Source organism: Protomyctophum bolini (genome assembly GCF_963924005.1).
Source record: "Protomyctophum bolini genome assembly, chromosome: 10".
Lineage (NCBI taxonomy): Eukaryota > Metazoa > Chordata > Actinopteri > Myctophiformes > Myctophidae > Protomyctophum > Protomyctophum bolini.
Genome location: NC_137871.1, coordinates 19,119,267 through 19,191,355, shown reverse-complemented (window position 1 = coordinate 19,191,355; position 72,089 = coordinate 19,119,267).

Genomic DNA, 72,089 nt, shown 5'->3' with positions numbered 1-72,089 from the left:
GTGGCAGTGTACCATTGTGTCGACTCCCGCGGACACCGTAGGTCTCACAAAAATATAGTTATTTGGCCGTGGACCCCCATCTGAACATGTTTTGTGCCAGAGACCATCTGTACATGTTTTGTGCCAGGGACCCCCATCTGAACATGTTTTGTGCCGTGGACCCCCATCTGAACATGTTTTGTGCCAGGGACCCCCATCTGAACATGTTTTGTGCCAGGGACCCCCATCTGAACATGTTTTGTGCCAGGGACCCCCATCTGAACATGTTTTGTGCCAGGGACCCCCATCTGAACATGTTTTGTGCCAGGGACCCCCATCTGAACATGTTTTGTGCCGTGGACCCCCATCTGAACATGTTTTGTGCCAGGGACCCCCATCTGAACATGTTTTGTGCCAGGGACCCCCATCTGAACATGTTTTGTGCCAGGGACCCCCATCTGAACATGTTTTGTGCCAGGGACCCCCATCTGAACATGTTTTGTGCCAGGGACCCCCATCTGAACATGTTGACTCTTGGGCCAGGGAAGATTTGTGTTAAAAATTATATGCAAAATTTAACACTTAAAAAAGATTCTTAAAAGAATTATCAAAAATAGCAGATGTACAAGCTCGGGGGTTCTTGACAAATGTTTTGAGAACCTGATGATCTATGTTGAATTTTTACATTGACGAGCCGCAAAGGGTTTATAGGAGGTCGATTCTCAAAGAGTTTCAGCCAATTTGTTGGACTGTTGCGTGGTGGTGGGGGGGGGGGGGGCACAGAGCTCAGCATGATGTTCACAAAGCCAGACACACTTCACTGCCTCAATGCTCCGGCAGTGGATCATACGCCATCACTTGCTGTTGTTGTACCCACTTGAAAACAGAGCGCTTGTGAAAAAACACACTGAAGACTTACCAGCCCTGCCTAGAAACAATGAATACTTCTCCATGCACCAGTGTTGCCATGCAGATGATTGCGAAAGAAACGAGCGGCCATGGGTCTATGAAAACCAGTATGTGTACTCAAGTACTACTTAAGTACTCTTCTGAGGATTTTATTTCTACATTGCTGTCCGGGTATAGCTCAGTCGGTACTACGGTAGAGCTCTCGTCATGGGTTCGATCCCGGGCACCGCTAACTCAGCGTATGAATAGTACGTATTGGTGTGGGTTCGATCCCGGGCACCGCTAACTCAGCGTATGAATAGTACGTATTGGTGTGGGTTCGATCCCGGGCACCGCTAACTCAGCGTATGAATAGTACGTATTGGTGCGGCAAGTTGTGGGGGAAGTACATGGAGCTGATGGTAGGTGTGGCGCTCCACCTCAGCAATCCATCTCCCAGGGGTCTAGCGCATTGTTACGGGGACAGACTCCCGCATGTTAACTTATCTGTGGTCATAAATGGACATAAGCCTATACCAAACAACAGTTGAAAAGTCCCCAAAAAGGGCAATCTTAATTTCTTAAACACGTACTGTGTGATGGCATAGTTAGACCCTTATGAATACATTTAGATTTTCGGCCTTCAAATCCAATCCTATATTGTGCTGATCAGAGCAATACGTTATGGCCATTTTATATGTTATGAACTGCTGTAACACTGCTGTAGTGCCCCACATTTTTTTTGTAACTATTGTCCATGCAACTATTGATCAAGCCCCCAGTAAGGCTATCCAACGTTAAAGATGCCACTACCTACTGGCGGAATGCGGAATTGCAGCACTTTAATGGAGGTGGACGGACGTTCATGACGTCACGTGCGTAAGCCCGGACTTGAGGTCCGGGGCTAGGCTAGGCTAAACTTCCGCTCGCTCGAGCCATTAGGTTATAATTATACTTCCGGCAGTCTCCCGGGTGCTTCAAACACCACTGAGCAACTTCCAATGAAATGAATAGCTTGGGGGCGGGGCTAGCACTCCGGTTCGGTCTCTATCCTTTATAGCGCTATGCTTTTGATCAACAACAACAGCATTACTCTATGATGTGAGTGCCGCAGGGAGCCTACCAACCAATCCATTTCTCTCTTTCAACTGTCATTGAGGCAGCATGTTGTCAGTAGTGGCACGGAAATGCAGAAAGATTTTTCAAAGCTCTCATGCTATCTGTTATCAGCATGGGATAGCAACACTAGCGGTGGTGTTGATGCTATTACTGATACCACCTCCTCTCTCTGACTCAATCTCTGTTCCTTTCTTGCTTGTTACTTGTTGGTGTTGCCAGAGCTTTTAGAAACAAGCAGCCATGGTCTAGGACAGTGGTTTGCAACCCTTTTCATATCAAGGTCTATCATTTATTCGGCATTTGAGCCACTGACCACCATTTGATGAGAATTAACCTCAATTTAGCCTCCATATTTTGTTATCGTTGGATAAGATTTTATCCACATTTACATGCTGTATTGATGTGATACCATTGGAGAGGTAACAGACAAACATTGATCAAAATAACAATTCTTCTACATTCTCTAATTATGTAGACTTCTTGTAAATTAAGTAATGCAGATGTTTAACAATGGAAAATGAACAATGGAAAATAGAAGATCTACAAGCTCACAACAAGTCACATCGTGACACGTTGTGAGTAATGCATGTATGATTTGAAGTTGCTTGTAATAAGCATACTTGGCAACATTTCTGCTAGTGCCAACAGCTCCCTGGGTGGTTGCAGCCCGGGAGCCCCCCCCCCCCCCCCCCCCTCACTCCTTCCCGACGGTAATCAAAGGCTTGTGTCTACAGACACACGTTCACTCCTCACACAGACAGGCACAGACACACGTTCACTCCTCACACAGACAGGCACAGACATCAAGGTCGCCTCATGTCCGTTTCAGGTCCCATGGCCATTGGGACTGGAAACCCCAGAAGGGACCAACAACATGCAGGATTCACATTCCTGTCCGTGGCCAGGCTAGAATGTTGTCACCATCAGGTTGGAAACCTTGTATCTGCTTTTTCATGATTATGTTTTGTTCTGTTTCTCTCTCTATACTGAAAATATCTGTACAAGGTTAGGTCATTATAAGGCATATTTGTCTTATTAGCCAGGGATCCTTTTAACTTTTAACTAAGAGCTTGTGATGTATAGTAACTATACACTGTCTGGATCCATTGGAACAAATTTGTCCATTTCCTGAAACTTATTCTACGCCATCATGATCATGATAGTGGTCGGTCTGGTTTGTGGTGTTTGACAAAAGACCCGGGGGCTGGATCACATGTCGTTGCTGTCGGGTGGAAACCTTGTATGTCCAAAACCGTTCCTTTTTTATTATTTAATAAGACCTGAGGCCAATTCTACACATTCTAAATTGGTATCGCTCTCACGCTTTCAGGTGTTAAAAAATATAAAATAAAAATAGCAGATGTATAAGCTCGCAGCATGGCATGAAGTGATGTGTGTGAGCTTGTACATCTGCTATTGTTAAATAACCAACGCTAAAAAGGTAAATGACACGGATGCTTTCCCGGTTTTAATGGGTAAAACATAATAATACAAAAATTAAATAAATAAGTGAAAATAGCAGTGGCTCGTAACTACTTTCATGCCACACTCTTTGTATAAAGTCGGGCCCTAAATTACGAAGAAAACAAAAGGTTGAAATACGGAGATGTGAGGTTTTTCTGCCCCACCAGCAACAATATCTGGGAGGAGATCAAATACAATAAGAAAGGATTGATAGAAGCCAAAAAAGAAAGAACAGGAGACCGGATATACGGTGCCCAGACGAGACCTATACACCTGTTCACCGGGGGGGCCAGGGGGTCCTTCCCAGCAGTAACACAGACTCGTAGTGCCGGAGCCCGGAGAGAGCCACGGAACTGGAGAACTTTATTGATTTGGACGTTCCTTAAAGGTTACACCATCTCACATCTCAGAGAGAGAGAGAGAGAGAGAGAGAGAGAGAGAGAGAATGAATAAGCAGATTGTAACCTTCCTTCCAGCTGGGCCCACCATATAGCATGGGCCCACCATATAGCATGGGTCCACCATATAGCATGGGCCCACCATATAGCATGGCAGGGCCCACCATATAGCATGGGCCCACCATATAGCATGGGTCCACCATATAGCATGGGCCCACCATATAGCATGGGTCCACCATATAGCATGGGTCCACCATATAGCATGGCAGGGCCCACCATATAGCATGGCAGGCCCACCATATAGCATGGGTCCACCATATAGCATGGCAGGGCCCACCATATAGCATGGGTCCACCATATAGCATGGCAGGGCCCACCATATAGCATGGGCCCACCATATAGCATGGCAGGGCCCACCATATAGCATGGGCCCACCATATAGCATGGCAGGGCCCACCATATAGCATGGCAGGGCCCACCATATAGCATGGCAGGGCCCACCGTATAGCATGGCAGGCCCACCATATAGCATGGCAGGCAGGAGGTATTTGAGAGGTATCTTTTTAATTTCATGCATGACGGCCCTCACATTTGTTTCTACCTCCGATCACCTTCTTCTTCTTCTTCTCCTTCTCCTTCTCCTTCTTCTTCTTTTTCGAGGGAGGGCCCCTCAAAACACACAATTTAGGTGTGCCAGTGTGAAAGCACTGACAACGCCTTATACATACTATAGAGTCTAAGGCGTTGTCAGGCTTAGACCATTGTCTGTGCTTGCTCCCTGTAAAGCAAACCCACTGATCGTTAAAAGACAAAACAAGTCAACACACACATGCACGCACACACACATGCACGCACGCACACACAGAGTCTGTGGGTGTGGGTCTACATGAGAGATGGCCTCCACCGCTCTTTCTCCAGTTCATATTTCTTCCGCGCTTTATTCCTATCTTATATCCGCCTGCTCGTTCATTTTCCCTCCGTCACAGTTTGTTGCTGAGCAAATTTTTCATCGTCTCTCTCTCTCTCTCTCTCTGTGTGTGTGTGTGTGTGTGTGTGTGTTATCCCTTCATCCCTTGTTCATTAGGTATCTTACTCATCCTTCTCCCTCACCTGTTTCTCTCCATTCCGGCCTCTCCGCGACCGGGGCGGGAAGCTTAATAATCCATAATTTACAATAACACGCGTTAATAATTAAGGGAATTGGAGCGTTCCGAAGGGCCTCCGATGCAATTACCCCCGCAAGAGACCCACCGGCGGGGGTCTCGCTCCTCGCGGTTTAGCCGCGTCTTCTTAATGCCTCTGCCGTTTGATTACACAACAGAGAGGCGAGCCGGGGCGAGCGGCGGAGAGCGATGGAAGCCGCTGGGAGGCGGCCCGGCGGTTGACCTGTGTTGGGCTGGTGGGCGGAAGCTTCAGAAGTGATGCAGGGTTAGGGTTTCTCTCCCCTGGTGAGTGTGGGGACTGCTGCGGTTGTATCTGCATCCAAGACCCCCTGATACCTATCGGCTTTCCATGACAGAGGGAGAGAGAGAGGGAGGGGGCGGGGGGGGGGTTATTTTGGCTTCATCTGACGAGCAGATCAGACAACCTATGAATTTAAAAGTGTTTAACCCTTGGGGCACTGAGGAGAACTTCAAAAGACAAATTTGACAGACAGAGAGAGTGGAGGTGGGGGGTGGCGTGTCCTTGGGCAGAATGTGAATGTGAGAAAAAAAAAATACAGCATTTATACTCTGCCGTATGGCAGGCGGCCTACAAGCTGGCTATGCGTCGCCCTTTGGGTACAAAGGGGAAAGACGACGACTTTACCGCTAACTTGCCAGCCAAACTGACAGCATCTGAACACCCCCCCAACACACACACTATACACATACACATACACATACACACATACACACATACACACATACACATACACATACACATACACATACACATACACATACACATACACATACACATACACATACACATACACACACACCTTAAAAACATCACATGTCATGGTAGGTGGACGAGGGACCTTCTCCTGTAGTCATTGACGAGCGGCACAACGGGCATCACTGCTGGAGTCGTGCCCCAGTCGCCTCTGTAGAGCAATCAGGGTGGCCATATTGGATTAATTAAGACCCTTAACGAGCTTGGTTGAGGAGAAGGAGCTTTCCCTCATGACCCCCAGGAGAGTGACAGAGAGGGGTGGGGGGTGGTGGGGGGGGGGGGGGGGACTCAGGTTCCCTCCACGTCTCCAGGCCAAAATGTCACCTCCACTTTCCTCCCCCCAATCTTCCCTGCCCAGTGACAGTTGAGCCCTGGAAGCTATATTCCGTTCAGCACTAGCTGTGTGGCAGTCTCTCTCTCTCTCTCTCTCTCTCTCTCTCTCTCTCTCTCTCTCTCTCTCTCTCTCTCTCTCTCTCTCTCTCTCTCTCTCTCTCTCTGACTCACTGGGGTGAGAGGTCAAACCTGCCCCTCACACAATATCCCCAAACACACACACACACACACACACACACACACACACGCACACACACACACACAGCCGTGACCTACAGTAGGGTGGTCTAGGGTGGGGTTTGACAGGCCACAAGGTTTCGCCTGTAATCTCAGGCTCGTAGACGCTGCACTTAATTATCTTGTGGCGCCTTGTAATTACACTTGACATATTATTCCTGGTCTTCCACTGTATGTAGATTATGCATACATACTCTATGCACATACAGTACAAGGTCATGTGTGGCCCACAGGTTTGGTTGGAGTCAAACACAGGGGAGAGAGAGAGAGAGAGAGAGAGAGAGAGAGTATATGCCCCTTTACATGCTACACGTTTGCTGTTTAACCCTTTTCTCCAGAAATTAGTCGTTATGGCAATTATTTCCTCAACACACATTATGTCTGTGTGTTTGGCATTTATCTTTGAGCGGCGCCGGTGCAGCCACCCCTATGCACAGCTTTGTCTGTCAGTCTGTCTGCCTGTATGTCTGTCTGTCTGTTTGAGCACGGAATGTGCTCATATGATTGGACATCATGTTGACATTATCAGACGTCACAATTCAGATGAAAGGCACCGCTCACTTCACACAAGTATGATTTTTTTTACTATTGATTGATTGATTGAAAGAAAGACATTTTCATCGACAAAAATGCAAATACATCAACACATAATGTGTAATTTGTTATTTGCGCCATATAATGTCAAATGGATATCGCGTGTTTCCTTCGTGGTGTTTTCAATGTCTTCAGCAGCCAATCTAAAATAGCTCCTTGTGAGCTTTTGGACATGTTGTTTTCCACTGAATGGAGAACAGCATCATCCATGCAATTAGGAAATGATGTAACTGTAGCGGTTTGTTCAGTGACATTTAATACGTCTCAATCAGGCGGTTGGTTTTCCTTCTGAAAACAAACGGGAGCTGAGCGGTTTGGCCTCCACTCAGACGGGACCAGAGCAGTGGTGTAATGTTACTAAGTACTCAAATACTGTATGTACATATTTTGAATAATCTTTACATTTTCTGGAATATTTAAACACGTCAGTACTCTTACTGTTACATCTCAGAGGTGAATAATGCACTCGTTACAATTGTTACAACTAGTTACTTTGTCGATTTGTATTTTATGCATTAAGCACTTGATCCTTATATACTTTTTCAAAAGATTTGTATACATTTTGAACACTGAAATAGGACATTCTGCAAAATGACTACTTTTACTTTGGTACTTTTATACTTTTACTCAAGTATTTTGAATACCAGACTTTTACTTTTACAAAGCTCGGCGCTGTGATTCACTCGTTGTGCCTCTTATGGCTTTAGTGACTGGGACGTCATCAGATGACCCCGTCTCTTTAGTGACTGGGACGTCATCAGATGACCCCGTCTCTTTAGTGACTGGGACGTCATCAGATGACCCCGTCTCTTTAGTGACTGGGACGTCATCAGATGACCCCGTCTTTAGTGACTGGGACGTCATCAGATGACCCCGTCTCTTTAGTGACTGGGACGTCATCAGATGACCCCGTCTTTAGTGACTGGGACGTCATCAGATGACCCCGTCTTTAGTGACTGGGACGTCATCAGATGACCCCGTCTTTAGTGACTGGGACGTCATCAGATGACCCCGTCTTTAGTGACTGGGACGTCATCAGATGACCCCGTCTCTTTAGTGACTGGGACGTCATCAGATGACCCCGTCTCTTTAGTGACTGGGACGTCATCAGATGACCCCGTCTTTAGTGACTGGGACGTCATCAGATGACCCCGTCTTTAGTGACTGGGACGTCATCAGATGACCCCGTCTTTAGTGACTGGGACGTCATCAGATGACCCCGTCTCTTTAGTGACTGGGACGTCATCAGATGACCCCGTCTCTTTAGTGACTGGGACGTCATCAGATGACCCCGTCTTTAGTGACTGGGACGTCATCAGATGACCCCGTCTCTTTAGTGACTGGGACGTCATCAGATGACCCCGTCTTTAGTGACTGGGACGTCATCAGATGACCCCGTCTCTTTAGTGACTGGGACGTCATCAGATGACCCCGTCTCTTTAGTGACTGGGACGTCATCAGATGACCCCGTCTCTTTAGTGACTGGGACGTCATCAGATGACCCCGTCTCTTTAGTGACTGGGACGTCATCAGATGACCCCGTCTCTTTAGTGACTGGGACGTCATCAGATGACCCCGTCTCTTTAGTGACTGGGACGTCATCAGATGACCCCGTCTCTTTAGTGACTGGGACGTCATCAGATGACCCCGTCTCTTTAGTGACTGGGACGTCATCAGATGACCCCGTCTTTAGTGACTGGGACGTCATCAGATGACCCCGTCTTTAGTGACTGGGACGTCATCAGATGACCCCGTCTCTTTAGTGACTGGGACGTCATCATATGACCCCGTCTCTTTAGTGACTGGGACGTCATCAGATGACCCCGTCTCTTTAGTGACTGGGACGTCATCAGATGACCCCGTCTCTTTAGTGACTGGGACGTCATCAGATGACCCCGTCTTTAGTGACTGGGACGTCATCAGATGACCCCGTCTTTAGTGACTGGGACGTCATCAGATGACCCCGTCTCTTTAGTGACTGGGACGTCATCAGATGACCCCGTCTCTTTAGTGACTGGGACGTCATCAGATGACCCCGTCTTTAGTGACTGGGACGTCATCAGATGACCCCGTCTTTAGTGACTGGGACGTCATCAGATGACCCCGTCTCTTTAGTGACTGGGACGTCATCAGATGACCCCGTCTCTTTAGTGACTGGGACGTCATCAGATGACCCCGTCTCTTTAGTGACTGGGACGTCATCAGATGACCCCGTCTTTAGTGACTGGGACGTCATCAGATGACCCCATCTTTAGTGACTGGGACGTCATCAGATGACCCCGTCTTTAGTGACTGGGACGTCATCAGATGACCCCGTCTTTAGTGACTGGGACGTCATCAGCATGTTTTGCATGATTTCCGCATTGGCTTCATATCCAGCGACGGAAACGTGTACCGCCTGGTCCAACTGTGGGTCTGTTAGGTTTCAATTCGCACACTTTCTGAGTTACAAACGAGCAAATTAAACACAGGATTTTTCAGTGGTATCGAGACGAGAGGAGGAGGGGGTGCTGACTAATTGAGCGGGTCAAACGCGTGGCGGGGGGACGTGGGGCGACGGCGTGCTCCGGCGAGGCCCCTCGTCATTAAATCGTTACAAAACGTTGAATATGGATTCGTGTCATTTCTCCTCACAAGAGGAGGCATCGCTCAACAGCGCTGCTAATTGAATACGGTCCGTGCTGATTGCAAATACGGCTTATCCCGTGCAGAGAAATTAGGGGTGTGTGTGTGTGTGTGTGTGTGTGTGTGTGTGTGTGTGTGTGTGTATGTGTGTGTGTGTGTGTGTGTGTGTGTGTGTGTGTGTGTGTGTGTGTGTGCGTGTGCATGTGGGAGTATGTGTTTATGTAAATTATGTGCATATAACGGCAGCGTTTTAATATTCTATGTTCTTCCATGTTGTTACTGTTCTCTTCTCTTCTCTTCACATAACTACACTCACATGACATTGTTGTTACTGTTCTCTTCTCTTCTCTTCACATAACTACACTCACATGTTGTTACTGTTCTCTTCTCTTCTCTTCACATAACTACACTCACATGTTGTTACTGTTCTCTTCTCTTCTCTTCACATAACTACACTCACATGTTGTTACTGTTCTCTTCTCTTCTCTTCACATAACTACACTCACATGTTGTTACTGTTCTCTTCTCTTCTCTTCACATAACTACACTCACATGTTGTTACTGTTCTGTTCTGTTCTCTTCTCTTCACATAACTACATGTTGTTACTGTTCTCTTCTCTTCTCTTCACATAACTACATGTTGTTACTGTTCTCTTCTCTTCTCTTCACATAACTACATGTTGTTACTGTTCTCTTCTCTTCTCTTCACATAACTACATGTTGTTACTGTTCTCTTCTCTTCTCTTCACATAACTACACTCACATGTTGTTACTGTTCTCTTCTCTTCACATAACTACACTCACATGTTGTTACTCTTCTCTTCTCTTCACATAACTACACTCACATAAAGAAAGATTCAGGTCTTTGAGGTGCTGTAAGGCCACTTATTATAAGCAACTTTGAACTTGTTTTTCTGTCAAATATATTTTCCGTGCATTCGTGTGTGGTCTCCACGCTGTAGCTGTGACAAGATGCTGTGTGTTGAGCCTCTGTAAACTGTAGCGTTTCTGTTCAAACACGGGTTAAATAGCTTCAGATTGTGATAGTCCTCATTTATATAGTGTTTGTTCAGTGTCAGGAGTCTGTCTCCAGCTCTTCTAAACACAAATTGCATTTTCAGGTCAGGACACCAATTTTATCTTGCACAGGATACAGATTAAACAAGTGGAATTGGAAGTGGTGGCACAAAGAAATGAGCAGACACAAATGGAACTGGGAAACTATCAAATGGAAGCTTATACGTGCATACTGGGTAACCTACGCTATACGCTGATTGGCTGGAAAAAAAGAACCCACCTGAAAATGTATTTTCAGTTTGACTGCAGAATTATTTTATGGCAATGCCCCGTTGACTGATTTCACTGAGCTTTGATCAACCACCGTGCCGACATAGTCGTCCCTTTTCATGAACATCCGCTTTAAAATGGTGTGATCCTTTGTCGTATGATAATTATGATTAACACTTTCCCTCCCATTCATAAGTTGCACGAGTTAATTGATGTAGAACAGCTTCCCTCCCAATAATGAGTTTATACGTTTTAAGATTTAAGGATTTCCATCGGGCAGAGTGGGATAGGTGACGCTTTCAGATGACGTCACCGCACATTCTTTTGTCACACTGGCATGCAAAGGGTTCTGGGTAATTGAGGCCCAATGCATTCCAATTGGCGGTGGTGGTGTGCAGCGGGCGCGTCCCTCCTCCGCTCTGTGTTGTCGATCGCCACTTTGGATAATTTTTCAACACTACAACAAGCAATTACACCATTTTAAGGCAGATTATCATGAATCGGAACGATGATGTCGGCACAGTGGTACTTCAAAGGTTAGTGAAAACCAGGCAGGGAGATGGAGCTCACCATTATTTAATCCTGCATTCAAACTGTTAATGGTACGTTAAGTGAAATTGTGGGGTTAAAACAAAAGGTTCACGTTAAAAGTTTAAATATTCAGACAGTAGGCCTACTGTATAAGCATTGCTATAGAGTTTGTTCAGTAGCAGGGGTCTCTCCAGCTCTTTAAAGCACTTTGAGTTGCCTCATTGTTTAAAATGCGTCGTAGCAAATGGACTTGTGCCACGTGCCCCTGTTGACCAACGCTGTCCTTGCCTGCCCTCGGCAGCAGCAGTCTATATTTGAAGCCTTCAGCCTCTCTAGTAGGGAAACGAGGATGGAAGCACACGCATTAGTGTGAGTAGCAGCACACCGCAGCAGCCGTGCACTACGCCTGGACTTATACAGCCCACATTGGATTCAGCTCATTATGGCCTTGGCTAGCCTGTCGATACACACTCATGTATATAGGGGCTGTGTTTGAAGAGAGAGAGAGAGAGAGAGAGAGAGAGAGAGAGAGAGAGAGAGACGTTGAAAGATGGGGTCAGACTGTGAGGCGAGGTATGGACAATATTAATTTTGTCGCTGTCGGGGCAGAAACCTCTTATCTCCATATTGTTTCTGTTTTTTCGTAAATTAACGGCCTATACTAGATCATACTACAGCGTCACACAGAAGCATCAAAGGTAGCAGATCCACAAGATCGAGCTTGTAGATCTGCTACTTTTGCTGTTTTTGAATTTGAGTCCTGAAAAGTAACAGCTTTGGACATATGAGGTTTCCACCCGGCAGAGACGGTGTGTCTTGAAGGAAGCAAGGCCCTAATGGCAGGTATATTGTTTTATACAACGTCTATTTTATACACCCAGGGCCCATAGTGAAATTAAACAACTGTGAACATAAGCCAGTTGTTCATTAAAAAGAACGACATTGTGGTTTTACTGTTAGCTTCTCTCTAAGCCTCTCTCTTTCTCTCACAACGCATGCACACTTCCATGCACACACGCATCTCTTTTTGGATGGTAATAAATGCCAATTAAAAATGTGTCATTTTTGACCCAAAGTAAGCTAGTTAGTTGTGTAAATAATATGTTATATAATCTCAATGTCCAATATCCAAACACTAACCCCAACCTGTTCCTAATTGTAAACACAGAATCACCATTTCCTTTGTGAGGAGCATGAAAATGGTCCGCACAATGTCTGCTTCTCAAATTCCACTGTACTTGTGGGGGACATTTGGCTCTAAACAATATCAATAGTGCAAGTGTACACGCTCACACACAGACACACACACGCGCGCGCTATCTCTCTCATTCTCTCTCTCTCTCTCTCTCTCTCTCTCTCTCTCTCTCTCTCTCTCTCTCTCTCTCTCTCTCTCTCTCTCTCTCTCTCTCTCTCTCTCTCTCTCTCTCTCACCAAAGGGCGGGGAGAGTTTAATGACAGCTGAGAGGATTCCAAAGACTTAATAGGAAATTGCGTCTGTCACTCACAGCAGGGTGTGTGTGTGTGTGCGTGCGTGTGTGGGAGGAGAAGGGGGGTGGGGGGGGGGGCACTTGCACTGCGGAAATCAAAGAGGGGGGCCACCGGTTTCTCAGCCTAATGGCTTTGTGGGCTACATGCCACGGTGCACCCCTCTACCACCCCACACACACACACACACACACGACACTAGCACCTCGCTAATAGCCCCCACTATAAGATCTTTTCCTATATAGGTGCAGCGAACGTAAGTGTGAGCGCCATAACCACGTATTTGCTTTAATAACTCGCAACATGGGCCTATACTACGTCACATTCTGCATGCGTCGGCACGGTGCATGGTGTCTTCCCGCCTGGATGCTCCTGCTGCCTGTATGTATGGCTGCGGTAAGGGACAGCTACCTCCTCCTGCAGTAGGTGCTGCTATGTGGAGGCTAAATCCACCCTGACAGCCATTGTGTGTCTGCCTGCATGCACGGCGCGGCAGAGCCCCGTGGACGATCGTGTTCTGCCTCAACAATACGGCGGATTCATATCTACAACGTAGCGCGGTGTGTTGCCCGACATAAAGAAAAGAAAAGCTGATTTACAAGCTTGAACTATATAGTTCCCATGGAAATTGTGGCACATTTTAAGACATTTAAAAGCTTTTCATGTCATACTGTAAGGTTTGAGCATCGGCCGATTGGTTTACCGGGGAGAGAGAGAGGGAGAGAGGCAGAGGGGGCGAGAGGGGGCGAGAGGGGGAGAGGGGGAGAGGGGGGGGGGGGGAGAGGGGGCATCACATTTGTATGCTTTGAGACGAAGAGTTGAAGCTCATCTCAAACTGTGGTGCTGCACGGAGCAGCAGCAGCAGATATATAGACAGATATACAACACGCACGCACACGCATACACTCACACGCATGCACGCACACGCATACACTCACACGCATGCACGCACACTCATACACTCACACGCATGCACTCACACTCATACACTCACACGCATGCACTCACACTCATACACTCACACGCATGCACTCACACTCATACACTCACACGCATGCACGCACACTCATACACTCACACGCATGCACTCACACTCATACACTCACACGCATGCACTCACACTCATACACTCACACGCATGCACTCACACTCATACACTCACACGCATGCACTCACACTCATACACTCACACGCATGCACTCACACGCATACACTCACACGCACACTTGTACACTCACACGTACGCACGCACGCACACTCATACACTCACACGTACGCACGCTCACTCATATGCACGCACGCACACACACACTCATACACTCGCATGCATGCACATTCATACACTATGCACACTCATACACTTACACGTACGCACGCACACTCATACAATCACCTGCATGCATGTATGCACCCACACACACTCACACGCATGCACACACACGCGCGCGCCCCCGGGCCGCGCGCATACACTCACACGCATGCACGCACACTCATACACTCACACGGACGCGTACACACGTTTGGATTAGACTACTATATATTTGTGAGCACGACATCAAATGTTGGTGTGCTGGTTTTATGTAGGCATATGGCTTTTTCTTTCATCCCCCGACCCAATTTGTTTATCTTTGGCCCAAAATCTGAAAAAAATGCGGGTCTACAGCTTGTAGATCAGCTATGTGCAACCAACCTTGATTAAGGCGTAACTTCAAACCACAACGCTTAAATTAACCTCTAAATGCATATAATCCTAACCCTATACTTGTCCTCAGAATTTTCTTTATTGTAATCCTGACTCCAAATTAATCCTTTGTACCTTTTCATCCAGGAAAATGTCACAATGTCTTATTTATGAACATTCTTCTGTACGTGTGCGGACATTGTGCCCTCACAAGTATAGTAATATGAGTACACACACACACACACACACACACGGCATAAAGAACGCTACTCCCATCTACTGGACAAATGGAGAATAGAGCAGCTGCATGCCCACTCATTCCAGACTCCCTCTCTGTGTGTGTGTGTGTGTGTGTGTGTGTGTGTGTGTGTGTGTGTGTGTGCGGCAGTAGAGAGACAAAATGAGACTGATGCAAAGAGAGAGAGGGAGAGGTGGGGGGGTGGACACAAGTGAGGCGAGCAGAGAGATGAAAGAGACGGAGGGCGGAATAAACCGGACTGAACTGTGACACACCACCACGCCAATGGCGGCTCAGACACAAGCACTTTGACTCTGTCTCCTCCTCACTACTGCTCTTATCTGAGACTCCCCCCGCCGTATAGAAAACAGCTTGGAGGGTGCTCTCCAGAATGCACTTACAACACTTGCACGCTCGCGCGCACACACACACACACACACACACACACACACACACACACACACACACACACACACACACAATCGTGTGTGTGTGTGTGTGTGTGGCTTGCTCGGCAGACCGCGGCTGAAGCCTGAGTCACACTAGGCCCACATGACCGCGTGCCGCCAGGCTGACAGTAGGCGACCTATACGATAGCACTCAATGGCTATTTTCAGCGAACGCTTAATAAGCATGAGTAAATTGTGTGCTCCCCCCATCTCTTTCTCTCTCGCACGCACACCCGTACACACACACACACACACACACACACACACACACACACACACACACACACACACACACACACACACAGTTTTGTTGTGGTTTCCATGACTACATAACTGATCAAGCAAGCCATTGGGTGGGCTCCTACATGTGGAGTCCTTCTAGCCAGGTGTAGGTTCTGGGTGTGGAGTCCTTCTAGCCAGGTGTAGGTTCTGGGTGTGTAGTCCTTCTAGCCAGGTGTAGGTTCTGGGTGTGGAGTCCTTCTAGCCAGGTGTAGGTTCTGGGTGTGGAGTCCTTCTAGACAGGTGTAGGTTCTGGGTGTGTAGTCCTTCTAGCCAGGTGTAGGTTCTGGGTGTGGAGTCCTTCTAGCCAGGTGTAGGTTCTGGGTGTGGAGTCCTTCTAGCCAGGTGTAGGTTCTGGGTGTGTAGTCCTTCTAGCCAGGTGTAGGTTCTGGGTGTGGAGTCCTTCTAGCCAGGTGTAGGTTCTGGGTGTGGAGTCCTTCTAGCCAGGTGTAGGTTCTGGGTGTGGAGTCCTTCTAGACAGGTGTAGGTTCTGGGTGTGTAGTCCTTCTTGCCAGGTGTAGGTTCTGGGTGTGGAGTCCTTCTAGCCAGGTGTAGGTTCTGGGTGTGTAGTCCTTCTAGCCAGGTGTAGGTTCTGGGTGTGGAGTCCTTCTAGACAGGTGTAGGTTCTGGGTGTGGAGTCCTTCTAGCCAGGTGTAGGTTCTGGGTGTGGAGTCCTTCTAGCCAGGTGTAGGTTCTGGGTGTGGAGTCCTTCTAGCCAGGTGTAGGTTCTGGGTGTGGAGTCCTTCTAGCCAGGTGTAGGTTCTGGGTGTGGAGTCCTTCTAGCCAGGTGTAGGTTCTGGGTGTGGAGTCCTTCTAGACAGGTGTAGGTTCTGGGTGTGGAGTCCTTCTAGCCAGGTGTAGGTTCTGGGTGTGGAGTCCTTCTAGACAGGTGTAGGTTCTGGGTGTGGAGTCCTTCTAGCCAGGTGTAGGTTCTGGGTGTGGAGTCCTTCTAGACAGGTGTAGGTTCTGGGTGTGGAGTCCTTCTAGCCAGGTGTAGGTTCTGGGTGTGGAGTCCTTCTAGCCAGGTGTAGGTTCTGGGTGTGGAGTCCTTCTAGACAGGTGTAGGTTCTGAATGGGGGATCCTTTGTGTATAGTGTCCATTATAATGTAGCTTTGACTGGGGTTGAAACAATACCCTTAGCTTTAACACTGGAGCTTTGATGGGAGGATGACACCACATAATACCGTCTTTAAAAACATTGGTTAAAATCCAGAAAACTATGGAAAAGCAACAACTTGCATGTGTTGGCCATGATGTGCCACCTCTGTGCATTACAGCCACACCACAGAGACGACAGAGACGGAACGACAGAGAGTGAGAGACCGAGCGAGCAAGTGAGTGGGAGGACGAGAGAGGCAGGGGGAGGAGAAGGGGAGAGAGGGGGGGGGGGGGGTGTTGAGCATGAGTCATCGGTGGGGAGGCGTTTTGGAGTGTCAGCTGGTGTTCCCAAGAGGAGGACACACACACACACACACACACACACACACACACGTTTCTCCCCGTGTCTGCGTTGGTTTAAAACTTTAAATATGTCTCTTGCTTACAACTATGTTCACATAATACCTGTTGATAATGTGAGATGGATTTGCCTTCTTGAATCCCAATCATTTATCTTCCCTGCATTGGAAACCTGACACAGACGGATGATGTTGTTTGTCATGTGTGCATTTCCCAGCCCCGGTACAGCTGTCTCTCTGTCGTAGCTGTCGGGGGACTTTGCTTGGCTCGGCATCCCCCTTTGGCTCAACGGGGACTATAGTTAGATATAGTAGGATGAAAACCTTTTTCATTATTTTACCAAGCATTTAACCCATTTAGGCCTCTAGTTTTCTGAAATATATATTTTCACGATTTTTCAAAAATAGCAGACCTACAAGCTCGTAGCGCGCCACTCGGTGGCGCTATGAGCTTGTAAATCTGCTATTTTTCAATAGCTAAATTATAACATAATATTTAACACCAAAAGGGGTCTTCTTTTTTTCCAGCTTGAATGTTGCATATAATGCCTAATTATGAAACTTGAAGAGAGAACAGCTAAAGTGGGGTCACAGAATTTGAAATTGCCACATTGTATTGAGTAATAGGACCATAATGGAAGCAAATCCCCAGGACTTTTTTTTTGTGTTATCCTTTACTGTACCTCCGGTGCCGTTTACATATATTATACATTCAATAAAAGTTGCAAGCATTCATTTAGGTTGAAAATACATTTATTTGAAGGGGAAGTGGTTGTATTTAGAGAGCAACAAAGGGAGCAACATGATCATTAGAAATGTGTTTCTTATGAAAACAATGATCAGAATACTACCAGATTGGGAGTGGTACATTCTCCAACACCCACAATGAGCTGCTTTAGAACAAAAGCAATTATATTGTGCGTTGCTGACATTAATACAACCGTTTGTGTTATTTTTTTAGGTACGCCAATACCGGTTTCTAAATGATCGCAGATTGTTTTGGCGGTCCCTAGTGGAAACCTTTTCCTTTGTTTTGATCTCCTTGTTTCCTGTCAGAGCATAAACAACAATTAGTCGTGGTGGATTTCAAAATAATTCAGCGGGTTTAGCGGCACCGCTTGGGGAACTAATTAGATGTCAAGGTCAAAACCAACCATGGAATGCTTCATAGCGGGCGCCTCCTGCGCGTCGAACATTTGTCCTATTATAGAATTGACAGTTTTAGCGAGCGCTCTTAAACAGGGTGATTTTACAAAGTGCAAGATCAGAGTAAACTTTAAATGGCATGAAACGACAAAGTCAACAAACAACGAGCGTGAAATGGTCAGAAGTATAGTGCAAAGAGAGCACTTTATTTAGATGGATTCTAGGTTTGATGTTTACCGGGTATCCTAGTTTATTTGAAGGTCTCTCTCTCTATTGGAGTAAAAAAGAAAATACATTTGCCTCTAAGATGTAGTGGAGAAGAGGTATCTTCTTCTGCCAGCTAATTCCCATCAGGGTCGCCACAGTGTGTTTCTATCTCTTTCTGTGTCTTCCTCTGTCTCTCCAGCCACATGCATGTCCTCTCACTAGTGGAGTATAACTACAAAGTATCTAAACATAAATAAATGTACTTTACTCAACTAAATGAGTAAATGCACTTTGTTCATTTCCAACACTGTCGATATCCAATAGCATCGTGTTTAACCGATGGGTTATGAGACTTATTTCACTTGACATGTATTTGGAAAATGCTCTAAAATGAAATCACTACTTTTCAGCATCAGTCATAGTTTTGAGGTTTGACAGGAGCATGAAGACTCAATATACCGTCGGCAGACAAGTCATTCCCAATGACGGCTAGCAGCTATCTGCTGATTCTTTACACGCTGTTCTTAAAGACCGTGGTCACAGTGGAGATATTAACAATATAGATGGCATCTATTAGATGCCAATGACATTGAGGGATTATTTTTTACATCAAAGTCACCAAAAGTCAGATCCCAATAACTTGCTGTGTTTTTTACACTATGACATATTTCCTGGTCACAATGACATATTATTATGTGAACACCAGTGGCCTTGAGAGGGAACAGTTGGACAGAGTGGTGCGCACAGCGTCCCAGATCATCCACTGTGACCTCCCGTCTGTCTGCTCACCAGTCCACACTCAGATGGTGTCGGTGAAAAGCAACCAAGTGCATTTACGCAAGTACAGTACTTATAGGTACAGTTTTGTGTGTTGTATCGTACTGATTCACCTACCAGTGAGGAGGCCCCAATGGGTGGACGTACAGTACAGCCTCTGTCCTACTACTCCTGCCACCCAGCACGCCCTGCTGGACAGGTGCAGGGACCAATATCACTCTCCCCGTGCCTTCCGTCTCTCGAAGGCAGTCAAATTGTGTTTGCCTGTCTTCAGGCCATGACCTGACGAAGATGTAACTGAAACATCGAAACGTTGTCGCTTTTTGCATGCACCCTGTTAATAAAGTAAGGGCCTGAATTGTCTGAGCTGCTCCAGTGCCTCCTTCTCTCATGATACATGTCCTGCTTCTGAGATGCACCAGACTGGCCTGCCATAGGCTAGAGGCGCGGTTGGAACTCCCTTCTGCATATTTGAATGTCAATAAGTTTAACTTAAAATTAATTCAGGGACTTTTACTTCTTTCCGAGTATTACTATGTTGAGTCATTGCTACTTTTGCTTCAGTAAAAACATAAGAAATGGGAGTACTTCTTCCCCCACGGCAGATGGTGATGGTTGGCTCCTCTCACCCTGCTAGAAACACCTCCCGTCTGGAAGGAGATTCCACGGGCTGCGGTTCACGGCACCTCGCCTCAGGACTAGCACACATCCTCAGGCTGTACGCTACTTCAACTCTGACCATGAACTTTCAGCAGTAGGCGCTATAGCTGTTATATCCAACAAGCACTTTGAAAAGTAGTTGGGGCAGTATTGCAATGCAGCAAGCATTTTAAATTGAATGTAGCAGCACAAACATTTTGATAACCCTGGCATGTTGCCGCTGTCGGGCGGAAACTTTGTAAGAGTTTTTGTTATATAACGCATTTCAGCAACAAGGCCATTCAATGTCATTTAGTATAGGGAATTTGTATGTACTTTTCATGAAATGAAAAAGAGTAAGATTCATGAAACCCACAGGCACACTTACACAATTGTAATGTTGGAGACACAAACTTAACCAGAGCAACTTACGTACAATGAGGAAGGTAAACAGAACACATACAAGGACTGCTCCGACAGCTGGCTGTGGTCGCTGCATGTCCTTGATGCTGCCGCTCTGGTAGCTGTCCTTATGCTGACGACCTGACGTCACTACTTAGTGCTGTGGCCACTGTCCCTTGTGCTGAAGTATATACTTGCTGAGACAGACAGACAGACAGACAGACAGAACCCAGTTTTATTTGGACACTCATGCATAAAGGAAACATGAGTTCAAGTCCGTTGCTCTTCCCAGATTGGTGGAGGATGTGTAGAGCCCAGGATCACATTAGATAATTGACCTAGGGGTGAAAAATACAAAATAATGGGATAAAAAGTTATCTAACAAAAGAAAGAATGGTACTTCTATACTAAAAGAAACGGTAATATATTACTTACTACAGTTAGTACTACCGGTATTATTACTTTACATATTACTCCCTGCCAAAAGTAACTATAGTTACTTACTACTTTACTTTACTTTTTTTCTCGCCCCAAGTAATTGCATCTTTTATTTCCAAAAGTTTCACGCTACAGTTTGTTCCAGACGGTTTAAGGCTTGCCCTTCTGCATCAGATAATTCACATGTAGAGACAAGTTCCATATCCGCTCTATAGGGTCTAGATCTAGACTGGATCAGCAGCCTGCAACGCAACTCCATCCCAACCCAGTCTACCATTAATAAACAATCAAGCCCACAGTACCACCAAGGCTTGTGAAAATAGCATTTAATACTTTTGGAAAGTATACTCAAATTGTAAAGTAATTAGTTATATTACTTTAAGTTATAAGTTACTTTAGTTAGTTAGTTTCCAACACTGAACATCAGTAGAGCAGAATGGTACTTTATATAGCTGTCAACATGAGTACAGCAGAATGGTGCTGAGAGCGCCATGGCAGCTTCACACCCAAACAAAATGCACTTTAAAGAGTTCATCAAGGCTGCAAATGAAGTGCTTCTCTGGCAGGGGAAGAGCTTTCAGAAATGCAACATGGAATGTGTACTTGATTGCCTGCTCGCTGCTTCCAGAAGCATATCTCATATTATAGCATATCAAGAAGTTATTTTTTACCTTTCAAAACATAATTTCCAGGCCATTTAGCCTGCCAGGCGTGATGACCCTCTCAGCGTTTCTTTATCGATCAGCGGTTTTAAGTCACATCTTAAGTACTGCTGCGTGACATGTTGCACTGGAAATGATCTCAGTCTGGCTGTTCTAAGCCAAATAGCCGGATGATACGGTGACGATGCATCATTGTACAGATTGTTGGCAGACTTCAGAACACACTGGAACCCTGGCTCGACTGAACGCCTCTACCCATTAGAACCGGGAAAGCACCCGTGTCCTTTCCCATTTGTATCTTTTAAATCTTGAGATTTTGTGGCACATCTTTGACTATATACGTTTTTAACTAAAATATTTCCTTCTGGGGGGTCCCTGAAACAAAGTATTTGTATGCGGCCGAAAATGCGGCCGAAAATACGAGTCTGTCTGCCTGTGCTATTAATTCATTTTTGCGCGATGGCAGTCTCAGTAAAATATGGTCACAAATAAGCAAAAGTGATTAAAGGTATTATTAACAAGTGATATTTTCTGCCTAAAACAAAACCTGTTTTGTTAAAAGGTTAAATCACTATAATGTGATAGTAATCATTGAGTCTCTCCAGCTCTTTCATAAACAGAAAATACATAGGTGACACATTTTAAGCCAATCAGGAGAAAGTAGCCATTTATCAGCTTCATTTTTATAGTGTTCCAGTTCCCATTTTGTCTACTCGTTTCTATGTGTCATCACTTGCAATTCCACTTGTTTAATCTGTATCCTGACTGATTTCTCTATCCTGATTGAAAATTCATTTTCTGTTTAACAAAAAGCCGGAGCGCCGTGGAGACTCCTGTTACTGAACAAACCCTTACTACAGCGTCACACACAAGAATCAAAGGTAGCTTGTGGATGTGCAACTTTTTTGCTGTTTTTCAATTTGAATACTGAAAAGTACCAGTTTTGACATAATGAGACAATATATAGAAACTAGAAGCGCACACAGAGACCATACATATGCTGTACATCTCAGAGACTTCCTTCTGATTCATAAACAAAAGAAAGTCTGTCTCTGATGTGCATGTGTTATGCTTCTAGTAATTCTAAAAAGATATCACTCGGGGTTTTGATAAAGACACGTTGTTTGCGCTTTGATTTATTCCTCAAATACCCACAATTCTAAGAACTCATTTGATATCTTCTTTTTTTATTCTTCCCCACAAGCGGCGCGAGCGTCAAGACAAGCCAACCCAATTAGAATGATTGATGATGAGGTACTGCAGAGTTCTTCTGCCCAGAGATGGAAGTTTATCATCACATATATCTACACATACATACTTTAGATCATATTCAAATTGAAAGTGCCACTGTCACCCTTCTTTTGATTAATATCGTTGCGCTTGGAATTTGTACAAGACGTGCAAGATGAAAGCCCCATGTTAGGAAGCCTGACGTATAGGTTTCATGACAATCTGGGATAGACATTCATAAGGGCTGAAACCATCTGGGGTTTTTTGTTTTTTTTAACCATTAAGACATTCAATCTCACTCTTTCAAGATGAAAAAATAAAACAAATAGCACAAAGTTTGAATAGCAATAGAAGTGCTTTAAATGTCATATTTATCAACGAATCAATTATCATTATTCAAATTATTTATATAATGACTTGCCCATAAAAGGGATTGATTATTAAATGGATATTTAATATCAATGATACAGTTTTTAGTTTGGTTAACTGTTGCACCCCTCCCCTATACAGTACATAAACCTCTGTAATCATCCATATCATCCTGGCACCGTGTCTAGGCTACTACTGCATCTTGTGGAAGTAGTTCAGTGCCCCAAGGTTTAAATTAAAGTTGCTTAATTATACCTCTGCGAGGGAGGAAACCACCTGTCTTTGTTTTTAATTTGCGCCTTCTAGCAGAATCACTCACAAGTACTTGTTTTGTTCTGGTATCTCCTCTACCTCTGGAAAGAGTTTCTTGTCCATGTAGGCAGAGGAATCATATTTCATCATTTGCAATGTTGGCGTTTAAAAGACTCTTGATCCAGAGTGACTTACACTAAGCAAGGAAAACACGAGGTCATACATCAAATGCATACAAATCTAGGATCATATGTGGCCAAATGTGACTGAGGGGCTGCCATTGGATTTTTTTATTTATTTTTCTTTGTTTGTCATATGAAAGCAGGGAATCATAGCTTCAAATTGACAGGTTAACTTCTGTGGTCTCTAACATTACACCTAGCTACAGTACATGTTTAAGCATTTTTTTCATAATTGCATGTCGATTTCTGACACTTATTTCAGACTTGCTCTAGTAGGCCTATGTGAAGAGTCTCAGTCTGACTGTGCTATTAACTCATTTTGGATTTAAAAAATATATAACTTTTCATTATTCAAAATATTTTTTCCCACAATTATTTGATAAATCTAATGAAAAAAAATCTAATATTTAATACATTTTAAACAAGTTCAAGTGAAAATACCCGATCTGCAAGCTCACAGTGCACTGCGAAGCGACACCTGAGCTTGTACAGTATAGATCTGCTATTCACTAGTTTGGGTCCTGTCTTATTTCTCTTTGGGGTCTTGAGCAAAATGTTTGAACTACTGGGCCAACAGTACTTGAGTAAATTTACTTGGTTGCTTTCCACCAATGTTGTTGTGTTCTGCTTTCTCTGCTAACTCCAGAAAGCCTCCTTGTGGGACTGAGGAAACAGATCACATTTTGGCTATTGATAGACAGAGCTAAACGACCTTGTTCAGAGTGTCACTTGTTTTAGCGTTCCTTTCTAACTCAGTGTTCAATTCTGTCAAACATATTTTTTTCCCTTTTTTTTTAATAGCCGATTTACAAGTTGATACTCTGCTTGCACTAAATAGCCTCACAGAATAATTGCCTTTAGGTCATATTTTTTAAATAGGAAATAAGTATGTATCTGCCTTCATTGATTTCTGCCTAACTCTACTCTCCTGCTGATTCATCCTGCCGTGTTGCCAATGTTCTCAGACTATATAAAAATCATTTGACTTTTCTGCCTAAATCATTGTGGAATGGAACAAGCATTCTGATAGGCCGAGGGCATGGGCAATAAGGCACAATGAAGCAGCAATATTAACAGAGGAGAGTTGACATTGACATTATTCTATGAGGCTAACCAGCTTATGCACCTTATTTCTAAAGGTTTGGATGGATTATGCTATGTGTATTTTAAAGCTGTGATGATGTCTCCATGAAGATGACTCTGATTCCTATTAAACTTTATTGTATATCGGCTATCTTCAGTGTTAAAATAGATCCAGGCCACACTGTTCGACCTTGTTATGGTGTGTCAAGTGTTACAATGTTTCTAACTTGTAATGCAGTGGTGGTGTCACCCTGTGGAATCCTGCAGACACAAACCAGGAGGGACAACACCATAGCAGTGCTTGAAGGATATGAGGGAACTGGGTCATTGTGTGACGCTGCGTGGCAGTGGTGACACGCAGACGGGTGGTTGGGTTTGAGACTGAAGGCTGAATTCAGCGATGCCAGCGGTGTGCATTTTGATTGTAAGGGATGAGCAGAATTGGGTGAAATAGGACAGCTTATTAGTGAGTAAGAAATGTGTAATTGTAGTGCGGTCTTCACTGACATTGACACGACAGTCACAAAGTGTTTCACAAGTTCTACAAATACCTTCTAAATCAGTGCTTCTCCACACTTTCAACATTTTTCAGAAATGTTCAAAAATTCAGAGAGAGAGAGCGAGTGCATTTTACAGCAACGGCATGAGCCGTGGAACACCCGTGGCATTTGGTAGTGTTTCACGCAGCAGGACACTCTAACCCAAACCCTTACCATAACCCTAACCGCAAGCAGGACACTCTAACCCAAACACTTACCATAACCCTAACCGCAAGCACACAGCAGGACACTCTAACCCAAACCCTTACCATAACCCTAACCGCAGCAGGACACTCTAACCCAAACCCTTACCATAACCCTAACCCAGGACACTCTAACCCAAACCCTTACCATAACCCTAACCCAGGACACTCTAACCCAAACCCTTACCATAACCCTAACCCAGGACACTCTAACCCAAACCCTTACCATAACCCTAACCCAGGACACTCTAACCCAAACCCTTACCATAACCCTAACCGCAAGCACGGCGCGACGCATGTCGGACCAACGCGGAAGAACAGACCGAGATGAAGCGGCAAAGGAGTGACATAATCGCCTGCGGCAGCTGCCGCCCCCCAGGGGGAAATAACTGTTACTATATACTGTAGATAGAATCTAAAATGACACAGATGCTTTCCCCATTTTAACGGGTTAAGTATAAAAAATTACAAAAATGAAGGGATAATATGGTAGCGGTTTTGGATGTTAGCCATTATCCAATTTCGCGCTTGGCGTGTTGTCCGACTACTAACCCTAAATCTAACCGTAACTCTAACCCTACCCTCGGTCTTAACCAGCCATGTAAGTAAACATAATGCGCAGTTTCACGATGATTTCACTTCGGCGGCAGTAGTTTCACTTCCGCGTTCCCTAGGCAGTTTGTGGAAATGTCCATATTGCCTCCATTGCATGATCTGGACAAAACATTTAGTTGATTATCGATTAATAACATTTGAAGCGGGTGGATATGTAATAATATCAACCTAAAAATTGTACAGTACTTGAGTGAATGTGCTTTTTCCACCACATAAACTGACTTCCAGAGAGAAAACATCCACTCTGGCCATCTATGAACAAACACAAAACTACTGTATGCCTTCATTGCCTTGCTGTCTGCTATAAGACATTCCTCGCTTCTTTAAGCAATCAATTATATCACGTCAAGTTCTACTGTGTGCTAACCATTTAATATGTCCTGAAATTGGTTGTACGTTAATGATGTCAGTGGATGCATATGCAATGAGCATTAGCTATTAATGCAATGTAACAACAAAGCTATTTAGTATTTTTTAGCAGTGTTGTGACTGTAATAAATCTGTTCAGCCGTGGATGATTGTGTAAAAACTGTTTCCATCCACTGCCACAGGGCTGGTACAAAGGCATGAGATAAGATAAGTTAAGTGAGAAACACAGGATAGGGTAATGGTTAGTGTATCTGTCTCATTTTAGATTGTTGCTTTGGCTGTTCAAAAATAGCAGATCTGTACAAGCTTGTACATCTGCTATTTTTGAACATTTTGGAAAAGATCTTGAGAGTATTGGAAAATAATGAATAAGTTAGACTTTATTTAACACAACTCTTCTCTTCTGGAGGGTCCCTGGCATAAAACATTTTCAGGTGGGGGTCTGCGGCCAAATACATACCAATGTGGGGGTTCCTTGACATTAAAAAGTGTGAGAACCACTGCTCTAGTGTACACATGGAGGACAATAGTCCATGTGCAAGTGGACCACAGTCAAGCAGGAGTATTCCCAGGGGTACGGTTAAGACCATTGCAAAGAAGAGGGCGTGCACACACACACACACACACACACACACACACACACACACACACACACACACACACACACCATGCAAAGAAGAGGCCACTGCATCATGTCTACTACTGAGTGCTAGAACATCTGTAGCAGCCTGTTGCATTGAAGGACCCGAGCCTCCTTGGACAGAACAGCTTGCTCTGTCCTTGTATGTGGAGGGCCGATTTGGCATGCTATTTAACATAATGCAGAAATACTCAAGTTTCTAACTACTTAAGTGCTTTCTTAATATGCATTTATGCTTTCGAAAATATTTGTGAATCTGGCGCCTCGACTCACTCTGTCACATTATCGTCGCAATGTGATTCAGTTGCCTTCACAGTAAGTTTAATTTGGACATCTGCTTTGACATCTGTTTCTCCCCACAATAACAGTGAATTCCATTCACTGTTACATCTTCTGTTGCTCAGTCATAGAGCACAACAGTAACAGATATGGGGAAGCAGTGGCTCAGGAGGTATAGTGGTAGGTTTCCAAGGTTATGCCCTGGGAATGTGGCAGCATCGGCATGCAATTTATATTAAATGACAGAGCTCTGACATGTCTGTTTTTTCTTTCTTGTTTTTCCCCTTGCTTCTCCCCAATTTAGCTGTTATGCCAAGTGATTCCTATTCACACACATTTCTGTGTGTTGCTGTCACTGCTTTTGTCCCCCGGCTCACCTGAGTGAGGATATGAGCTTGTAAATCGGCTATTTTCTCTATTTGTTGTACATACTGCAATACTGCATATAATATACTGTACCTTATGTACGGCTACAATTAATTCATTGTAGATCGGCGATTTCTGTTTGCTGGCCAGGAATCGAACCTGGGGCAATTGGGGACTCCTGCTCCACAGGCGTGCGTGTGTGCAACATAATAAACAGCCTTATCATCAGAATGACGACGTAACACAAACCCTGCCTGGAATGGGCGTTAAGATTAGCAAGCAGGAATGTATTTCACCATCATACGTTTCCAACTGACAATTCCTTTATCGTCTACACCCCCCTTCCGCCGCCGCACAGGAGAGCCCGGGGGAAAGCCGTTGATCTCTGTACGACAATAAGCAATATGTCTCAGGGACGGTTATACTGGATCATATTAACGCTTAGCTTGTTACAGTAAGTAATGGTGTCTGGTACAGATGAGGGAATGTTTCTATACGGTGCGTGCTGTGTGTGGCCGGAGTTATTGCCTTTAGCTTGGCTCACTGCCTGGATGGCTGTTTTCTTTTACTTAGTCAAAGAGTGGATTATCGCTTAAACTATAACCTGGATCTCTTGCTTTTAAATGGTGAGCTAGTGCAGTGCTTCTCAATCTGTTCAGCCCGTGTTCCTCCAGAACGATTGTATTTGAACAGAGGACCCCTAAACCCTGGACAAGCAATTGAAAAGGAGTTGAGACATTAAACGTGGTTTCGCAGATGAATATATTTATTTTAATTTTATTCTTTTTGATATTCTTTTCAAAAATATATATAACTAGAACTGCACTCTGTCGAGTGCATACTTGCTTGTTGCACACTAGTAGGCCATAAATGGCCTACTAGTGCGCAAGCAGTACTTTCGACCGCTACAAAACCGCTACAAACTGTCAAATCTCAGTTTCTGCCTCTATGTATATGTCATTTGTAAGTTGATTAGCGGTATACTGTGGTTACTTTGCGCCCTATGCACCGTCCCAGCCTTTTCGATGCGTATGCACCGTCCCAGCAATGACTAATGACTAGACATACGTATATATATACACTATATAGAGTATGTAGTTGTAATTTGATTAGCAGTATACTGTGGTTACATTGTGCCAAAAAGTGACAGCCGTCAACAATTTTTTTGGGTATGCAAGAAAAACAGCAAATCTGTGCCTGGTTTGCTGGGACCAGATTACACAGATGACCATTTTTCTTACGTCATCATTGAGAGCTAGTCATACATATACACACCACGTACTCTGGTATACATATTACATACGTATACATATACATATACTATATAGAGTATGTAGTTGTAATTTGATTAGCAGTATACTGTGGTTACTTACTTACTTTGTGCCAAGAAGTGACAGCCGTCTGTCACGTTGAAGAGACCGGGCGAAATTATTACTTGCGCGCTCTGCTTGCGCAAGTAATAATAAAAAATAACACGGGTTGAGAACCACTGGTCTAGTGGATAAGGACCTGTTTTTATAAACGCACCATTGTGTGTGTGTGTGTGTGTGTGTGTGTGTGTGTGTGTGTGTGTGTGTGTGTGTGTGTGTGTGTGTGTGTGTGTGTGTGTGTGTGTGTGTGTGTGTGTGTGTGTGTGTGTGTGTGTGTGTGTGCGTAGACATAGCTGTGTCGCTAACATTAGCATTTCAGATGTAGAGATGAAGGGAGCGATGGGGGGTGGAGGATATATAGAATCCACTGCTGATGGTAGGCACATGAACCCTATGACATTCTCTCTCTCTCTCTCTCTCTCTCTATTTCTCTGTTACGCACGCACATGCACGCACCTGCGCACACAGCTGATTTTTCTTTATGTGCCAAAGGGCTGAGCACCGCCCCTAAATTGTAATATCAGAATCAAGCCTGTAAGCACCTCATCAACTTGTTTGCAACACACACACACGCACACACACGCACACAAACAGCATGAAGTTATTTTGAACACACACACACACACACACACACACACTGTGCTGCAGTCATTTAGTGTGAGCACCACTCCACCAGAGTAGGGCCACGTCGCCATGGTTACTGCATCCCAGCATGAAGATAAATGAAGGAGAGTGTCTGTCTGTCTGTCTGTCAGACAGACAGACAGACATGGGGAAAAGAGCAAGATATGAAGTGCAAAGTGGTAGAATCAAATACTGCACTTAAATACAATGTTGAGGTACACTTAATTACCTTTAGTATTTCCAATCCATTGTTTTCAATACTTTGGTTTCAGATTTTTATTACGAAACATTATCTACTGAAGCTCATTTTTATAATTTGGCTTTTGAGAAAGAAATAAAGGTAAGCTCCGCACACTCAATTATGCCTGAAGAAGGTCAGTAGACCGAAAGCTTGCCAAATAAATACGATTGTGCGCAGATCTGAGTGTGCAGAGCTTCCCTTTATTTATTTCTATAATTTGGCTTTTAAAAAATAGCCAATCTACAAGTTCACAACTAGAGCTATTTTTATAGGGAGTATGCCAGGGAGTATGCCAACACATTTTCTTTTTACTTCCACTAAAGTTAAAGTAAAATGTAGAATAACTTGGAGAGTTGTTGTGGTTTATATTGTGGTTTGCTACTTTTATTTGGCAATGGAAACATTATAGAATTAGATCTAGAGAGAGACAAAGAGATAAAGCATGGAAGTCTGACAAACCACTGATACACAGAGAGAACGACGCACAAGTCTCTCTCTTGAGATTATCTGTACTATATGAAATACACTGTTGAAAACATTGTTGCTTTTTATGCTAGACAGACAGACAGACAGACAGACAGACAGACAGACAGAGTTAGATTCCTACAAATCAGTTCTCTGGTAATACAATAAGCTCCTCTCTCTCATGGGATAATGAGGTAGTAGTGTGCATTTACGTCCTGCGATACAATCCATACATAATATATTCCAGCGTGTGACAGCCAGAGCTGTGATTAGCTGGACCCCAGTGAAGTGGCGGTGCTGTGGGGGTAATGAACTGCCCCTGTATGACGCCGGAAATTTGATTTCCAACCCTGAAGACGGCATATTATTTTTGATTAGACTCACATTCAAACTGAGAATGGTCTGGGGGGGGGGGGGGGGGGGGGGGGGGTGTGCACATGCACAATCCGCTCTAATACTATTGTGTGTGAACATACTTTTTGTCTATGTGTGTGTGCCTGCCCTGGGGCACATGTCTGCCTCTCCGTGCATGAAGTGTGCGTGCGTGCGTGCGTGCGTCATATCTCCTGGCATGCGTGAGCCTTTAAGCGTGTGGACCATGTCCATTCAGCTTGCATTAAACCTACTCACCTCAGGGCTGTTTGTTCGCTCATTGTGAGTGAGTTTGTGCTCATGTGTGCATTTAACACTCACACAACATGGCATTGACACAATAAAGCCTTACTGGACCGATGGGCATTTCACATGCTTTGGCATGATAGTATTTGTGTGCGTGTGTCTGTGTGTGTGTGTGTGATTGTGCGTGTGTGTGCGACTGTGCGTGTGTGTGTGCGTGTTGTTGTTGTTATACAGAGGGAGATACAATATCACTTTTACGGGGGATCCCTGTTCAAGGCAGCAGCAGCACAAATGTACATCTCAAACAAACCAACAAACAGTGTGAGTGCAACAGTGCCATGAGGCAAAAACATATATGCACCTATAGAAGCATATCATATAACCATTAGCTAGGGAAGTAAAGGTGCACACAGTCCAGAGTCTTTGTTTTGTCATTAAGCTATTCAGTTGACTGTGTGAAGCAATCCAATGATTTATGGATTCATGAATAAGTACCTGCGAGTGAGTATGCGAGGCCAATGAACCACCCAATGACCACCTGGCATGCAAGGTTCAAAGGGGAGTGAGTAGCCTCAGAGACCATCAAGTGTTTTGTTTCAAAGGAGAAGAACATAGACGTCTGAGCAAGAGATGCATGAGAAGTGACATACAGCCAGTGACGTCAGTGTTCTCCACTGTATGGAGTGGAGAGCAGAGGGGGGCGGAGGTAGGATGTCCCCGGCTGGCTCACCTGAGAGATGGTCCGCCCCTCTTTGCACAGAAAACCATAGGTCTCTTCCAGGCTAGTGAGTGAGAAACTTGCATGTGTGCGTTTGTGCAGGTGTCATTCATTGGGCCAGCCCCTCCAATGAGCGTCACCAGGTACCAAGTAGATGATACTTCAGCACCAGGGATAGCGACCACAGCACCAAGTAGATACTTCAGCACCAAGGATAGTAACCACATCACCAAGTAGATGATACTTCGGGTGCGTTCAGCAATAGCGCACTGAGCGCACTGCAATGCAAAATAATGTGCATTTCCGAACGCACCCTTCAGCACCAATGGTAGCGACCACAGCACCAAGTAGATACTTCAGCACCAAGGATAGCGACCACAGCACCATGTAGATACTTCAGCACCAAGGATAGCGACCACAGCACCAAGTAGATATTTCAGCACCAAGGATAGCGACCACAGCACCAAGTAGATATTTCAGCACCAAGGATAGCGACCACAGCACCAAGTAGATACTTCAGCACCAGGGATAGCGACCACAGCACCAAGTAGATATTTCAGCACCAAGGATAGCGACCACAGCACCAAGTAGATACTTCAGCACCAGGGATAGCGACCACAGCACCAAGTAGATATTTCAGCACCAAGGATAGCGACCACAGCACCATGTAGATACTTCAGCACCAAGGATAGCGACCACAGCACCATGTAGATACTTCAGCACCAAGGATAGCGACCACAGCACCAAGTAGATATTTCAGCACCAAGGATAGCGACCACAGCACCAAGTAGATACTTCAGCACCAGGGATAGCGACCACAGCACCAAGTAGATATTTCAGCACCAAGGATAGCGACCACAGCACCAAGTAGATATTTCAGCACCAAGGATAGCGACCACAGCACCAAGTAGCTACTTCAGCACCAGGGATAGCGACCACAGCACCATGTGTATAGAGTGTCACAGTCCCTCCCCCCTACCAGGGCCAAGGAAATGATTCACTGTTCATTTCCCTCATAGACATTTCAAAAAGTATTTATTTAAAGACCTTTTAAGCCTCGTACAAAGCCAACTCTTGTCGTGACGAATCATGCTAATGCTATTAGGCTGTACTTTCTGGGCAATGTGACGAAATCGGACAAGTCTTATATTAACCCTCTACACGTGAGTTTAGTTTGATGTGATTGTGTTTATTCCCCCAATAATACACATGGTTGTTCTGTATGGAATCACGCTGAAGAAGCAGCTTTGGTTTCAGCTTGTACCTACAGTTTGCTGTGTGTATATGTGAAGATGATGATGTGCACACACGCACACACACACACACACACACACACACACACACACTGTGTGCGTGTGCGTGTGTGCGCGCCTGCAGCATGTAAATCCTGCCTCCATATTTCTTCATCTGTAGCCCGCTTCTGCTGGGAGAACAGGGGCCTTCCGGTAATGACACCATCACTCCTCCACTCGCTCGCCCCGTGTGCCATCTACACAGACACGCTGTCACCCCCAAGCAACACACACACACGCGCATGCATGCATGCATCCATATGTGCACGCACGCACACAGGCACACGTGTACATTTGTATTATTTTACTTGTGAGGACATGAACAGACGCTGCTTTTATCAACCTTTACAGTTGCTTTTTGCCATTTTTCCCCCATTATCCATAAAGCCGAAAACAGTAGATCTACAAGCTCGCAACGCGTTGCAGATCTGCTATTTTCCTTACCTCTGTCCCCAACCCCCTACATGTGTATTATGCTAAACCTAACCCCAACATGAATCTTGTCTTATAACCTTAACTATGAAATATAATATTATATTCTCAAAATATACTGTAACTTGTGGTACAGTAATATACACACATGCGCGTGTGCCTGAGCAACAAAAAAAGAGCGAAGGGGTGGTGGGGATGCGCGCATAGATGGTGGAACTCCAGTGGTGAATGTTTCTTTGACCACAGTCATTAGCTCTCTGTGAGCACATTTGCATGGAGGAGTCGTGTTGTGTGACAGCTTGACGCACTGTAAAGAAAACATAAAAATGCACGCCTCCGCTTGAGCTTTTTGTTGAGGAATTTGGGAAGCAAAAATAAATATATTGTTCCTGTTCCGATGGAAACCTAATATCTGTAGAACTGTTACTTTTCAAGACTCGAAATGAAAAACATGGCAAAGATGGCAGATCGACAATTTGGCGTGTTCTGAGCATGTAGGTTGGCTGTCTACTTTTGTGTAACACCGTTTCATGACGAAGTAGGGCGTTAATAATAAAATAAAATAAAACGAACTAATGTTGAAATATGGAGATATGAGGTTTCTGGCTGCATGTGTAATCATATACGAAGCTAAAAGCTAAAGCACAGACAACCCCATGTGGTTTGGATGATGCCCACTGACTATGTTGGCTATGTGTGTGTTGTTTGTGTAGGTGTCCTATATGTACTGTATGCATATCATTTACCACTAATGACCGAGCATCTGAATTCTGGGCGGAAACTCTCACAGAAAAGCATCAATCTGCTATTTATTTTGATTACGGTATAATAGTTAGGTATAATAATTTTATTGAATTAACCTATTTCAAATAAAGATTTGTATCTATCTTCGTCTCAGAAGTGGGTTGTTGTATTACCATATAATACATGTTAGATAGTTGTATTCAAAGAATTTGAAGGCTTTCAAGAAAGCTTAAGTTAGGTTTTGGAAGGCCTTTTTATAATCGGTCTCGGGTCTAAATGGGTTAATGAAATTATGAGTGTATTATTATTTAGAATATCTACAGCTACTGCAGTCTTCCTCAATCCATTAAAACCCAAAAGGATCAGTGTTTTGGCATTGGCTATTTAGCAATAGCAGATATAGAATCTCACCGCAGGTCACTTCGCGTCGTGCTACAAGCTTGTACATCTGCTATTTTTATAAATTAACTTTTATTTAAAACTTTTAATAACTTTTGCATTTTGTTTACACAAATCTTCTCTCCTGGGGGTCTCTGGCACAACACATTTTCAGATGGACAAATACATATCAGTTTGGGGTTCCATGGCACTAAAATGTTTAAGGACTATACTGATAGAAGCCATGTGTAGAATCAGCTGTCAGGTCTTAATGGGGAGGGGGAGGGGGAGAGAGAGAGATGCACTCCGGACTTCTCTCTCTCTCTATTTCTCTCTCTCTCTCTCTCTCTCTCTCTCTCTCTCTCTCTCTCTCTCTCTCTCTCTCTCTCTCTCTCTCTGAGTGACAGTTTGACAGGCTCTCTCTCACTGACTTGCACGTCCTGTGCTTTATTGCCTCCACTGGCCTTCATTAAGGGAGGACGATGGGGGCCTGCAGAGCAGTGCTGGGAAGTGAATTAAGGCTCCGTTAACTCCTTTAACTGCTGGAGCTCTGGATTGGCCGACAGGTGGATATAGTTCACTGCTGGAGCTCTGGATTGGTCGACAGGTGGATATAGGTGAGTGGAGGCTTTCCCTTCCTCCCGCTGACCCTCTCACATCACGCAGCTTGACATTTGTGACGTTATTTGAAGCTCCGTCTGGCTGTAATGAGCAACTGGGAGAGAGCCAGAGGGAGATGGGTATAGATGGAGAGAGAGAGAGGTGTGGGGTACAGGTGTGTGTGTGTGTGTGTGTGTGTGTGTGTGTGTGTGTGTGTGTGTGTGTGTGTGTGTGTGTGTGTGTGTGTGTGTGTGTGTGTGTGTGTGTGTGTGTGTGCGCTGCTACATTACCTACTTTTGATGGACTCCTGGAACCCCCCCAAGGACCCCACTTTGAAAACCAATGTATTACATCCATATATGAGAGACTGACATATACAGTATCTGTAGATAGATTGTTTGTACCTAATAGCCCCTCCAGGACAATAATCTTACTATAAATGCACCACGTCTCGTGTGTGTGTGTATGTCTGTAGTCGTAACTCGAGAACCGTTCGCCCCACCGACTGCAAATTTGACACATGCGTTCCACACCACCACAGGGAGTGCAGTGCCCGGTTGGATGCATGGTTGTCCATGTCCAGTAACCGCCACAAAAGGCTCTGGTCAGGCTCTGCCAGTGGACCTAATGAGCCTAAGGTCCCCTCACCTGTAGATTCCATGACGTCACATTGAATTTAGGCAACACATTTCATATTTGGGCATACCTAACCCATGGAATATATGGACACAGATAGACGGATACAGAAATCTCCATATATGAGAATAAAAGGGACACAGACAGATGACACGGGTACAACGGGTATTACATAGCGGGGTGGGAACGGGCATCGTTACTGAGTCGGTGCTCTACAGCTGGGCACTGGTTTGGTATTTGTATAATGCAATTATGTATAACTAGGGCTACCGATCTGACCAATATGTCTGAGTCATATAGTGTTGGGGGGCTTTGTCAGAATGTCTGTCTGTCTGTCTGTCTGTCTGTTTCCCTATTGAGGCCTTATGTGGAGATCTCTGTACAGAAGCTCACTGTCTACCTGAGTCCCTTTTATGGCCATATACATGCCATGGAGGTCTCTGTTCCTGTCCGTCCTTTTCCCCTTCATGCCCATATAATGATAATCCCAGATGTCAGCAGTATATGCCCATATAATGATAATCCCAGATGTCAGCAGTATACAGTTGTGATCAAAAGTTTACATACGTTTGTAAAGGACATACTGTCATGATAGTCCTGCCTTTCCAATAATTTGTTCAACTCTTATTTTTCTGTGATTGGTTGATTGGAGAAAATACTTCTTTGTCATACAAATACATCTTGAATTTATTTGTATTTTTATGAATGTTTAAGGGTTTTCTGAAAATGTGACCAAATCTGCTGGTTCAAAAGAATACATACAGCAATGCTAATATTTGGTTGCATGTCCCTTGGCCATTTTCACCCCAATTTGATGCTTTTGGTAGCCATCCACATTGTTCCACAAGCTTCTGGCAAAAAACTAATACTGTAATAATAAAAATCACACCCCTGTGAAGTGAGCAGTGCAATTACAGTGCAATTGCACTGCTCACTTCACAGGGGTGTGATTTGTATTATTATTACAGTATTCTTTTTTTTTCTTATGAAAGCAGAGAGTCTTCTGTTTCATACGGTATATAGTATGTACATGTCGCTATAGGCCTTATTTTGTGAATAATAGTTCTTCAGGTCCATGCCTTCTCTAAAGTTCTCTCTGGTGAGTGCAAGCTGCATTCAATAGCCAATTACTGACAAACTGTACATGGGATCAATGTGTATTTGTTTCCCTCCTAAAAGTAGACATTCAGGGCTTTCATTCAGTGTGTAGTATGTATATGATATTATTTGTGTTCATTTTTATATCTGTCTGTCAATGTCTGTCAACTTCAACCTTCCATATCTCTGCTGTTTTTTCAAACGAGCAGAGTGCAGGCAAAAGCAGGTGTTAGAAAAAGGTCAATATCTCCAGAATGGAAGATGGTAAAATCATGATTTTTGTTTAAAATTGAAGTGGACAAGTTAGGCTTTCTTTTGATTTATCTCGCTATAAGAGGCCCCTCGCTGTGGGCCCCTAAAAAGTTCAAAAGTCCAATGTTAATCGCTTAGCACCACCAGGCCTGAGCTCACTTTAAACTCTAGCATACAAAGTATTAAACAATTTTTTGCACAGTTGATCTTGGGACCTGTAGCTGACTAGAAATGACTTTCCTGACTTGTTTAAGTCTATTATTCGCTTTTTCAGATCCATGCTGAGCTCCTTTGACTTTCCCATTTTATTGTTTGTGGGTTGTGGCCAAACGAGCCCTAAATAAGGCTCAGAGAAGTGAACAGACCAGAAGTAATCAATCATAATCACTCAGTTTAAGTTAAGAGGCCATGCCACAAAGCTAATTTGATTGACACAACTTTCTACATTACCATATGGGACATAATATGTATGCTGTATGTATATTTATGAACCAGCGGATTTGGTCACATTTTCAGAAAACCCTTAAACATTCATAAAAATACAAATAAATTCAAGATTTTTTTGTATGACTAAGAAGTATTTGCTCCAATCAACCAATCACAGAAAAATAAGAGTTGAACAAATTATTGGAAAGGCAGGACTATCATGACAGTATGTCCTTTACAAACGTATGTAAACTTTTGATCACAACTGTATGTCCATATAATGATAATCCCAGATGTCAGCAGTATATGCCCATATAATGATAATCCCAGATGTCAGCAGTATATGCCCATATAATGATAATCCCAGATGTCAGCAGTATATGCCCATATAATGATAATCCCAGATGTCAGCAGTATATGTCCATACATTGACATATCGGTCGGATCGGTGGTTCTGGACAACCGCATGTCCGAACAGCACTCCGTCGGGTCCTTGCTGATGCGCGTGCAGTCTTTGAAGTCAGCCGGTCCCATAGGTGCGTGCGTGCGTGCGTGCGTGCGTGCGTGCGTGCGTGCGTGCGTGCGTGCAGGCAAGTTGTCAAATGGGCTTAAGTGTAACATCGGCCTTTGATTGCGACTGACCTGTCATCACCTCTGAAGAAGACTGCACAGGCTTGGTGATGGCTCACCCGTTAAAGCTGTGTGTGTGTGTGTGTGTGTGTGTGTGTGTGTGTGTGTGTGTGTGTGTGTGTGTGTGTGTGTGTGTGTGTGTGTGTGTGTGTGTGTGTGTGTGTGTGTGTGTGTGTGTGCGCCCACATAGGTGCAAGGTTTCACGCTTCAGAGGCGAACGTGCCACTGTTGGTTTGTTTCAACAACTGCATGTACATGTATAAGAAAAGGCAGCGCTACAGGAGCGTGCTATGCACCCTGCCGTGTGAGACTGTAGGATGAACATTGTATATCGTGCTGTCGCACTTTTTGTGTTTTGTCGTAAATTAACGTCCGTTTGATAATTTGATTGCTGCAGCAGTGGTTCACTAGGCCTATAGACTCACAACAGTCTCTCAAAGGAGATTGTATTGTGTCTCCATAGGGAAAAATACAGCGATAACAGTCTGTTTGGGGTACGAACAGCTGTACTGCCGGCGCTGGGTGACCTAAAGTGGCACTGTTCAACAGCCTAAATGGGCATATTGCTTTGTCCTGTGTTATCACAACTTTGCAGCTATATTCTATATTTTATTTTTGTTTAGTTTTTATTAGTTTTAGTGTTAGTTTTAGTTTTAGTTTTTTCTGCCCTTTTCAACCCTGCAGCTGACGAATAAGTCAGGTGCAGGATTGAAAAGGGCCAGAGTAAGTATTCAAATTAAAAAGTATAAAAACTCAGAATGAATATTCAGTTACAGAATAAGCTTATAAAATTGTCCACTGGCAGACCTGGGACCAGGTGTCCCACTGGCACTGTTTGTTGCTCTGGAATTGAATGCTGATGTGAATCTACAGTTTGTATGTTGTGTTGTATCTGCTGTTGAAGGTTGGAGTTGTAACGGAACCGTATATGTGTACAGTATGTGGCTCTTGATCACTCAATCATGTGAGTGAATTTTCTATTTCCTTTAGGTTTGAGCTGGAGGTTTTGGGCTTTATAACAGCCATCAATAGTATAACTACTTCATGTATTTGATATGCTTTTTTATATTTTTTTCTTGCTTAATGTAAATCGCTCTGGATTAAGAGCGTCTGCTAAATGCCTAAATTGTAAATTGTAAAAATGTCAATTTTCAATTGAAAACTGATATAACAGTAGGTTGTGTTGTGTTGTGGTTGCTGAGGTTCGTTGTGAGTTGTTACAGGGTGACTGTATTGGTTCATGATTGGCATGATGAAAGAAAAATCATATGTACAGTAGGCCTATTCTGTCTTTCTTTCTTTCTTTGCCAGCAAACATGAGACATTGCTTTGGGCAGATCTCTTCCATCCTCCAGAACCACGCCAACGGACCATTTAAATGTCTCAAGAGGATGCGTGTGATCAAGAGCCAGATTTCTTGAAACTAATGCAAATGAAGCCTTTCTTAGCCTCTACATAGAGGCTACAAAACCCATGCCATTAAGCAGGCCTATAATACTAGCTGTAATCATCATCATCATCATCATCATCATCATACTATAATTCAGTCAATGTCTGTGTGTGTGTCTGTCTGTCTGTCTGTCTGTGTGTCACTGTGACTGCCGTATAGCTCCTCACTGCCTGCACCAATCGCTCCCACCTTTCACACAGGCATTGACCATAATAATATGGAGGTCTTAACGAAGCAAATATCTCACAACGGGTAAGGGCTAGTATATATAATACTAGCTGTATTGTACTGTTTTTGTGTGTTTTGCTGTATATGAATGTCATATTATGGATAATGGCCTAAATAAACTACTACTACTAAAGCCAAGACATTTAGAAGGTAGAATATTCTGCAACAGAAACAAAAGGACCAGGGGACAGAATGGGGGTACCCTCAAACGACTATGGGCTCCCCAAGGGCTCGTGAGCTCCCTTACCTGAGCCACTACGAGATGATTCATCTCAAGGGGCTATTCCTAATAAAGAATTTTCACTCCTACTTCCTCCTACTCATCCCATGGAGACTTTGATTTTGAATTTGATGACCAGCAGTATTTCCCTATAGAGACAGAAAGAGTCTCCTTTGTGTCTATACATGCACAGGGAACCACTGCTGGTCAACAAATGATTGGCCTAACATGTTTTATTTTCACTAATTTTGCGTAAAACCGTTGTACGACGAAGTGGGCAAGAATCTGTGATTACATAAAACAGTTAAAAGACAGAGATAAGGGCTTTCTGCCCGACAGCGCTGAACATCAAGGACAAGGAGATTAAGAGTGCACACACTATAAAAGGAGTCATTAACTGCAGTATAACTCATAAACTATTATACATCTACAATGCCCAGGTGGCTGTTTGTTTATGTGGGCAGAACAATAAGAATACTGCAAGGGAGAATTGCTGTGCACAAATGAGCCATTCCCCTCAAGAAACAACGATTACACCGTGATCAAGAGTGGCATCGTCACTGTCGGATGGAAACCTTGTATGCCCAAAACTGTTACTTTACAGGAAATGGGGGGGACGGGGGACGGGGAGTCAAATGTTATTGATATTTAATTACAAGCTTTATTGTTAATACGCAATACTTCAAAACCCATAGACAACATTCCACCTGGCATTCCTATTTTGGAAAAGAAAGATGGATGGATGGATGGATGGATGGATGGATGGATGGATGGATGGATGGATGGTTGGTTGGATAGATGGTCTATAAACTAAAGAAATCGTTAGAAAGAGAAGCACTTTGTCTCTTCAAGTTAAGGGCCATTATGAGTCCTGGCATGAATCCATAGCCTTCCTATGTTTTGGGGGTTGTGACTTATTGATTGCAGAGAAAAGTAGAGAGACTAACCTCTCTCTCTGGGTTGTTTTGGTGTGTTTGTTGATACCTGCACCTCCTCAAAGCAATCTATTGGCATTTGCTCTCTCTGTAAAGCCCAGCTAATTACTTGACTTCTCTTATCAAGGACACTGTTGGACACAGAAACTGTGGTAATTCTCGCAACAACTTTATCAGTATCTCTTGAGAAACTTGGCAATGAAAACACTAGGTCCACTCTGGCTGGCTGGCGGGCTGGCTGGCTGGCTGGCTGGCTGGCTGGCTGGTGACAGACAGACAGACAGACAGACAGACAGACAACCTGGGCTTAGTGTCGAAGTGTCCTTGAGCAAGACACTGAAGCTCTGGTCCTGATGAGCAGAATGTTGCCTTGCATGGTTTGCTGCTCCGCCGTCGCTGTGTGAAGGTATTGCACTTTGTAAAGCGCGTTGGGTGAATGTGCTAAAGGCACCATTTACCATTCACAATACCAACATTTTCTCCCATATGCACACACGCACACACGCACGCACTTCCATAATATATAGCGACAACAAAAGGGCTGCGCCTCCTGCTCGCGCTCCCCCGCAACGCACCACAAGTAATTTTTTCCCAATAAACGTGGCCATCTATCTGACTGGTGAAGTGCCTTTAGAAGCATTTCACGCGGGCGCCCACGCTGTTATTAGCGAAAAGGTCACTGTAATGAACGCATCGACCCCTCCCCACACAGCCCTCGACAACTGTCTTAAATTAATTCCAATTAATGCCACTTTCCATGAAGTGCGCGGCCGGCCGGCGCTGCTGGCACCCGTACACGATGTCTCCTCGCCGCAATCAGGTGTTCCTGCTGTAGCCATTAACTCGTGAATCAATCACACAGTGCCCAACCATAGTTAAAGTCGAGTCAAGAGCAATTACCACTGAGGCTGCAAGTTTGCTGATTGTGTTTTTTTCCTCCCCTTGTTCCTTATCTTGTTTCAGCCTACATGTACATGTCCAGCTCCGATGGGGAATCACAGAAGGTCAACTTGATCTTTCAGTTATTATTTTAGCCACAAGCTCTTGTTAATACTTCATTGTTTCGACATAAGAGACGCTTGGCCACTTTCATATTCAAATTCATATATTCATATTTCAAAATTGTTTGGAATATTGTCAAAATATCAGATCTACAAGCTCACAACGCATTGTGGTGCGATGCATTGTGAGCTTGTACATTTTAGCTACTTCAGTGGCATTCTCTTATAATACATTAACAAAACAAAACATAAATGTGGACTTGTGGAGATACGAGGTTCGGAGATACGAGATTGTGCCCCGACGATCCAGTGTTATGCATTTATGAGCGGTGCTGGTCATCTGGGTGCAATGCACTGGGGTGCTAAAACTTTACGAGTCGTGTCTGCATGCTTTAGATGCCGTGGGGAGCACTCTACCAGCCCGCCAAGTCGATAGGGTGAAACCGATTTCTCCAAAATTGAGTTTTGACCTCGTCCCAGCCCCCCCCCAACACACACACACACACACACACACACACACACACACACACACACACACACACCACCAGAGCTGCTACTGTCTTCTTTTTTTTGTCTGCCTCAATAGTCTTCCACTGCAAGGTGCCCCTCTGGGCTGTGTGCCGTCGCCACCTTTATTCATTTTATACACAAATGAGTTCCAGATAAATCTAGCGGGATTGCTGTCCTTACGTATGCCGTCTCTGCAGCGGTGAGTCGTCTTCAGCGGTGGTTCTCAAAGTGTGGTCTGAGGGACCCCCAGGGGTTCTTTGGGGGGGTTCCAGGGGGTCCCCAAGCTAAATGAGAGTGTAATATTAGGAACGAAATGGACCTACAGTATACAGACATGACACCTGACCTCTTTACACTTCTCCTCAGTCTTCCTGATCTTCCCCTAGTTGTGCAGACCATGGAATTTGACCCCAGACCCCAGACCCCAGACCCAGACCCCAGACCCCAGAAAGGCTCTAATTTTAATATGATTATGGCAAAATAATCACAGACTGTCACTGCACTGAAAGACATGCAGCTTCATGCTGTATACTCCTGCAGCTGATCTATATAGCTCCTTACAGTGTTTTACCGGATTTTTACCGTTTGTGTTAATAAAACACCATAAAACTGCCATTAACCTTTTCATGTCATGCACCGTTCACGCACCACAGTTTGGGAACCACTGCTCTAATAGATCAGTGGTGAAAAGGTCAGCATTTGCACAGGAGCAGTGTTGAGTTGTTGAGTTGAGTGTTGTAGTTTTCGTCTGAATAGATTTCATTCAGTTTTAGTCACATTTAGTGACCTGGAATGTCTTAGTGTTAGTCTAGTTTTAGTTGACTAAATCTACAGTTGATTTAGTCGACTAAAATGTATGTTGGCAGGCCTTGATGTCAGATGACTGATTTTACACTTGCTGAAAATACCCGTTCTATTATCTATATCTCTTTATTTGTGTCTTCCGTCTCTGCATCTGAGATTCCACCCTTTATGAAATGTGATGGTTCCCAACCCTGACAGTGTGTCTGTATCTTTATGAAATGTGATGGTTCCCAACCCTGACAGTGTGTCTGTATTTTCACTGCTTTTGGCGTAGATCTACATCATAGCCAATTCAGCGGTTTGGCTCCAATGACATAGCTCCCAATCGTAATGCTACATACATTAGCATTGGGTTGCTATAGGCAATGAAGTAAACAGAAAATGTACTGTGAAGCAAGATAGCGCGCGTATCCACTCGTTGTTGTAAATGTCATTTCAAATGCCTTTATCTCAGATAATCTATAATAATAATATCTCAGACCTGCGTCCCTGGTCGAAACAAGCTTTATTCGACGGCCCAGCCGCCCGTAGCCAAGTGATGACCACGGTAACACACTGTCTTCTGAAAGTGAAAGTAAAACCTTGGGTCCGTCAAACACACAACATCCAGTTCTGTTTTTTGTTGGTTCCCGGTAGATCCCTCAAAATAAGGGTTTCACTGAAAATATCTTGGCAGTTAACAACTAATTATTGTATTAATTGCCGGCAGTGTAGCCTAAGTGTGACTAAAGAATCTTCATTTGATCCATTGGACATAATGATATTTTGGTTGGTATTGGCCGCTGCTCAAAGGTCATCCAGGGTGATTATCTTAAGGGTTCAAGTTTGAGTTCCACTCAAACATCATACTCACTCATTAAAGAATATATAAAGAAAGTAGTCATATGTTTATGGTTGGAAAATAGCTTCTGGCTGGCTGTCTGGCTGTCAGCAGTGCGTCTGGGAAGCTGATAAGTATAGATTATGACCCGGGCATTCAAGGTTGTCCGACCGAGGACAACAAATCAATGAAAATAATAATTTGTTCATCACATACCTATGGCTTATTTATCAAGCACTTAAGGACGGATAGCGAACGGACCACATCTACAATCTGACATGCCACCTTGAAGATCTGTTTTGTTTTGCTATTTTTTATTTAGTTTTTACAGTCAATTCATAATGATAAACCATAATGACCCATCACACATAGGCCTACAGGTAAACACAACACAGGAGAAAACAGTTAGTGGACGATATTAGAAAAGCTGAGAAATTCTTATGTTATTTTGTTAAATATAGTTTTTTCACATGCACAAAAATACCAGAACAGTGTGCTTGTCAGAGCACAGCTCTCCGCCAGTCCGGGTTGCCAGACCCAAGGCCAGCAAACTTAAGGCACGGCAGTCATATATGATTCCAATGGGATCTGGGTAATCTGACTCATACATCTTGAGAACATGATCCCAGAGATAATGTGTACCGGTTTGTGTGAGGAGTGTGTTTTGAAGGAAATACTAAATGATGGAAAAAGTTATTTTCTGTTCCATCTCCAAAGCACGAGAGACAACTCAATTCAACTTTTTATATTTTCCAACTCTTTTCTTTTGAACTGTTGGTTTCATCTTGTTGATCAATTAGTTAGGTTGTAAACCTTCGAAGACCGAAAAAACAAAGTCAATTGTCAATCTTCTTTTCTTTTAAACAACTTATTTTCCAATCAATGTTTTCCTTTCAACAATTCCTGTTCTTTAGCAATAAATGTACTTTAAACAATTGCATGTTTTTTAAACTAAATAATTAATATCAAAAATTTTAACAATTAATGTCATTATTTTAAACAAATAATTAAATTAAACCTTTTTAATTAACCAGTTAAGCCCTTTCAATTCTTAAATAATTTTGTCTTATTATTTTGTAATTTATACTTTTAAACTTTTCAAACACAACTTAAATTAATCCCCCAAACACAAGTGTGCCCAACAGACACACACAATGAATGTGTTTTACAATGTGTTCCTAAACCAATGTTTAAATTGTAGCAGCTACACCATGAACACATTAAGCAGCATTACAAACATGCAAGTAAATAAACAATTTAACAAACCATTGGCATCTTTGGGTTGAACTCCTGAATAAACTTGGAGCTTCTTCAGTCTTCTCTCTGGTTTCTGTTTGTGTGAGTGCCCAAACCTCTTCAGGTGCTCCTAAATGGCACAATAAGGGGCCAGGGCCTATATATGGAGAGAGAGAATCCAGGGAAACATTGATTTTTATTTATATATTTTTTATTGTACGACCTACGGTTCAAGAGTTATTGAATAAATGTTAAGTGGGCTGTCGTAGTGACAACATAAGGCCATTGTGAAGAACTCAGGGTGGAGGTTCTACTGTGAGTGTACGTGCAAATCGTTATTTTAGTCTGTTTATAAAAAAGAACCAACAGTTTAACAGTGATTTGAAGACATGAATGCAGATCAACAACAGGAGCGTTTATCCTAAGAGTGAGAGATAGAGCAGCATTGTGTTGAATATGGAATGCAACAAGTGATAGCACACTCTGGGGTAGATGATTACATATTCATGTTCACGCATAAGCCTGAAAGGACAGCGTGCTTCCAAAGCAAAGCACTGTGGATAGAACGAATAAGAACAGGATGCACACAAGACAGGGAGGTGTGTGTGTGTGTGTGTGTGTGTGTGTGTGTGTGTGTGTGTGTGTGTGTGTGTGTGTGTGTGTGTGTGTGTGTGTGTGTGTGTGTGTGTGTGTGTGTGTGTGTGTGTGTGTGTGTGTGTGTGTGTGTGTGTGTGTGTGTGTGTGTGTGTGTGTGTGTGTGTGTGTGTGTGTGTGTGTGTGTGTGTGTGTGCATGAACACAATCCACGCTGTCAATTTAAGAACTTTCTTTCTTTTTACAATGCTGGCAGTAACAAGCCCTAGATCCAGGTAATGAGATGGTGTGTGTGCGCGTGCATATGTGTGGTAAAGCACAGGTGCTGTGGCGGCTCTGTTTGATTACTCATACACACACCAACGCACACAGACCACAGCTGTTTCAAAGCTATGCTCATCTTTTAGCTCTTATACGTGTGCATGTGTGTGTGTGTGTGCTGTGTGTGTCCGCACGCACACGCGCGCATACACGCGCACACACCCAGACACACAGCTTCTCTTCCATTCTAATTACAGAATGTAGACGGGCGTGGGCGGGTGTTCCACAAACCTTACTCAATGGCACAGCCCTTTATAACACCTCAATTGACTGAGAGGTACAATCTACAGACAGACAGACAGACAGACAGACAGACAGACAGACAGACAGACAGACAGACAGACAGACAGACAGAGGGGTGTGAGCGTGCCAAGGTGGTGAGTGACAGTGCGGGGGACCATGGCAACTGCAGTGCATGTGTATTCTTTTGATTTTGCAACAGGAAGTGACAGAGCGATAAAGCGTGTGCGGGAAACACAGAGAGAGAGAGAGAGAGAGAGAGAGAGATGTAGCGAGAGTCCATTAATTCCTGACAGCCAAGTTCATTAGCACCCAAGGTGGAAAAAGGTCACGGTTACAGACTCAACAGGGATGAGCAGATGTGAATGTTAATGCACTTGAACCCTAGTGTCCTTATTCTGGGATCAGCGTTTGGAAAAACATTACGGATCTACATGCTAATGCTATACAGTATACACATAATGTGTAAACAGAAAAAAGCAACGGATAAGAATACAGTGGATTTGTTTTTTACGGGGACGCTGTGGGCACTCTCCTCCGTGTCATCTGTGCCCATACCCGAGGCGGGGTTGGCAAAAGAGCCTTTCTGTGTGCATGGAGTTTGCATGTTCTCCCCGTGTCCTCTAGGGTATTCCCTCACAAAAAACATGCAGTAATCCTGGTCTCTAAACTACCTCCCTCTGGCCAGCGCGGGGCGCCTGAAGGAGGGGAAAGGAACTGGTCGGAATAACATGGAAACTCTCCCCTGTCAGGTGAAAAGAAGCAGCTTGTACTACTCATGCATAGAAGGAAGCATGAGGTCAGTCCCCCCCCCCCCCCCCCAGAGGAAGTGTAGTCCTATATTTGAGTCTATGCAAGCTAATACTCTCTATTGTAAACTGATAATATTATAGTGATATTGAATATTCAATCATTTATTGCCAAGCCAACTTACAGTTCAGGGTTTTAAAACATCCTAACCCGTGGATTTTGTGCTGACCGGAATCCCTTCTGTATCTGAAGCAATCTCAAAGTTGTTCTACTTTAGGCCTGTCAGCTGTCTCAATTATTACATAAAATCACCTGATCACAATCATCAGAATCAGCCCCATTTATCTTTAGAAAAATGGAGAGACAGCGAGTGCATTTTCCGGCAACGTCATGAGCCGCAGAACACCCGTGGCAGGACACTCTAACCCAAACCCTTAACCTAACCATAGCCGCAAGCACGGCACAACGCATGTCGGACCAACGCACCGCCGCGGTTGTTAGCGGCAGTTAGCGGCTCTCCCCCTGGCAGCGTCGCGGCTGATGCCGTAGACCCCCCTGGCAGCGTCGCGGCTGATGCCAAAGACCAAGATGAAGCGGCAAAGGAGTGACAAAAATGGCGGAAACGACCACGCTGAAAGACAGAGTGGAGGAGGCGGGATGCGCGGGAATGGAGAAGGCTTCTATCCATTACCGCCACTGCCACTTCAATTATTGTCACTGCCACCATGCTTTTGCCACCACCCACCACCACCGCACACGGAGGGACGGGGAGCCAGCCAGCCACACAGGCAGAGACCAACGCACTGTTGTCCAATCAACAAGAACACGAGACAGAAAGACGTTTGGGGTGCACGGGGGGGGGTGGGGGGTGGGGGGTGGGGCTGGGTACATGGGAAGAGAGGATGCGAGTAATTGGAGGAGGCGAGGAGGAGGACACGGGCCGAGCCAAAGGTTAAAAGACGTAGATGGAATGAGTTGAGTCTGCAGGCGGTGGAAGGCTCTGTTTGCGGAGCCCTTAACATATTGACTCGACAGCAAGCATACATAGAGAGAGAGAGAGAGAGAGAGAGAGAGAGATACATCCACCTCCAGTGGATGAAAGCTCAGCTGTTTGTTCCTCTACTCCGGCATAGCCCCCCCCCCCCCACCCCCCCTCGTTCCTATGAGTTACCATTCTCTGTTAGTCCATCATTCCCGATCGCGCTTCCTGTTTAAAAGGGAAACATGATATACACAGAACAACTTACCCCCCCCCTCTCTCTCTCTCTCTCTCTCTCTCTCAGTGCAGTGGATCAATGCGATCCACTTACCTTTGAACCGTTCCATTCTTGAACATAAAAAAGAAAAAAAGACGCTGGTAAAAAAAACACTGCATGGCGGTGAGCGCTGCTCCTCCAACTGGTCTAAAGCGGTCCGACAACCCCTCCCCCCCTCCCCCAACCCATCCCCATGATCAATGTTTTATGGGCGCTAAATGGAAGCTACCACTTCCAGGCCCCTTTGTCTGTACAGCTCTCACATAAAGTCTGATTCAGTCGGGTTCTGTCTGTGCGGAAGGTGCCCTTGGGGCGGCCGCGCTGCTGTTTTTTTTGTTTCCGACGTGTTTCGGTTACTTTTCTCGCTTTTCCCAGAATGGCCCTCCCTCCCGCCCCGCCTCAACTGCCCTGCAGGCTTGGAAATGCAAAAAGGAAAACAACAAACATGAGCAAACACAAAAATCCATTTCTTTGCTGCATGGGTTTTCATTTCTTGTCTATCTGCTCTTGTTTTCTGTCTTCGTAGTTCGTCTTACAAGTACGAGGAGGTGGGCTCATAGGACAGCTGTTCCAGTGGGAAGTAGCCTAAGTAAGTACATAATAAATACATTTACTAGTGCATTGCTGTAGGGCAGAAACCTTGACAGTTTCTCAATAGTCAAACTTGAGGAAGTTGAGCCTGTGTCCTTGGATGTTCAGACTTTAAAGTTTGCCTCAGGAGTACAAACTTCCGAGGACAGTTCTGCCATTAGAACAGCGGCATTCTCAGTGACGTCATCCTCTCAGCTCCATCCACCGTGTGGATATTTTCAGTGCAGAGCTCTGAACTCCCTGGATGAACCCCTCAATTAATGTAGAGTAATGTTAATGTTACACACATTACACACACATCAAACATTATTGAGAAGCATGCCTTATCTCTCCAAACTTAAATGTACCCACAACTAATTAGATCTCCTTTGAACCACTACAAAGCGGCTACTCAGATGTCCATGAAGTTCGTTACACAAATCAACCACAGATTTGAAGTGAAATAACATTTGAGCCTAAAATAAATCTTAAAACTATATACCGTATCCCCTAATATCTTTGAAATGAGAAAGATGTGCCGGCCTGGCATACATGCACACACTGCATACATACTTGGTTTGTTTGCCATCTGACTGGAGTTGACTTAAAACAAAAGTATTTGTTTATAGAGGGGGTTCACCCACTAACACAGATAAATGGTAGCCTACTCCCCATTCACTAAGCTATAGCTGAAAAGAACAACATTGTTCTGTTATGAAGAAAAAAAGGACAAAAAAGAAAGACACAGGCTGCCAGCCTGTGTTTTGATGTTCCACTCTGCCCAGCTGTGAGAGGAAATATTAAGAGGTACTGCATTGATCCGGCAGTTCCCTGAGGGACACCTATTGATAGACAGAGAGAGCGGAGGTGTGGGACTGTCTAAAACAAAAGCACGAGGAGGAGGAAGGGTTGTCGTAGGGGAGAATGCAAAACAATGTGAAATTGCCTCTGCGACAACTGGCCTTATTATATTTCACATAATTATGTGGACAGCACCATTAATGCATTCATTTGATGACTGTATGTGTATGTCAACTGTTGCTGTCTGGAATGACAATGCAGAGCAATTGCCAGCTTCCACTTGCACTGACATCTTCTTGGTTGAACTCTGAAGAAACACAGCTATTCTATCGGCTAAACAAGTTTCCCAACCCTATAGAGCACCGAAGTCTGACGTCACTTTCAGTAGAGGGCGTCAGTCCCCAGGTTCATGTATTTGTTTAGTTGCATTGAAATCCCCATTGAGGCGATTTTAGATCGCCTCATATAACAACTGTTTTGAAAAATAAACATGTCATCCTCTCAGCTCCATCCACCGTGTGGATATTTTCAGTGCAGAGCTCTGAAAATATCCTCATATGGATATGAAGAATCAACTGACTGAGAGAAAACGCTAATGTTACTGCTTCTGAATTAGTTAGATTTTCGCTAGAAGCAGACTGTATCATATATGAGTGACTGACTGTTGCAAACGATACAGAGACACCTCCCGAACAATAACGCCGAGACAGCTTGTTTATTTTTGGACCACAACGCTTATAGTAGACGATATAAAGATCAACCCATGTTATTCTCCATAGAGAAATTACTTCCGCGAACCAGGGGAATCGTCGGGATGAGCGAGTTACGTCAGGACTTCGGTGCTCTATAGATCAGTTTGGTCTGGTTCCCTCTAGGGGTGGGGGGAGTGTAGTGTAGGGCAGTTGTTCTCTAAACCCTTTTCATGCCATGGACCCCCATCTGATTTACGTAGAGATAGATATTCAATATTTTCCAAAGATTATTATTTTTCAAATATGAAAACATTTACAAGCTTGCAAGCTTGTAAATCTGCCATTGTTGAATAGGTATTGGTTAGAACCATGAAACCAACCCTACTTGTAGAACCAATGGTGTAGGGATGTAACTTGGCTCAGCTTGTGTCACATGTAAGACAGGCTACAAGGCGGAAAAATAAAGTTGGGAATCGCAGAGCAAAAAACTACAAAGAAGTTGACAGTGCTTTTGCAATCGTACAGAGATGACATTTTCGACTAAGTATAAGTAGCTGTGGATCAGGGCCTGGATCCGGGCCCACTTGAAAATGTCAACAAGTGTCCGCAGCCCACACAACTGACCACTGAACACGAGATCATATAGTTCCATTCCAGATGTGTCATTCTAATGGCTACCAGTGTTTATATCGTTCAAAGAATCGCTCTGAAAGTGATCCAAGTGACATCATGTACACAGAACCATATGTTTTATGGTCATGATTCACCTGGAGCGTGGCTGGTTTGGCTTAAAATGATTATATTTAAATATTTTCGGAATTGGTAAAATAAATAAATAATGGGTTGTCTTAACTGTGCCCACCACTGCTATGCCCTATGGTTAGTTATTGTGCTCGGTGTGATGGTATACATAAGGCTACATTGAGTGTCAGTGGGTGTATTTGTTAGTTATTGTGCTCGGTGTGATGGTATACATAAGGCTACATTGAGTGTCAGTGGGTGTATTTGTTAGTTATTGTGCTCGGTGTGATGGTATACATAAGGCTACATTGAGTGTCAGTGGGTGTATTTGTTAGTTATTGTGCTCGGTGTGATGGTATACATAAGGCTACATTGAGTGTCAGTGGGTGTATTTGTTAGTTATTGTGCTCGGTGTGATGGTATACATAAGGCTACATTGAGTGGTTAGTTATTGTGCTCGGTGTGATGGTATACATAAGGCTACATTGAGTGTCAGTGGGTGTATTTGCGGGGTAAAGTAAGCCCATGGACCGTACAGTGATCAGGTGAGGTAAAGGACAGGTGCGATACAGGTAATCCTTAAACCCCCCCTGTTGGTTGAAAGGGTGTGAGAACTTAGCCCAAAAATGTCCTTCTTTACTTTTTGTAGCAAAAGGAGGCTTTTGGACTGCTTTGAAAACTCTGCCAAGTGAACACGCTCTCTCTCTCTCGCTCTCTCTCTCTCTTGCACGCACGCACACGTGCACGCACACACACTTTCTCTCTCTTTTCTTTTTGTGAAACACAACGGATGCCGGCCCCCCAAAAAAAGAAAAAGTTCTCTCTCCCTGGCATTGTTGAAACACGACTGCTTTGTTCACGCCTCGTTGCTCCGTAATTTGATTGTGCGGCTGTGTCTGTGTTTGCCCCGGGAGTCAGTGGCGGAGGCTTGGAGAGGTATTAGCCACGGATGTTAGAGAGAGAGAGGGGGGGGGGGGAGTAGGAGTAGAACCTGTTCAAACAGTCTGGTCCGGGTGTGATTAACTGCATTAACGCTACAAAATCAAAAAGCTAACAGCGGGCATGGCGGAGTTCTGACAATGTGGAAATGGAACCCCGAATGGATGATTTGTGTAACTTTCTTTTTTATTATTTTTTGTACTGTACTGAATTAAGGGAGGCAACAGTTAATCGATTATAAAAATGTTTAGATTATCACAAGTTTAAACAAGGTGACAAAATGATAACCCCGCCCCTAAAGGATTGCTTCTTCCCAGTACTATATGACAAAGTATAAAATTGGTGGTTAACTGGATTTTGAGGTAAATTTATTTGTACTCGAAGTGAAGTACTGATCTTCGTGCTGGTGGATGAGGGCAGCTTTCACACTCTAATCTCCCAGGCCAACCCCCCAGGGCGCTGTTCTTGCCCTGTGTGTGTGTGTGTGTGTGTGTGTGTGTGTGTGTGTGTGTGTGTGTGTGTGTGTGTGTGTGTGTGTGTGTGTGTGTGTGGTGTGGTGTGGTGTGGTGTGGTGTGGTGTGTGTGTGCGTGCGCGCATGCCAGCCCATCCTAATTTTGTCATGATGCCTAATTCCTCCTCTCAACACACCCATTTCTATCTGCTGTCACTGCTGTTGTATCCTATTGGCTCTGCTGTCACTGCTGTTGTATCCTATTGGCTCTGCTGTCACTGCTGTTGTATCCTATTGGCTCGCCTGCCAGTGAGGAGCCCCTACCGGGACGATGAAGCACCTCCATCCTGCTCCGGTCCTTTCCCCAAACAGGGGCCAATTGTGTTGGTATATTTGACAAAGCTCCGCGGTGGTCCATCCCCTAGACTCCACGCTGGTGGACAGGCACTTCACCGCCTCCCCACCGTGCACCCATTCAAATCATTACTTGAGTAACAGTAAGACCCTGAAAATATTAGGCTATTGACTTACTTCACACGATCAACATTTATGATTTTTTTCCCATACTGTAGTGTATATATATCCTGGCTACCCACAAAATGTAGCATACTTCAATATGCAACAGTGGCACACAAAAGTATAGCAAGTATAGCCGATCTGCAAACTCGCACGTTATTACCTTACTTACATACGTTTACTACCCTTCTTTTTTTTTACTTTGAATTCTGAAAAGTAACAGTTTTGGACATGAGGTTTCCACCCTGCAACGAGATGCTAACTTCACTTATTTACTTCATACATAAATATTAATATATTCAATTATGATTCATAATAATAATAACTTGAGTAAATGTACTGGAGTAAACGTAATTGGTTTACTCCCCACCTCTGCTGGCTGGCGTTCCATGCAGCATTACACTGCTGACATAAAGTTATATGAGGCCTCTGTCAGGGCTGTAAGGATTTGGTTTTGTGGGAATATATATTAGACCATTAAATATATGATATACAGTGCTCATAGTAATTGTCCGTATGATCGGGCTAATATAACACGTGCAATGCACAGGCACACACACACACACACACACACACACACACACACACACACACACACACACACACACAAGCCTGATTCACACACAGAGAAGAGCAGACCGACGTGTTTGAATAGAATGAATAGACTTTATTAGCCATTTGCACAAGATCATACAGGACATTTTGGAGCTCAGCTCCCATGGTCAGCAGAGCATGATACTTATATGTAGAATTAAACAAGATCTGGAACTTAAGTTTCCTGCCTTTCATCTGTCTGGTCAAATTATGGGTTGGAGGGGGCTTGGAGCAGTTTTTTTTTCTTCCTCTCAGCGTGGGTACTAAACTGAGTACAATATCTTTGGTTTTGTATGTTTTTGAGGGATTTTGTTTAGTTTCCGTTTGTGTTTGGTGGGGGGCTGGGGTGGGGGGAGGGTAATACATCAGACCTATAGTACTGAATACTGGTTGGATGTAACTTCCCGATCCTCTTTGCAGTTGAGCACGTGGACGTGGCCTCGTTGAGCTTCAATTCTCTCAGCATTAACATGTGAATGACACGTTGAAGGCCAGGCTTCTTTTGCACGGCGCCACTACTACTACTATACTGACAAAAGAATACATTCAGATTCAGATTTATTTGCCATTGTGTAAAACACATAGGAATTTGCTTTGACATTTGACATGTGTGCATTTCTTATTCCTTTTTTCACATATAACAAAAAAAACAACAACAACACAAATACAGTTTATGGAACAAAGTGAAAAACATGGACATGATGTTAACTCTCCCCTGCCTGGCGTTCATTCAAGCACCACAGCCAGCTTTTGTCTGAATGGTTGCCGAGGCTATATAGGCTGGCAGAGCTGGCTGGAACAGCAACAAGTATGAACAGTAAAAGTATGACCCCTATATATAGCATCCCCATTCTCACCATTTCACCATGCATTGGGAGCTTGAAGGTCTGCTATTTTCTACTGTGATGCACATTGTCGTGTGCGTGTGCGCGCACGCGCGTGTGTGTGTGTGTGTGTGTGTGTGTGTGTGTGTGTGTGTGTGTGTGTGTGTGTGTGTGTGTGTGTGCGTGTGCGTGTGGACGCATGATGAATGCAATTTGAATTGAAATTGAGATTTCTGATACAGGCTGAGGATAAGGAAACAACAATGATGCATACACACTGTGATACACACACACACACACACACACACACACACACACACACACACACACACACACACACACACACACACAGTCTCACACACACACACACACACACACACAACCTCTTTGCGGGGTGTTATGTATTTTTTCATTTGTATGTAAATGTTCACTCTTTCAGTATTTTGGGAGAAGCGCAGTGCAAGACCATGTGGGTAGAATATACAATAGAAATAGAAATGTACTCTGCATGCAAGCAACTCTCAATTTCCTCATACTCATCTTTATGGATTATAGCCTTTTGGGTGACCGGGGTCACCCTATGCACAACCGCACTCTTCTTAGCAAGCGCATGCACACACACACACACACACACACACACGCGCGCGCCCGGACGCACATACTGGAGTATGTATCACATGCGAGCACATCACATATTATTATTATTAGGATGTACTGTATGAATGCCATTATGACCTTGTTGTTGTTGTTTACCCTAATCCCAAAGGCTATCTTGTAATTACCGTAGTTGCACGTTAGGCTTCAAATAAAACATTTTGGAATATTACAATAAAAAATCTTTAAAGGCCGTTTTCTCAAAATAAATTTTTCTCATACCTGGGGAAAATAATCTCCACTTCAGTTGCACTCACATACACCAAACCTTCCAGTTTTATTCATATACTGTATATATCCTGCAGGAATTTTCAGAAGGTTTTGTTGATATATCATTCATAGCATGATTTACATCACATTTTATTCCTAAAAATATGGCGAAAATGTGTTATGTCTGACAGTATTTTCAGATTTATGGAGTGATAATTATAACAAAAAAACATCGCATGGATGAACCTGGGACGTATCCTCAGTCATTTGGGTTTCGCGTCTCTTGAACTTCATACCCCTCACTCAGGTGACCCAGCCGCGGTGATCATGTCCCGACTTACGTCCCAGTAGCTACCCGCAATCATTCCGATTAGGGAAAAACCAGGGCCACACAATCCGTTGCTCCGGAACTACTCTGCCAGGACTGCATGGGAGAACCAGATTATGGCGCGTGGAAGGACTAGGCTCTGTGAGTTGACTCCTGTCCGTGCCCCCATATACGTCTCACCAGGTCCACTCCTGCTCTCACCAGGCCCAGGACCTGTGCGTTGTACCAGACTCCCAGCACCAGGCACTTCATTCAGGCGTGGTGGATTATAACGGCCCTCCTAAAGGACTCACCAAGGGTTTTTTGGGCTTCCTCCTCACGGAGGACACAGGCTGGGGCGCTAACCAATACTGCTCACCCGGGCGCCGTCTAGATTCTGGCTGTCACCCGTCTCTCCGGTGGTCACCAGACTATACCTGGTTGTCACATGCACCCCCGCCCACCGCAGCCACACCACGGTGAAGTTTGCAGTAGTAGGGCTCATCTCCAAGGGGGATGAGTCCGCCTACAGGGATGAGGTGGTGCAGTTGACAGAATGATGCAGAGAAACATACCTGCTCTTGAACACATCTAAGACCCAGGAACTTGTCATCGACTACGGGGGGAAGAAAACGGACATTCCACCATTAATCATGAATGGGGACTGTGTGGAGAGGGTGTCCTCTTTCCGCTCTCTGGGAGTCCCCATCGAGGAGGGCTTGACCTGCAATGTGAACACCTCTGAGCTGCTGAAGAAGGCCCAGCAGAGACTTTACTTCCTGAGGGTGCTCAGGGGGAATAACATCACACAGAGACTGCTGGTGTCCTTTTATCGGTGCGAGAGCATTCTAACATACTGTATATGTGTGCGGTACACCAGCTGTACAGTAGCTCAGAGGAAAATGCTCCAGAGGGTTATTAACATGGCACAAACGATCGTTGGCTGCCCTCTTCCCACATTGGAGGACCGACACAGATCCCGCTGTCTCAAAAGAACACAGAACATTATAAAGGACAGTTCTCACCCCGGTCACTCACTGTTTGAACTGTTGCCGTCAGGTAGACGGTACAGAGTGCTCAAGTCAGGGACCAGCAGACTCAAACCGTTTCTATCCAACAGCGGTGGCCACACTAAATGCTGCTAAGAATATGATGATTATGATCCGTTACATGTTACATGTTTTATTGTGCTGTTTCTAAGTTAAGTACAATCGGGGTTTGTGCAGCTGCAACTAAGGGTGTACTGTGCAATATATGTCATGTGCAATAGGGATTTGTGCAATAACATGAAGTACGGTTTGATTGATTGATTGAAATATTTATTAACAGTTTGCAGAATTACAGTACATTTCAAGCACAAACTCAATACAAAGACTGTTAACTGTGAGTGGATGACCCAATTAAGCATTACACTTGTTTACAACAGGGTCGACCATGTTCAATTCATCAAAACATTTAGAGACGTACAAATAGACACTTCTATATAGTTAAAGAACAGAACAGGAATTCATCATAAAGGAAGCAAAAAGGGGAAAGAAACATATACAGTGAGGGGAAAAAGGGGGGGGGGGGTGGGGGGGATTCAGATTTTACGTGGGCCAGTTTCGATTTGCCGCCGTCCGTAGGTGCCCTTGGAGAGCGGTTTTGAAGGAGTCAAGGGATTCACATGTCTTAATGACTGTTGGTAGGGCATTCCACATCTTGGTGGCATAGGAGCGAAAATAATTTAGTCCCTTGTTTGTGCCGAATCTGGTTTGTACATGGTTTGTTGCACTCCCTCTGGTGTTGTGGGTGTGGACTTTGTTTACATTAAGGAAGTATTTAGACAGGTACATGGGTATCTTGGTGGTGTATCGAATCTTGTGGACCAGACCCATTGCAAGATGCTGTACTCTGTCGTCGACCCTAAGCCATCCCAGCCTGTCAAAGTGAGCAGGGGTGAGGTGGGTTTGGGGGGTTCGACCAAGTAGGAGCCTGACCAGTTTGTTTTGGGAGGTCTGGAGCCTTGTTATGAGCCGGTTATGTTTGTGTTCTTGTTGTATTAGCTTTTATAGTTTTTATATAGTTTATGATGCACTGATCGGTTGGCACTTTTAATTTTGTTGTACTTGTTGCAATGACAATAAAGAACTGTCTATCTACATAGTCTATTCCTATGAGTCACTATAAATAGAAGAACTATAACAAAAAGCATTGTGTTCAACAATAACACAACGCTGAATTAAAAATCAAGCATTCATCCAAGCCTTGTAATAACTTGTTATATTAGTTGGAAGTCATTCTCTCCGGGGTCTTCTTTTCTGAGCAAGGACAAGCTCACGTCCCCCTCCATGCAGGCACGCACACACACATACACAAACGCTCACACACCTACAAACACACACACACACCTACAAACACACACACCTACAAGTGACAGCCATCCCTGACGGCCCATTGATCCGTTATCATAGTGTAATAATGCATGCCAGTGCAAATGCTTCACTGAAAGGGCTAATCGATACCCCCCCCCTCCCCTCCCCCTTCCAAGGTCCCCCTCCAATCCCTCGATAGTGTTTGACCTCATCCAACCCCAAAACTGGGTAGCCTGTCAATGAGTATACGTCACCCTGGCACCAATATGTCTGCCGGTTTCAGTTCCAGGGGCCCCACAGAAGACCCCAGAGGGGCTGCTCTGCCTCACAGTGGATGCACGCACACACGCACACACACACACACACACACACACACACACACACGCATGCACACACACTCTTGACTGCTGCTCACAGAGGACGAGTATATTTAGAAACAGCCCTTTAGCGGCTCTCATTGATTCCAACCCGAACTCAAATTCAGGCTGAATGATTTTCTTCGTTTTTTACTACTTTCTTATTTCTTCCCCCCCGCCCCCCCCCCCCCCCCCCCTCCTCATTCCAGAGAGAGACACACACACACACACACACGCGCGCGCACGTGCGCACACCCAGTAGTACGCACTATAATTTTTGCCCGGCGCAACTGTTGTAATGACGGGAAAATGAAAATGGAGGTCACGGCAGGTCCGAGGCTCGGAGGCTGCGAACATGAAGTGGGGGGCTGATCGATACGCCGCTCGCATTAGGCAGTGCATCCACTCTGCCCCCCGGGGGTGGGGCAGAGCAGGGGGGAGGGGCGGGGGGCGTCCTCCCTGGCCCTCCACATCATCATTTCATTACACCCTGATGTGTTGCTCCATTCACCAGTGTGGCTGTAATGTAACTATAAGTCCTGTACTTAAAGTACACTTATTTATTTGTTGGGCATTTTTACTTTACTGGAATATTTCCTATATTTACTCCACTTTAAACCACTTCTAGACCGTTTTTTCTGTCGATCTAAGCTCATAACGTGAGCTTGTAGATCCACGACTTTTTTGGCGAAATGTTCCCCACAGAATATGAATACTGGGGTTTAAGTGATTAAAGAGATGCACCTGCATTATCTCTCTCTCTCTCTCTCTCTCTCTCTCTCTCTCTATCCGCGCTGATTACGCTCGTATATAATCACCTTGGAAACATGATATTCAATTAAAATAGAAAAGGCTCCGGCGCGATATCGATCACCTAAATTGATTTACGAGATGAAGAAGACTAAACTGGAAGTGATGTAAGGCACCGGGGTGCATGGGTTTGTGCGTGCGTGCGTGTGTGCGGATCAGGGTGATGAATGTGATAAGTCGATGTGATGTGCTGGTATTTTGTTCTGCTTAGTTTTTCGCCAGGTTTTTCCAGCCCTCTGATTCATCAGAGTTCAGCAGAGACCACAGAGTTATCCTTCCTCATAACGCCAGGCCCACATTCCAGCGTGCCGCCTGAGTGCCTGGCATCACTCGTGCTATTAAAATACGATATTTCTGCTGTTGGGAAGACACCACTTAACTTAACTTTTTCATTTCAACAAAACCTTATATTTTGAAAACCAAGCAATACTGCCTCATCAAAGTTGGTGTTGTGACTTATATATGTTGTCAATTACTTCCATGAGAGGGGGAGATGTGGTGGAGTTAGTTGCTTTAGCAGACAGTTTGAACCAATGGAGTTAAGAGGTTTTGTCCGAAGCACTTTTTACTTTTCCTTTGAAACAACACATAAAGGGTGTTCAACACTTATAGAAAAAAGAAAAAAACCCTCCAGTTTCTTTTCGGGAACGGAAATTCCAAGATGGTGGATTTGAGTTCGCCAAAATAGTGGCTTCAAAATGGGTTTGTATAGAAACCAATAGGTGACGACACCATTCCTTGTGTCCATGTATAGTTTTTATTTGAATTATTGTATTTATTTTGCAATGCATGCAAATTACACACACACACACTCTACAGTTACGCTCACTAATGCCCAATTAATGCATGACAATAGCCGATCTATGAACTCTTATTTCCGGCACGTGACACCGCCATACAGTGAAATATAAATATGGAGCTTATAGTAGGCCTACAGACAGGCGTGCACTAATAGGCACTTGCTTATCCTTCTAACACCCACACACGCACACAAACGCAAGCACACGCATACACTCCACATAGTTGTGGGCAATCAGGCCATGCTTTGAGGATTAGCAGGAGGGCGTGCAGGACACACACACACACACACACACACACACACACACACACACACACACGACGGGCGCGCTGGGAGTAAACAGCCAATTCATTTCATTCATTACTATGAAAGCCAGTCCATCGATTGATGCTAACGAAGAACCTCTTTACTTACCGCAGCATCCATCTCCTCCAGCCATTTTGATCAGCCCATTCTCTGTGTGTGTGGTTGCGTGTGCGTGTGCGTGTGCGTGTGTGTGTGTGTGTGTGTGTGTGTGTGTGTGTGTGTGTGTGTCACTCTCCACTGCGTCAGGTAATTAGTGTGGTCCTCATGCATTAACCACACTTCTGTCTGTCTGTCTGTCTTTATTTCCTTCCTTCCTTCCCGGAGCAATCAGTTCGTACTTTTTGAAATATTTCACTTCAATAATCATATACCGGGGGGCTTATGTGATGGGGAACCATGACATGGAGTCCCATGATCCAACCCTGGAGCCACGACGCCAACTTCCACATCGTTTCCAGCTATACTTTAATTTGAGCCAATTGATGTGGATGTAATTACGCAGGTCCGTTACCTCAGCTAATGGTGCCGGCGGTCTCCCAGGTGTGATGTGTGATTCCCCACAGCAAGGGGAAGAGAGAGAGAGAGAGAGAGATACTGACTTTATTAACCGAATAATACCTGAGGCCGATTCTGAAAACAGCAACATCTGAAAAATGTGTAGCTATATTAATTATTAGTTTTCAAAACCTTTTCATATCAAGGACTGCCAAAATTGTATGTAATTGGCCGCCGACCCCCATCTCATAATATTTTGTTCCATGTAGACCACCAGAAACAAAGATTTGAGTTAAAAACTGCTTGCTTAAAAATGCCTGCATGAGCTTGTATTTTCTGCTATTTTGAAATAGCCAACTGATGTGCTATAGCCTATATATGCAGCTAAAATCTAAAAGGACGTGGATGCTGTCCCGGTTTTAACGGGTTAAACTGATGAAGGGGCTTTCGACGGCAAATCCAATTGCGCTGCGCGGCGGACCCCAGAATTATTGGTTTTCCTCCTCCTAGCCGGTATTATCTGGGTGTGTGCTCTGCTACCCAGGGACCTATTTGAGCCAGTAGGTCAAATAAATCCTGGAGGATAGTGGTTAACATGTCTCTCCTATGCCCCCCCCCCCCCTTCTCTCTCTCTCTCTCTCTCTCTCTCTCTCTCTTTCTCTCTCGCTAATAGAAAAGTATTGCAGCTCACTCGCCGGTATAGCTTTGCAGTTTTTTTGGGGGGTTGGACCTTAGGGTTGGACAGGGACAACACTTCCTCCTCTACACCGGCTCTCCACCGGCTCCCCCCCCCCTTACTGTCGCAGTAAAGCACTTTAGTCTGTGATTAATGCATGTATGCCGAAGTGACTTTAACTATGCCTGCAGCTGGAACTCTTTACAAGAATGAACGAGGCACACTCTTCTCAATCTCTCTCTCTCTCTCTCTCTCTCTCTCTCTCTCTCTCTCTCTCTCTCTCTCTCTCTCTCTCTCCCTCTGTGTCTCTCTTCCTCCCTCGCTCTCTCCCTGTGATAACAGCCGTGCCGGGGCCAGACCTGTGTGACCCCACCTATTATGACTGCGGGGCTATTAGAGATAGTGGCGGCGGGGCCCCTCTTCTTCTCTCTAACTAGCCGAGCTGTTATTGTTATGGCTGTGGTTGTAATGTCCCGATGCAAGGAGCGCACAGGTGGGAGCGGAGGTGTTTACCGCGGCGTGCCTTTGCTCGTTTAAAACCCAATGAAAAGCCTCAAAGTGCTGAGTAAAGCTCTTGGAGCAGCAGTGAACAGCTGGGATGCCATTTTTCTGTATTTAACAGCAGACACCACACTCTGCGTGTGTGTCTCTGTGGGTGCGTGCATGCGTGTGTGCGTGCTTGTGTGTGTGTGTGTGTGTGTGTGTGTGTGTCTGTGTGTGTGTCAATAACTGGCTCCATTATGGTTACATTTATATCCATTTGGATAGTTTTGTACAGAGCCATAGAGTAAGACAGAGTTACCACAACTCCGTTCACGTCATGGGGCCAGTCCAACGGCAGCTCTTCTACATATAGACTTCTATTGCTTCTTCTTAGAATGCACTGGACTCAGGCAACAGCCCAGCTTGAATGATCTTAAATCCCTTTTTTTAGTATTAGTACAACAGAAACTTTAGTTGTCACTGCACAATACTTAAAAACAGTTGTCATGTTGCACACATGCCTAAAATAGCTCTTATTTTTGCACCGCCCTCTTTCAATGTATTTCAAACTCCAGCTTGTCACTGTCCAGGCTCAGGCTGCATGAACAGTGCTCGAGTGCTCCGTTTTCTGCCCCCTCAATGTCGTAACTCTGTCTTACTCTATGGCCGTGGTTTTGTATCCTCTCTGAACTCTGTATTTAGCCTGCAACAACTCTCACACTCTTGTGGCTCTTCTAATCCCCTTTGCTGAAGTAACTTAGTTACATCGTCTCTATTATTTTTTAATTGGCATCTGTTGTATCAAATAAGTTTACCCAAAGCTGTTTAGTAGTCAATCCGCATCCTCTCGACAAGGAAATTGCTCATTTCCACGACAGGAAATGTGCTGTATCTGTATCTGCATATATCCTTAACATTATTTGATCTTGGAAGTTAAGTGTGCCCGGATCTCCGCTTTGTTCTAAATCTTGGAAGTGTTTGACAAATGTTGACACACTGGGGATGCCTGGGACAAAACATTTTCATACGGGGTGTTTTTGCTAAAGTATTCAATTTGATCAAAAAGTCTAGGTTTTGTCAAGCTACTCGGCAGCTACTTGGTGAAAACATTAGCTGAACTACTTGAAAGGTTGCATCACTGTGGAAGTACTAAAGCTATACCCACAAAGATACTGGGGAACGTAGCTAAGCTATGGCAGCTTAGCTACTTAAGCTGCTTCCCAAAACTGGATTTCCCCCCTGGTGCGTTTATCTGTGAACTGAACTTCTCTCTTGTTCTGAAATAAACGAGCCCTCTCTCCTTTAGTGGAGTTTTTATATTTGCACAATTCCAAGGGCAGGCCCATTGGTTTCTACAGAGAGAAGTTATACAGTCCTGAAAACAGAAACGACATACTGGCTGCAAACCGTGCAGCGAGGGCGGGTCTTTAATTGGTGGAACCATTAGAAGCCCTATAGAAAAATACCATTATAACCATATCATTATAACCATTATGGAACCATAATTTACTAAACGCATATCAACATTGAGTGTTTATGATAATGCTATAAGGTAGCTTTTCTCTTCACAGATGAGTAAGCCTGGGACAGAGGCATTTAGAAGCGGCCTCAGGCCTCAAGAAAGCAACACCAAAGCACAAGGTTCTCCATCAGACAAATCAAATGTTTAATTATCTTGCTGACTAACCCTGTCACTGAATGCTCCTACGTTGGCTCACATCCTATCTGGTCTTTGTGCTTTCATAATATGGAGCACAGTTGGTTTGCCAGGAGGGGGTGGAATATGTAATTCAGATGGAAGGGTCAGTCAGAGAGAGAGAGAGAGAGACTTATTATATTAGCTACACTTCAGTCTACTGCTCTTAATGAGGATCTGAGGAGTATACTGTCATGACCTGTCAGGCTGATTAAAAAAAAGAATATTAAAATAATCTAGTATATCTTACGCCTATAATATTGTTACGTCATGCATGGCAGTGTCTGTCTGTCTGTCTGTCTGTCTGTCTGTCTGTCTGTCTGTCTGTCTGTCTGTCTGTCTGTCTGTCTGTCTGTCTGTGCAAGTAATTGTATTGTATTAACATATTGTTGTAGCATGCTGTTTTTTCAATAGACTGCATATCCAATCTAGACAGGAAAGAAATATATTTTCTTTTCTTTTTTTCTTTTAATTCGGGGCGCCGTTATGAATTAGGCCCTCGGAGAAACAGAAGTAAAAAGGAGGGGAGAGACCAGATCTTGTGGCCTGTTGTGCACATGCAGAGCACCCACAGCACAGACACAGGGCAGAGCACCCACAGCACAGACACAGGGCAGAGCGAGCCTCCACTATCACACACACACACACACACACACACGCACACGCACACGCACACACACACACACACACAGTCATTAACCAGCAACAAATTGATAAGGTCAGAGGTTGCGTCAACGGGCTTAAGTAACACCGGGAGGGAGGTAGGGAGAGAGAGAGAGAGAGAGAGAGAGAGAGACTATAACAGTAGTTGTCAACCTCTTCTAGATAATTACTCACCCCATGTTTTGTTTTTTTATTGTGTTAATAATTTCATGACCAGCAGAGTTCTGCTATTTGGAATGTGACAAAAACTACATGAAATCTCCAAGGTTACATGGGGTGTGTAATTGATAGAAAATAAGTCATTTTATGGGTGAACCTTAACTAATCAATCAAACAAACAAACAACCAATCATTCAGTCAATTGTGTTGCGGCTTGGATCAACGGAACTGTATGTATCATGCCACTTACATTAGTTGAGCAGTTGAAAAGTCCATATTTTATTCTGACCCAAACAGGCATATCTGTCCTGTGATTGATACATGGATATTCATGGACTTACAGTAGACTGCTCAATTAGTCCACATATTAACATACAGATCTACTATATCATCATTCAAATCTTAGTGTTTCGGGCCAATTATTTGGGGGCCCAGTTGCAATAACCCCTCGGCCCACACACATGAAACTGGAGTAGAGGAATGTGAGAGGAGCCGCATGGGGGTGGACAGGGAGGAATGAGACGACAGCAGCTTGATGGGGCGTTTACACACACACACACACACACACACACACACACACACACACACACACACACACACACACGTGCAGAGAAAGAGAGAGAAAGTTGAAATAGTATAAATAACAGAAATGGCAGATAGTGGAATAGTGCTGGCAGAATAGACAGGGAATGGAAGAAAGAAATTGAAGCTAAGCTTATAAGTCTGCAGCACGTGTCATCATTGTAACTGAGAGGAGCGTCGCTCCCGCCAAACGATGGCATGAGAGAGAGAGGGGGAGGGAGAGAGAAAGAGAGAGAGAGGGATGGGAAGGGGGGTTCAGAGTCGGAGACAGATAAACATTTACAGTAATGAGAGACCGAGACACAGAAACCGAGAAATAAACACTCTTAAAGGACCACTTCGCCACTATTCAACCTAATCTGTGTGTTTTTTATCATTAGCATATATGCTAAAATACCCCGGAGTATTATCATTGGTAGTCTGTAGCTCCGTGGGCGCACTTTCAAAGCTGTCGTCCACTTACGTATTTGTCCCAAAGTGACGTAAGTGGATGACCCTCGGTAGGCTCTCAGAAACTACAAGGGACTGGACAGGTAGGGTTGCCGTAGCTAGCCTAGCCGCGAAGGACACGGTCTCTCGCCTACACAACAACAACGAGTTGTGGCTACTCCACAACAACAAGTCAGTATGGCTACTCCATGGGAGTTTTTGGACGAGATAAATTTAAATACATATTGGCAGAATCTGCGTTAGGGTCGTTATATTATGAACCAGAAATATACGGAGGAAGGAATGCATTGACGGGGACAACACTGCTAGTTGCTGTGGATGGACTGATGCCTGCTGGAGCGACCTAGCTATAGTAGCTAGCTAGTAGCTTTCCCTGAACCAGTACGTCGCACACACAAACTTTTCTGCCCAGGAAAAGCCCAGATAGTGTTGACTGTTTTACTGAGAAGTGGGGACATGCTTCCAGGATGCCTCAAACTGGAAGTTGCAACCGAAGCCCGATGGACCAAGAGGGACATTCAGATTTAAGTAAGTGTTCAATGTATTTACAGCTTATATGTGTGTGTGTGTGTGTGTGTGTGTGTGTCGCCACACCGTATTGTTTACATAAGTGTCAGAGGATATAGGCACGGCTTCAGCCTACAACTTTTCGGTCCAAACATCTTCTATTCATTCATTCAATTCAAAACTGTATGTATGGCATGCCATCTGAAGCAATGTACAGTATTAGCCATGGGCTCGTATGTTTCAGGGTTAGCAATGTAAACATTCAAGTGTTATACCTGTGTCCATTCATTCACTTAGGTCAGCCCAGATGGTACTACAGAAGGCTGATGAAGCTGAAGATGTCTTTGATGGACTGATGGTGAGCCATACATACTCAACTCAAACTTCATACATAAAGCACATTACTGTATTTGCTGTATTTAGTTTGACCCCCTAGAAAACTAGAGGGAATATCATTTTCAATAAAGGTTCACATATTCATATATGCTTTTACAAAGACCAGTGGTAAACCAAAGTCCTGTAAAATGTAGTAAATAAATATACTGTCATTTATACTATAGGCCTACTGTGTCTCACACACTGTAGTATTGAATTGTATCTGTAAATCACAACAGATGACAGCGAATTGACTTTTAACCTTTTGTAATATCTCAAAAGAAGAAAAAAAGATCATTATCAAAAGTAAGCAACAAACTATACTATAAAACTGATGACATTGTACAAATTACTCAAGCAAAGTGCCTTGCACTGATTCATAATCAAACTATTTGTATAGCATCTTTTATGACATGCAATGCAGCTCAAAGTGCTTTACAGAGCAATGGAGAGAAAAACGCAAGGCATAAAACATTGAAATAGAAGGCAGTCATGTAGGTTGGAAGGTCACAGATTCCGTTGTTTTCTTTGGCAGTATTCTGCAGTCCAGAATTGCAGTAATCGAGCCCAGAAAAAACAAAGGCATGGATCAGTGTTTTTGCATCATCTACTGACTGACAGGCTCTGATTCATGCAATATTTCTAAAGGTAAAAAAAGGCAATCTTGGTAACATGATTGTGTGAATACTTTCTACAAGTCAGGTTGCCAAGTCTGCTTATTATTATCATTGATATTTGATATAGTTGTAGCCTACCTACTAATTTGGTCGGTAATCTTAACAGTCCAATACCCAAGTGTACATCACATGAAACATACTGCACATAGCCTACACACTCAGTCGTCCATTCCAGTAATCATTTAGTGCTTTCACCATTACTGACTCTTGTCTTGTCTCACCACAGCATGTGCGTCTCCTGTCCTGGCCAGAAGCTGCTCCAGCGACATGTCATCATGCAGAACCACCTGCCTCACTGCCTCAGTGACCTCTGACTAATGCACTTGTATGATTGTACATGTAGTTTGTTAGTTTCCAGTTCAACCATAGACCCCTGTTTTTATAGATTTATGTAAATCAGTACTATTAAAAGATAGTTGATTTGATGTCAAGTTTGTTTTATTTTTTCTCATGTAGGCCTATTGTATTTATACATTCCTAATACTCTGTCAATATTGCATCAAAGGCCACCGTGATACAAATCATTCACATGTCTGTTTATACAAACAAGACCACAATGGAAATAAGTGTGACTTTATGTCAGTGAATGTGTTTTATTGTACTGTAACATAAGGTTTAAAAAACAAGGCCACACAGGCAAAGTTTGTCCTCCTACTCAGATTACAAAAATCGGACAGTGTGCAAGAATCCCAGAAGAAAAAGGATCTAATCAATATTGCTATATAAAAATACTCTGTTACAAGTAAAAGTCCAGAATTAAAATTGTACTTGCACAACAATATTGGTAAAGGCTTAGGAGTAGTACATGTCTAATATTTGAAAATGAGATCACATTCTTTTATCAATCCAGATTGTGTTCAATAGCAACATACAAAGTAAATTGTATCTATATAATATACTGTGTACTTGGGAGTTCCTTGAAAGCCACTTATTCATCTCTTGAGTTGAAGACAGCCACCGAGACCTCAGCTCCTGCAACAAATAAAGTATTATGCAATTATGGGCCTCTGACCAATCATGAGACAATATGGTAAACAATAAGGTTTTTTATTTTAGCAAAACATTTGAAAAATAGCAAATGTACAAGCTCGCAGCACGGCACCAACTCCAAGTGACGCACTGAGCTTGTATATCTGCTATTTTTGAATAGCCAATGCAAATACAGATGCTTTCCCGGTTTTAAATGCTTTTATGTTTGCAGCTTGATATGGAAAAATGTAGCTCTGTTCCATAGCCTTACTCTGAGGCTATGGACCAGAGCTAGGAAAAATGGTGGCGTTTATGTGGAGGGTGTTCCAGTTACAAACAGCAACAAAATCTTTATAATGCTGTAAGCATCAGAGACACTCGGTATGTCAAATTAATTTATAGACATCACAACAACAACCACGTGTAACAACAACCATGTATTTTGAAAGGAAATGCATGTGGTCTCCTCCTGTAATGCAATCGCCATTCATTCAGTGTCTGGTGTACTGTACACAGCATTGTAGCTTTAGTTTATTATGACAATAATGACATACCTCTGTTCTGCAACTTCTGCTTCGATGATGATGATGCTCCGCGTCAATTCTTCCATTAGATTGCGGTTGAACTGGAAGATATCTGCGTTGGTGAAATGTTCACTGCACACCCAAAGTGGTTCACACAGCTGGGATTGCATCTGTACTTCATAACGATTTCTAAAAACAAAGCCAGCCAGTGGAATTTCGAGTCCGACGCTGCGCACGTTCGAAATCACTCCTATTACGCTACTTACTATCAGAGACTACTAACTACTATACCACCACTACTGCTGTTACTATTACAACCGCTAAATATTAGCTATTATTATTACTTCTATCGCTTTCAAGTCAACTCTAAACAACACGAGAAACTTTCAGCAGCTTCCTGGGGACTGCCTGTCTGTCTGTCGCGCAATGCACTGTGGGTATTGTAGGAAATGATATTACCGTGCCTCAGCTCATTACATGACTCGTTCTCCGCAGCGGTTTCGCCAAATGTAAATATTTTTATTGTTTTCATGAACGGATATCATACTAAAGCATGACAAAGGCCATATAATAGTGGCGAACCGATCCTTTAAGTGAACGGTAAATGGACTGCCATTTATACAGCACTTCTTTCAAGTTTTTCCGACCACTCAAGTGTATTTTAAAATGTATTCCACAGTTACCCTCTCTCACTCTCTCTCTAACACGCACGCACGCACACACGCACACGCACACACACACACACACACACACACACACACACACACACACACACACGAGCACGAGCACACTCACACTCTGAGGATGCTGGAAGGAATCTTAACCTGTCAGTGGTGATCACGTTCATTGTCTTCCAGAAAGCTTTTGACACCATAGGGGAAAACGAATGAACATTCTCCAGGCCTACGGTGTGTTCCTGATAAGAATATAGCAACTATGCTCGGACTCGAACCAAGGTTCTGACTCACAAAGGTGAGACTGAAAAGTTTTAGGTACTGTATATTCACGGGCGTCCTAAAGGGTGACACCCTTGCCCACTTCCTGTTTATCGTAGCGATATGGGCCCTGAGACTCACAATCAGCGGCAGGGAGGAGACAGCTGGGTTTCACACTGGTACAGAGGAAGACTCCGCAAGTACATCCCATCAGGATCACCGAACTCGACTACACAGAGATGACATTGCCCTATAGTCTCGGAGACTGCAGAGAAAGGATGTGAACTACTACTGGCAGTAGAGACAGAGTGCAGGGAGATCGGCCTCAAGCTCAATGCCAAGAAAACTAAAGTAATGGCATTTAGGCACAGAGGACAGAACCGTTGCCACTGCCAGCGGAACAGAGCTCAAGTTAAGGACTTCAGATTTATCAGTGCCTTGGCCTGCTTCGATGGAACAGGATCTAAAAGCCCGGAGGGCACTTGCTTGGAATACCTTGCACGCTATGAGAAGAGTGTGGAAATATGACATTGGAGATGAACTCAAGAGGAGGCTATCTGTGGCTACAGTGTAGTCAGTGCAGCTGTACGGGGCCGAGCACAGCAGGACAGGGCCCTGGATGGATGGATGGCGTCCACAAGCACGCTACGAATGGCACTGGATGTCAGATACGCAGAGCTCCATGGGGGGCCTCCCACGGACTATAGGTCATAGAGAGAAGGATGGCGAACTAGTAGAGAGCAGTGGTGGAAACTTAAGTACATTTTGAGGTATTGTTTTTACTACACTACATCTCAGAAGCAAATGTTGTACTTTTACTCCACTATAATTATTTGAAAACGTTAGTTACTAGTTACAGTAGATTTTGAGTATTATTACAACACCACTTCCGATCTATTGGCAATTTGAAAATAGCAGATCTGCAAGGATTTTTTTTTTATACATTTGAAAACTTGTGAAATGGGACCTTCTGCATAATGAGTATACTTTTCATAATTTTAGTACATTTTGATGCCTATACCTTAACCTTTGCACTTTTAGTATACTTTATTCAATAGATTTTGAATCCTCACAGCTCCCCCAGAGCCACCATAGTTAGTGTTGAAGTGTCCTTGAGCAAGACGCCGAACCCCTAATTGCTCCTGATGTGCAGGTTGGTGCCTTGCGTTTCCCCTGTCATCAGTATATGAATCTGTGCGCATGGGTGAATGTAATGCACAATCTATGTAAATGCAACATTTACCATTTAAGTAAAACATATGAGCACTTCTTCTCTCACTGGTAGTGGGTGAAGGAACACTGCGGGACTATGCAGGAGACCAAAGGCTTCTCTTTCCCGTCCTGTATAGCTGTACAGGAGGAGAAAGAGGTGCACCACCTACGTAGACACCAGAGTGCATGGGCTATAGTTCCAAACATTGTAACTATAGTTCCAAACATTGGAACTATCCCATTGAGATAGAATGAGCACTTCCACATTCCATTGTTACAATGGGAGTCAGCTCTCTTACTAGATTACTCTGGTGGACACACAATGACAGCCAGGTCCACTGGTCTACTGAGAGAGAGAGAGAGAGAGAGAGAGAGAGAGAGAGACTCATGATTAGTCAAAAAAATCACCCCTTCGCAAAAGATGAATTCCCCTGTCGAGGTTCTGCGCTAAAGCAGGTTAAGAATGGACTTCCATATTGTTGCTGTTGGGTGCATGGAAACAAAACCTTGTATGTCCAGAACCGTAACTTTTCAGGAAATGGTAAAAAAAAGACCCCATAGTTGTGCCAATAGATCCAATGTAGTTATTGTCTTGTTCATATGTTACAGGTTGTGATGCGACTGCTATTTCTGCTGCTGTAATGAATGCTAAAAATGAACTAAAAACAACATAAAAAGTTTAAATGGAGTTACAAGATTTCTTGCCCGACAACGAAGATATTAACTAGCTCTGCCTCGGGGACGGGAAGTTAATTCACATTGTTACACATTCTCATTTCTCTCTCTCTCTCTCTCTCGCGCGCATCAGAAGAGTCATGTAGGCGTTCATGTAAAAAGCTCATGATAACAAATTCGAATTATAGCGCCGGGGAAAAGCGCCTTCATTTGTCTCCCCGCTACCGCCGAGCGTTGTGTGTGTGTGGCTGTGTGCGCGTGCGTGCGTGCGTGTGTGTGTGTGTTTGTGCGTGCGTGCGTGTGTGTGTGTGTGTTTGTTCGTGCGTGCGTGTGTGTGTGTGTGTGTGTGTGTTTGTGCGTGCGTGCGTGCGTGCTGCAATGATGGGTTTTGGGAAAAGTAAATGGGGGAGGGGGAGCTTGTGGGGGGAGGGGCGTTTGGTGAAATATAGATCATTATGAAAATCCTTGTATAGCATTTTTTCTTTATTGCGCGGCGTGGATTCATAATTACCCCCCCCCCTCCAACCCTTTCTCTTCCCTTCTCTCCGTTATTGCCTCAAAGACAGACAGAGCAGGGATGCATCTGAATGAAGGATGTACGTCAGTCGTTGTATTGAATCCTTGTATGTCTAGAGATGTGTGAAAAAACATAATACGTTGAAGTATGGAGATACATGGTTTCTTCTGTTTACCTCTCTCTCTCTGTGTGTGTGTGTGTGTGTGTGTGTGATGAATACAAAAGGCCCACCCCCCAACACACACACACGCACACACACACTCGCCCCCCCTCCTAATTTTTTATGTTCATCTATGGTTT